A 72089-nucleotide genomic window follows, 5' to 3' on the forward strand; every position below is an offset into this window, starting at 1 on the left:
GCATAAGTAATTGAGATGTCAGTATGTGTTCTCATATTCCCGCAACAAAACTGTAGGAAAACATGCACTGTTGAAGGTCATTTGAATAATTCCTTAATGGAAGGCAGGCTTTGTTTTTCTGAATGCATGAAAAAGCAAATGTCAATGATCAAAATCAAGCTGTGTCATATCTCATAGAGGCAGCACTGATTCCTGGAGCACTTCACCCTCCATCTCCTTCTCTTTTGCTCTGAAAAGATAGATAAGGGAGAAGTGTCTTTGTGCATATCAAGCACAAACACAAGCCGCTATTTCTCTAGGGCCTTTTTGAAACACAAATTGGTTTGGAGACATTTTCCATGTTGACCTCTTTGATTTGAAATAGGAAATGACAGGGAAATGGTAGCTCTCATCCTCAAATATAATCCTGAGAGGTCACTGACGGAATAGCACATACGGTATATGTGCTGAATAATACAAAAGCTTGTAAATGTTAAAATAAAAAAAAAAAAAAGGATGATTGTCATGATAGACGTCTCATCGTTATGGATTTATTTTGCGCCAAATGTCGTGAACACGGCACACTCGACTTAACACCGTGTTTGTCCACACTGGGATGGCAAGACGCAGATAAATTCTCACCCTCAACCTGATCAGAAGTAACGCCTCTTAAATGATCGCCGACATCCATGGGCCTCATTCCGTTAAACACATTAGTCTCCTTGGACAAGTCTGTCAAAACAACCCTCCTACTCAAATAACACACCATCATGAAAAACTGCAGCCTGTCCATCAAAGACAAGAAAATTTATTTTTCATCACACAGGCTGCTGTTATTGTTACAACAGCCTAAGCATCTCATGATTAGGTGATGGTTATTATTATTCAAATAAACTGTCCAACATGAATCCAATTGCTTAGCTCTTGCGGTTATATTAATTGCTTTACATCGTATGTAAGCCAATTCACTGGACATTTTGTTCAGGAACAAAATGTGATGCATTATTATTCTTATTGGAATGGCTGAATGTCAGCAGAACATTAGTGACCTAAAGAAAGACAGAAGAGCATAGGTGTAGAGTAAACCAATATGGGATCCGGGTAGCATTACCGTAAAAGTAAAATATACTCCTACAAAGAATTATTTCAGAAGAGTAAGCACGTTTTCAGACGGGAAAAAACAAAAACACCAAACAATAAACTAGACGTCATAGAGAGTGTAATCTTTAAAATATGCCATTATCAAAGAGACCAACATTTAAGCATAGACATCTAGACCTACTCAACTTTGAGTATTTTTCTGGTAGTGATCGTGTCGGCCATATTTGTCAACTTCACTTAACTTCAAAAAATGACAAAGTGCACAGAGTGTATGCCTTTCATTCACCATTTCAAAATTTGGTTGAACAGGCCCCAAAATATATGCATGTAGTTTGGAGTTATGTCGAGGTTAAATCTGATGACAATACATGTTTGTGCCAACATTCAGCATATATTAATATTCATCATCACAATCACAGTGTGAGATGCATACATTTGTTCATCAACAAAAAAGAATATGCATTCTTCGAAATAATTTAAAGGTATTCATTGAATGTTGTTAATTGTCTTTGATAAAGTGTTGTTGAGTTTTGTATTTATTAAAACGTTACTTTATTTTATTCTATTTTATTTTTACAAAAAGCACTAAGGAGTGCCACCCAAATTTCGGTGTATTCCATACAATGACAATAAAGGTGATTTTTATTCTGATAAATGTTTATTTTATTTTTTGACATCATGTACTTTGTTGCGTTGTGTCTATGGATTTTTTTAAATTATTATTATTCCAATACATGACTGAGCAAGATTATTTGACTTGATTTATGATTTACTCGAACCAAGTAATGACGTGACTTGACTGGTTGTGACTCGAGTTGCTTGAATTTTTATTTATTTTTTCACAGTAATTTGAGTAATTCCTAGCGACTTGATGGTTATGACTTGAGAATGCCTGGCAACCAGTTCAGGGTGTACCCCGCCTACTGCCCGAAGACAGCTGGAATAAACTCCAGCACGGCCCGCGACTCTGGAGAAATTAAGCGGATCTGAAAATGGATGGATGAATGGACTTGAGACTTACTTGTCACTTGCACATATGTGATTTACTCTCACCTTTGCTTTTAACCCAGACGTTTTAAGAGTGTACAATGATGGCATAATTAGATACAATTCAAAAGAATGAAACCATTTTTGTCACACTTTCCCATTCACTGTATATAGTGCTGCTCATTTTTGTGTGTGCATCTTGGCCACCTGGGGGCAGTATAAAATATACAGAGGGATATACTGTACTGCAGACTCAGCTCCTCTCTTAAGTTCTCAATACTGCATGAACATTTGCTGTTCTTTGCAAACTAAAAACAATATACATCTGTGAGTATTAGTTACAATATTTGTCAACATGTGTTGCTACATTGTTTGTGTTCATGTTGCTTAAAGCAGTGGTCCCCAACCCCCGGCCCACCACCTGGGATGTGTCCGTGGGCCACTTGGTACCAGGCCCCAAAGCTGGTGATGGAAGTGCTTTTTTTTTAAATTAGTGTCAACATTATTGTAAAGACAGATACATTTGACAGGGTTTTCATCATCGTAAGGTCCATTATCAGCTTTGCGATAATATCCATATTTTTTAGTTTTTCCATCACTATTAATTTCTATGGTGACAAAGGGAGTTCATCTTTCAGGGGCTCATTGACCTTGTGTCCATGAAGATTTGCTGTAGTCTTGCATGTCATGACACATAACTTCCTTTTGAGAAGAATTCAAACACTGTTAAAAAAAAGTGCGGTAGATCCAAAGACAATTTTGGGGTTTTTTTGGTCTCAAAACCTAGAAACGATCCTCTCGTGTGCGCAGATTCTGCACATTCTACAGAGTGAGGCTTGGCAGCATAATTGAATCAAGTCCACAAGCGGAATCAACATAAAAATAGACAGAGGCAGGTAGAACATGTGAATACTGATAACTTCTCCCTGAATGCAATTTCCACAGTGAAGCATATCACGAGCCAAACAGATTTCCCAGACTTTAGTTTTCGATCCAGAACAAAGTCTCTTAGCCGTTGTTGCTGTCTTTGTTGATTCTCTGTCAGACATTGTTTGCTTGGTTTGAAGCATTTTGGAAGGGTATTAAAAACCGCGCCAGGCTCTGTACAAAGTTGGAGCTTTTATAGACTGCACATACGCAGCGAGATGCTCAGCGGAAGCTTTGTCTTTGTTTCCTCGTGACAATGATCATCGTGCCGCTATCATATACAAGCCAGAAGCAAGAGAATATGAAACCAAAGGACTGAAAAACAGAAGGGTGCATGCCCGTTTCTCGGAGCAAACGCAAATTGACGATAATGCACACCCCAAAGCTTCGGAGCTTCTGAGAAAAGACCCAACACGGATTAACCGCAGTGACACTTCTTGTATATTTATCTTGACCAGATCACGTGGCTCTTTGGCTCCAAGAATACACTGAATAGTAGCATTGTATCTTGCTGAGTATACCTGGGTTCTTTCTAGGTTGAGTCAGACCTGAGTGAAGGGACAACGACTCCCACCAGACTGAGTAGTTTGCTTATTGTGTTGGTGCCCTCTGTACCCGCCCTGTGCCGTCTGCTGTTCATAATGGTTGCAGCCCTGCGAGGAGAAAGGCGTTTACTTAAACAAAACCTTGAGGAAAGCCCTTGCAATCCTCAGGGCTCACTTTCAGCAGCGCCCGAAACACAAAGGCTATGCAAATCTTCTCTGGCTACGTTATCTACTCTCCGTTTCCGCTAGCACCGCGGCAACCTCCATTGTGCCATGCACGGCGATTATCGCATGTAATTTACATAGAATACGCACAGGAAACACTGCACTGATCTCTAACACAGCGGAGGAGAGTATCGGCTCAGCAGCTATCTGACGATAGCGCAAAATTATAGCTTTAGCTACGGTGCAATAAACCTATAGCGGTTTTGCGGTGAACACCATCTCCTACAAAGGTTGCTTGTTTATCTGTCTTATTTGTTTTAGAACCCAACTCAAGCGGCACTTTTTTTAGGAAGAGGAATCGTTTATCCAGGCTAATCTGCCCTCTGCCTGTTTTCTTTGTCGCTGAATCCCTGTACTGTATCGACAAAGTGAGGTGAAGCTTGATCGCGGATGTGTGTAATTGCACAAAAACGGCCGCAGTAGTTTGAGTGCATGTGTGTGACTGAGCCAACGTGAGACAACTTCTGAATCTGAAAAATAGAAGTCATAACACTGCAGGTCGCTTTCAGTCAGTGGCGGATGCTGGTCTGTCAAGGAGGGGAAGCTCAATTTCGGCCTCCATCACAGAATATGTCAGTTTATTTGTACGTGAATTCTACTCTCCGTTCCCTTTCAAGAAAATGATCTGTGACCATGTCATACCAACAAGACATTTCTTCCAGGGACAACTACAATAAAACCCACCAGAAATAAAAGATTAATTTGTCGCTTGTCGTTTTCAACAAAGAGCGCGTCGCTCAGATGATTAGAAGAAGTCTCCGATTCAATTCAGAACAGAATGAGAATTGAAAAATGCTCCCGTGATGCCAACACACGATCAGTGATTCACTCATTTCGCTGTAAACCAAAAAGGTATTCAGCCTCAGACAGATCATCCAATCATCATGCAGAAAAGCTCAGCATTCGAGCCAGCCCATAAACGCCCACTGTCCGTAGACTCCCAGAGATGCTGAGCGTCTGAAGGGCGGGACAAAACCAGCATTTAACCAATGACTCGTCTCGTTTCAATGTATTGGGACAACCTACTCAGAACTCTCTCGACGGCCAGCGTCCGCGGTGAGACGCTCAGTGTCCACACAGTTTAAAGCGCAGTGACGCTACGGGAATGAATGAGAAGAGTCGCGTCGTAACCAGTAATAAGAACCTGATTCGGAACAAAAGTTGAGCGCGTTGTTGCGCATATTTAATCAATGACATGTACACACAATTGTACGTACACACATATATTTGATCACTTATTTTTGGACATTTTAGGGAAGCTGATCTTCCCTTGCAGTCTTAGAGCAATCGCCTCTGCTTTCAGTCATACAAAGTCCGCCATGTACTCTAGTAGAAACTTGAGACAGGGGTGTGATGAGGGATCAAATTTCTGATCCTGATGCTTTACCTATGAGCATGCAGCGAGAAAAAAACCCTCCAAACTGGGAGGGGGGGGGGGGGGGGAATCATAGGGAGGCCAGTGTTCTTAATTCCCTTTTCTCTCTCTCTCTCTCTAAACCTCAACGATAAAGTCACTGCTATATTGAATTGAGTGTTTAAAAAAATACTTTTAACAATCAAAAAAATAACCACCTACTGGTGTTTTATTCCTCAGTGCAAATGGCTCACATGTATTTTAAAAAGTCCATTCAAGAATGAAGAAATGTTAACATGATTCAGGAATTATGTTTGTCCTGCGTGATGTTCAAAATATGCAAACGATTATAAGGCTTACTTGAAAACTCAGAGTGTGGGCGGGCGGCCAGTCGCCCATTTCTGCTGTAAAAAACACCAATACTTTAGATGTCTGATTAATGATAAAGGTGAATGATTTGAGGGACGCACAGGGGAAATCTCTCCTGACGTGAGAAACTTGGACAGATGTGCAAATTTTAGACTTTGTCTTCAAACTCATTGATTTAAACTGACTCATTCAGCCTTCACTTGTTTATTCTGCACCGTTTCTGTATGTTTACTCACTTTCTCCAAGACGTCAGATGGACTGGAAAAAAAAAATCTGTTGAATTAACTCAATTGCATTTTGTCAAGTAGCTGCAGCCAACACAATCATCTGGATTTAGACACATTTTTCAGTAGATTTAAAAAAAAGAAAATATCTATATTTCTGAATCCAGATTATTTTATTTTTTGCAAACACTTGATGAAAGGAAATTGAGTAATTTCAACACACCGTTTTTTTTCAGAGTGTTGAGTTTTAGAGTACTTCAGGATTGTTTGAATCTGACAGAACCTTGTCCTCATTAGGCTGCTGACGATAGAACTGTTCTGCCGTCAATCACTGGGCACATTCATATACAATTCACAACTATGGACTATTTAGACGAGAGTCTTTCACATGAAGGTTTTTGTACTGTGGGAGGAAGCCAGAGTACCCGGAGAAAACCCACGCAAGCACTGAAGACTGTAGACCTCAGAGTCACTGCCTAAACCTCAGAACCGTGGGGCAGACGTGCTAATTGATATGCCACAGTGCTTTACACAGTTAAGAAAAGCAATCAGACATATTATGTATTACTTGTCCTATTTTACTGTGACTGTTAGCTGCGATGGAATAGTAGCGCTCAAACAAAGATGGAGCCAGTTTCAAAGAGAGCACTCAGAGAGCAGAGGCTTAAATATGACACCTGAAAAGTAAACAACTTTGACTGTGACAATGTTTTGTTCAGGAGGGTTGGGAATTTATCGTCTGTAAGATCTTCTTGCATAAACACAACAAAAGCCAACCTGACCAGAAATGCATGGGAAGAGACAGCCATCCATCTTGGCAGATTTATGATACAACACTGTATGTATATGCTCCATAAAAGTTACCCTGCAAACCAATGATGGTGCAACAATTGATTTCCGCGTGTGAATGTGTATGACTTTTAGTGAAATAAAAGTACTCAGTTTGAATGCTGACACTTTGAGGGAGTTATTCATCTAATATTTAGCCATCCATTTTCCAATCCGCTTGATCCTCACAAGGGTCGCGGGGGTGTTGGAGCCTATCCCAACCGTTTTCAGGCAGTAGGCGGGGGACACCCTGAACCGGTTGCCAGCCAATCGCGGCGCACACATAGACAAACAACCATCCACGCTCACACCTAGGGACAATTTCGAGTGCACAATCAGCCTGTCATGCACATTTTTGGAATGTGAGAGGAAACGGAGTACCCGGAGAAAACCCACGCAGGCACAGGCAGACCATGCAAACTCCACACAAGAAGGTAGAAACTGGAATCGAACCCTGCAACTCTGCAATGTGAGGCTCACCAGTCGACCACCGTGCCGCCCGGATCATATTAATTAAAAACATATTACATAGAATTTTAATTGACATTAATTGTAAGTTTGCTGCCAAATACACAATTTTACTTCATTTGATCACATTACTGTATACTGTATTAAAAAAGAATACCAACGATACAGACTTCAGGTTGATATCCCCAAAAATATATGCATTGCACCAAAACAATCGAATGAACAGAGCCACAGTAAATCTATCAGTATTTACCAATGACTTTTGGGTTCTGTTTTGAATATCACTAGTCACTCAAACCACAGAGTGGGCAAAGCAAATGTGGAGAGAGAAAAAAAAAATCTGTTTTCTGAGTATCCTAAAAGACAAACAAAAAATAACTTCTGTCATTGGTTTCGTGTTATTAGTTAAGATGTTGACAAAGATGATGTTGACAAAGACCAGATCTGATCAGATCACAGGCTACAGTACACTGCTGTCATTAATAAATATAACAATGGCTCTTCACAGCAGGCCCTCCGAAGGCCAGTCACAAGTCGAGCATGAGTTTCTGAAGCACAATCACCACTCTCATTGGCTTATCATTCCTGTGATCTTCATCATTACTATAACATTGGTGGTATCCTGCAGCTCGGTAACCAGCTATTTTTCTCTTAAATGTTGCAAGGCGCAAAGTCGGTTTGTTGCACAAGAAAGCAAGAGCATTTAAGAATACTGGTAATTGAAAATGTAGTGGGTGAAAAAAAATGTACTACACTGGGCGAGAACTAGAATTTGCTGTGATGCTTTAATGTGCAGCAAAGGGGATGCTACAGAGCATTTGAACATACATTTGGAGCTTGATGCACCGTTATGACAAATGAACACACAACCACAAATGTATGACTGTTAACAACTGCTTTGGGGTTTATTTTACAACTGAGAAAGAAAAGAAACAACCTAAGAGGTGCTAAAAACGTTTCTTTGTTGTTGTTGTTGTTTTTTTACAATATTGTTGATAAAACATTGAAATGTATAGTCATTGTGCATCGCTTATTTATTTTCCACACCATATCATGCATCAAATCGGATGCAAGTACAATTAAAATCATTTCTGTAAACCAAGCCAAAGAAGCTGAAATTTGTATTTTCATTAAAAAAAACGGTGTAACTCTACAGCATATATCTATGTACACAATATTTTGTTGTTGTTTGTTTTTAATAATTTTAGTACATAAAATGACAATATAAAAGTTAGAGAATGCACACGCCTTAAGATACAAAGACTGCAGTCATTTCAAATGTTGAAATATGTCTTATGGGAGTACTGACATTTCACTGGTAATCATTTACAAATGTTCTTTTTACAGCTGAAAGCAACACCGGTAAAAAGAGGAAAATTGAAATGAAAACAATTAATAAACAACAAAGATACTTCACTTTTTTTCTTTTTTTTTTAAGGAAACTTGCATAAAATGGCCACTTTTGACTCACTGGAAGCAGCATTTCAGTTGTTCCAAATGTTCATATCACCTTTTTTTTTAATACATTAAAGCAGTCCATTCTTTTTCAAAACATTTCAATAACAGGAACCAATAATTATTATTCTTTTAGAAACGCAAAATTCAAAAGTCTAAGGTGCTACTTCAGTCTTTCGGGGTATTTTTAATTGTTTTTGGTGTGTACATTTAATTTTCTTCTTCATATCAAGTATAGTACAGATTTCCATTCTTCCAATGCATTTTTAATTTTATCATTGACACAGTTGTATTTTTGTCATGACAATATTGAAATCATTCCCATTTTTGTTTAACCTTGATTCACTAAAATACATGCACAGATCAGACAAACAGCATATAAATATCTTAGGAAATAAGTGTAAAAAAATGGCAAAATGAAAACAAATCAACATGGTCCAGTCAGGCAATCATTACAACAGAAAATAAGACTTTGTATATTTTTTTTTCTGTTGGCTCAGTTCGGCCCAGTGCAGTAACTGTGAACAATGTTGTTTTAGTGCAATGAAATTCTAGTCAGTTCCATACCGTAGCTGTTAACGTCTCTTCTCCTCGACACCCTCCTTAAACCGACTCCATTTTGTCTAGTTTCTCGAGTTTCTCCAAAGCTGTAACAAAGACCAGGTGGTCCTCGGGAGACTTGCCATGGGTTTTACTGAGGTGTAACTTGACTGCGTGTTTGCTGACGAATGTCCGATTGCAAAGTCTGCACTGGTACACCGAGCCAATGTCGTCCTCTGGCGTAGTCAAGGCTGACAGGGAACTGCCGAATGTCATTTTGTCCGTGATCACCTTTGAGGCAGCCTGCTGCTCGCGTAGGTGTTCAGCTGACAGTTTGGACAGGTCCTTCAAGCTGAATCCCAAGTGAGACTCCAGGTGGCTGATATACGAGGAGGGAGTCCTGAACTGGGAGGCACAGTCACTACAGAGGAACACAGGCTGGCACGAGTCCATGTTTTTGAGAAACTTGGTGCCACCAGTCCGTCTCAGCTGGTACTTGACATTAGCCAGCCAGTGGGATATGGTGGTCATGGAGAGGCCAGTGAACTTACAGATGTGGACCCTTTCCTGAGGGCCCAGGTCAGTCATGGCGTAGCGGCCTTCTGGGGTCTCCCGCAAGCTGGAGGCAAACTGTGCCTGCAGAATAAGGAGGTGCTGGGGATTCCAGTTGGATTGCCTCCCCTTTCTCTTCTGCACTGGGGAGAGATCCTCGAGAGCTTCCTCAAATGCACTGCCATCAGCGTCTGATTTCTCAGAGATGGAGGAGGGCGTTGAGGATTTGGGAGTCAGTCGCCCGGTGAGGTTTTTGACCATATCGGAGATGTCCATGAGAGCATTCTCTCTCAAAGGAGAGGATACCCTATCCGGCATGCTCACGATAGGCTTGTTACCATTTACAATATTTTTGACCACACTACTACTGTTGTTGTTGTTGTTGTTGTTAGCATTACTGTTACTGTGAGTGCTCGACTTGTTTTTACTCAGGTCTATGGGTTGGTCATTGTTTTCATACAAAGCAAAGTGGTTGATGCCCTCAGCGGTTTTGCCCTGAGGTGTTGGGTTGAAGGCTGGCTTTTTATCCATCATGCTGTTACTGATTTTGTAAAGCATGGAGAGCGGGTCTGCAGCTGGGCTTACCGTTTTGGAGGCCTTTCCCAGGTGTGTGTTCATGATTGACTGGAGTGCACTGAGAGGATTGATAAAAGGACTTTCTGGGAAGTGATCAGTAATGACACCGAGACTGTTGCCGTTAGTCACCGGAGATTGGCAGGCCTCTGGGTGGTTCTTTGAATTGTTGTGACTTTCTTTCGGCTCCTTCTTGCAGATAAGTTCGGCTTCGACACTGCCCGGGCTGGTACTTCTCATACCAGATGCCTTACCAGCAATTAGGTCATTTGGAGAGGCCAGTTGCTCTCTCTGCTCCCTCAGTACAGGAGAGGGGGATTTGACCAGCGAAGGGGGCCGGGCCCGCTCCACGCTCACCATTTTCTCCTCCTTTTCTTTCTTTACAGCGGCGGCTTTGCCCGTCACTTTCTCCACCAGCTCCTCCATGGCAGTGACATTGCTCCTGAGCGGAGTAGGCGAAGAAGGGCTCCGAGGCGAGTGGATGACCGAACTGGGATCACTCACAAGCCCCCGAAGCCCACTGTTAAACATCGGCTGCATCTGGACACTCTGGATGCTGGGGGGCAGAACAGTCGTCGAGCTCTTTATTGCACCTTGCAGCTGATAAGCTGCATGAATGCTTGGGTATCCACCCCAAGTGGGAGTGCCTGTCTGAGCCTTGCTAATGGCGCTTGACACCGTGTTTTCCAGAGATTTGAGAATATCAAGACCTTCTTTCGGAGTCTCCTCCAGATCTTCTTCTCTGAGATATTTATATGATGTGGCGTCAGTCTCCACTTTCTCACCCGAGTCATCTCTCTCCTCTTTAATTTTTTTCTCCACTGGCTCCCCACTTTCAACTTTCTCATCCTCACTCACTTCCCTCTTTTCCTCTGAGCCTGAGGAGAGGGCAGGGGACACTGGCTGAGACTTAATACTTCCAGGTACAGGGAGTCTGGCGGTTGTAGGCGGCAGTGGGATAGATTGAATCTTCTCTTCCACCACAGGATCAAACACCAGTTGCTTCCCTTTCTTGGATGCCGAATTTGTGACCTTCAAAAAGTGACCTGTGACCATCATGTGAGCGGTAAGCTGTTGCAGCGTATCGTGAGAGCTACCACACTCCATGCATTTCAGGATCTGAGCTTTTCGTGCTTCAAACTGCCATGTATAGCTGGCACCGTTCTGGTAGCCATAGCGGTTGTTTGCCGTGACATAGGGATTAGCTGCTGATTTGGCATCTTTGCCAATATCGGCAAGTGATAAATTGCCTCCCGCACCACCGGTATGGACAGACTCCGGAGAGCAAGGGGATATTATCGGATCTTGCGTTATTCGTTTTTTAGTGGATGCGGGCACCAGTTTAGTGGCCAAGGCCGGCACTGGTTCTTTGAGAGGCACTTTCTGGTAATGCTTGGTCTTGATCATATGAACGCTGAGATCCTGCAGAGATTCAAACGAGTGGCCACAGTACATGCACTTTAGCACCTTCTGAGCATCCTCTTTGCCTTCCATCTCCATCAGGGAGCGTTTGCGGGGCTTGGACCAGCGCTTTCCCTGATCCTCATCTTTGTCCTTGTTGTCATCTCGATAGTGGCCAGTCTCATTCATGTGGACTGTCAAACCAACCAGGGTGTCATAGGCAGCGCTACAATCTTTACAGCGGAATTTGCTTGCACCGGTGAAGACGGAGCCATACAGCTTGTTGTTTTGACGGTAGAGCTGCACTGTGCTGAAAAGGCTAGGCTCTGGTAAAAGATGGTAGGGGGTCTGCTGAAGAGTCTTTGCAAGTGCTGCTTGGTGCCAGTCATAGGCCACACCACTACCGTTGTTAGTCCCGCCACTGCTGCTCCCGCCGCTGCCGGTTGCGTTCTGGATGCTAACAGCACCAGCTGCAGTGCCATTCGTGTTAACGGTTGTGGTGCCAGTGTGGCTGGCAGTGGTGCTGGAGCCCCTGCCATTGTGATGACTGCTGACTATGTTGACCCCGTTGCTCTTGTTTGTGGTCGTCGTCGTCGTTGCTGTCGAAACTGGGGCAGAAGAGGCGGCTTCTGAGGTGATGAGGGTACTGTTTACACTGCCAGCTGCAGCAGACTTGGATTTCATGATATCCATTGTAATGCTGGACCAAGAGGCATCTGAAATGAGGTTTGCATAGACGGCTTTCATCTGAGCCAAGCTATCTTGGAAAGATAGGCCGTTGTTGGGTGAGAAGGGCAAGGTTGCACCTTCCTTCTCGTGACCATCCCGAGAGGAAGTACTTTTGAAGTCCGGAAGTCTGTCACTGGCGTCGCTAAGCGGGGACCCGTAGCCAGCATCGGGATTGGTGCCGTTGCTGAGGGGAGAGTCTCTGTAACTAGGCGGTTGGCCTCCTTCCACATCATCCTCTTCCTCGTTGCACAGAAATTCAGTGTCCTGGCCATCTAATGAGAGGCCATCATCCTGGAGGTGCTCTTCCTCCTCTTGAGTGGGCGCCTTAAGTTCATCTTCGGGCATGTACGCTGTAGGACAGACAGGAGACAAAAATTGGAGAGAAGAAATTCTATTAGCAAAGTGAAATTGAAGATTCACAGTACATTAACACTGAAGGTAACAAAAATGACACAGACCTACGACTCAGTGGAAAATGTTGCCCTTTTATTCTGAACCACTGCAACTGTGCGTCTGTCTCCATGTATGCATGCATGCATGACTTTATATTTTACACACATGTGGTTCTGAACGCGTGCGGTGAAAAAAGCCTCCAAGGGAAATATAAATCACTGCGCTTCTGACAGTTGTCCTTTTCCTACCCAACTCCCTATTCCTTCACACATGCCTCATGTTTCCTGGGAAATGACTGGCTGTTTGGCCTTCTTCGTCAGTTGCATGCTTGCATGTCCAACTCCCTTTTTTACACTTTGTTTTTCTATTCTCTAAGCTTCATTGCCTCTCAATCCTCCAGTCCGCGAAGTTCAACTCCTCAAATGTTAAGAGTTGATGTGGTGATGGGGGAGGGGGGGCACTAATTGGAAGGTACTGCAGCTTTTCCTAACCCAGTCAACCAAGCTAAAGGTCATTCCCATTTGAGATAATAAGCACAGAAAATGACAAAACAATGTCATTCGGACCAGGCTGCTCATGATTGTTAAGACGACTATGGAGGAGATAACCAATGCATTGTAAAAACGAACAAATATTGAAGAACATGAGCTCGGGGCAGCGGCAAGATGTGTGTGTGTGTGTGTGTGTGTGTGTCTGCACATACACTGGGTAGGGAACCCACCGCAAGCAACCATAAGCAAGAACAACATTAAGGAGGTTTGGGGGAAAACATGGATGAAAAGTAGACACGTGGAAAGAAGAACAAGTGTGCATGAGGTGTTGGTTTTTCTAGGCAGGAAGGGGGGACTAAGTCGAAATGGGAGAAAGAAAAAAGAGAGAGGCAGGGAGACAGGAAAGACAGCCCCCTAGCTTCTTCCTTTATCTCCTTCCTGCATGGTGAGATGTGTGTCCTAGATGCCAGTATCAATCTTTCCTGATGAAACAGATGTGCTGTCAGCTTCAAACGGCACGCTAACCTGTCATATCATAATCTAAGTGGACATAATACCTGATATATATACCCTGGCACCATTTACTGCTGCCTGAGAGGAGATGGGTGGATGAGGTGGGGGATGTGAGCAGCTGCACCATGCACTGTGACGATGTGATGATGTGCGTTTGAGCGCGTCGGTTTGGGAATGCACGTTAGCCTGCACGCTCACCTTCACAATGCAGCGCATACTTAGCTCCTCTTATAGGGCAAAGGAGACTCCGACCACAATATTGTCTATGAATCGAGAGTGTGCTGCTGATACGCCGTTCTCCAAATGAGCAACTTACCTCCCCCTCTCCGAACCCCAGTGCTTGACAGGATTTCAGTGAAATGAGAGCACTACAGGAGAACCTGGCTGCGCTTCAATCCCACTGACAGACTGAGACCGAGACAGTTTCTAAAACTCCTGAAAATCCCTAACATAGCAGATTAGCATTATGATGTATTCTCTACAACACATCTGCAGAGTGTCTCCTGTTAGGGTGCCTTCCCGCACCAACCTGCTTCCAGAGCATGAGGATGTCAATCCATATCAGACATTTAATATACAATGCAACCTGCAGACTGGCTGGCCATTCATCACGAGTCCCATTGTACTGGTGGGACAACCTAGCTGAGTCACTCACGTCAGGTGCAAAAATAGCCAAAACCCCAATAGTTGGAAATATAAAAATCACATTGTCGGAAAGAGAAAGCGAAAAATATGTGGATGAGTGACAAAATACAGACTGCAATAAGGAGGGGCTTTGAGCGATGAGCAGGTCGCCAGGGAACCCTTTGACGATGGCTGTCAATCAATTTCTGTCCTACCATGTTGTCATGGAAACGACAAAGAGGGAGCTATCAAAAGCACAGAGACAAAAGACAGGCAGAGAGACATCTGTAAAAATCATAGGCAGTATTCAGATTGTTTTGCAAACCATAAATGTACATTAGTGATGAAACACAGTTAAAGTTAGCCTGAAATAAATGATCTCTGCCTCGCCTTTGAAATGCTCGTCTGACAGGATGATGAAATCTGAATTGGCAATGAGGAGGTAAAAATATTAAGAGCTACCCATCAAACGTGGACGCCTCAATCACTGCGGCTTGAAGATGTTTGACTTTCACTCGCTGTCATCTGAACCCCCTTCCTTCCCTTGCCCCCAACACCACCCCTCGTGGATTTGTGCGCTGGACGCACGTATGCAACGTCACCGCAGTCGGAAGGGGCAGGCTACGGGTGGGCTGGCGTCCCTGGCGGTTTGGCTTGCAGAGAGGGTGATGGCTGTGAGCAGGGCCATCTGCACGGGCACCAACGCGCTTGTCACTTTTGCTTGGGAACGTGCCGCCATCACGGAGACAGGCGGCAGCGTGGCCAAGAGAGTGCCACGACTCACTGTCACAAACTGCAGCGATCAAGCCCCGCCACCAGCCACTCTCACAACAACGGCAAGCAAGATATTAGCATCTCAGTGCATCGCTCAGCTACGGTGTTCTATGCATATGGGTGATACGCTTTGAATAAAGGGAGGCATCAAATATGTGAAGGACTAAAAAGGTTTAGTAGCCCCTGTGGATGTCGTAAAGGAGCCCTTGAAAAACACAACACATTATAAAAACGATAAAGGAGGTTCTCCTTTCTCACGCTACAAAACACTGGACCAAAGGCTAAATGGCTATACGAGGCTAAAAGTGTGACTTTTTTCAACTAAAAAGGAAGAAAATACTTCCCTTATGAATACTACAGTGTGAAGTATCGTCACAAATTTGTCCTTACAGTCTGCTCTGCGGCTTTGTAAAAACCTTCTTTAAAGAGCAGACCGGGGAGAAAGCAGGCAGTCTGGCTGTTCAGACTGGACGGAGACAAAGACTTCTATTATATTTGGCAGAGAATGCCCTTCATCCTGTGTCAATACAGTATAAAATTGCGCTTCAGAGTGTGACAACATGGTCGTAGAGAGCATCTTCCAAACATTCTCCCCCACACATAGTGACTTTTTTTGAGAACTTGATTTCTGTAAACCCTACAAGATTGAATCCAACCAGAGTACGCGTCTGCAATTTGGCAAGGAGGCAAGCGGCAACACATTACTCCTTTTCAAAACTTTGCTATCTCTTTCCCACCCATCCGTGTTTTTTTCCTGCTTTCTCCCTTCTTTGCAGAGAGTCTGCTTGGTTGTTAAATCAATAACACTCTCTGTCAGGCTCGCAGAGCTTCACCATTTGGCCGCTGTCAAAGCCAAACAAACCAGATAAGAAAGGCAGAAAGGAGATGAAACAAGAGTGAAAAGAAAGAGATGAAACCAGTCAGCCTCTCTTCACCAGCCCCTTTTCTCCAACGCCTGTTCACCTATTTATTTGCACACATTTCTTTATTTATTTGATGTGCGTTTGCGAGGAGGGGGCAATCACAGCAGTCATTTGCAGCACTAATGTCCAATCACAGGTCCCTTCACTCATGTGATTTAGGCAGTGCAAGAGTGGGTTTGCGGAGCAGAAGGCTGGTGGAGGTTTTTGCCATGCGGCGGGATGGGGAGGGTTGCAGGCCGGGGCCGTTTAGGCTGGCCCCTAATAGGAAACTGGCAGTCTTATTCCTTTCCCCAGATTCTGTTTGTCACCCTGCTCGCCATTACATGCCTCTCAACACTGATGGCTTTGGACAGGAGCTGATCAAAAAGCCATCGCTTGACCTGCACGCTGTGGCAGAATGAGCCGCACGCCGCACGGAGAGAATAGTGGGGGAGAGGGAGATGAGATTAAAAAAAATAAAAACTTTAAAAAAAAGAGAGAGGAGGAGCATTGTATGGCAGATAGAAGAGAGAGTGCGGCGGCGAGAAGGGCTGGAGGGGAGGGGTGACTGCTCTCGGACCGGGAGAAGAGGGCTGTAAATAAAATGACATTATTATTTCCTCTGTCCCGTCATGTAGAAAAGCCAATTATGGTAATGCTGCTGCCGGCGTGTCAGGGGGAATGTTGGGATGTGCTTCCTGTGAAGCGGCTAACATGAGAGCCATGGCCTGCTGAGGAACCCGGGCCTAATTTTGACAGGAGGTTGCATAGAAAAGAAAGAGGACACGAGAGACAAGGGGACAAGGATACGGAAAACATCACAAAGCTGTACCTGAGCCTTGTTATGTTCTGTACGATAAGAGAAGATCAGGTGTGCCATGGGAAATTATCCAATTTCACCACATCAGTCCGAAAACGTTTTCTTCATACAAGTAATGTTTGTGGAAATATTGAGACTTTTTAAAAAAAATGATTTTCAGTATTATTTTGGTTTGTCGTGTGCATGAGATTCTTTGAATGCAAACTATACAACTTGACTCAAATGGTGGGGAAACACTGCCCTAAAGTGACCAATATTTGCAAAGCAAATACCCGACAGGAGAACTTACACTATTCTTTTTCTGTTTGAGACACATGGCAATAAATGTGTCGAAGGAAAAGATTCAGCTGTGAAAAAGACTCCAACAGGATGCACTTTGATGATATTGATATGATTGAGCTATGCCAACTTCAGAGAAGCTTTCAAGGTAAAATTTCAGCAGTTCTGGATTTATATGCTGGTACTCTGTCACACCTGAACATTTGATGAGTTGAATTATGCAAAGATGAGAGTTACAAAGCCGGATATTGAGCGTGAAGGCGATGATTTACTTCTTGGTTCTCATCCGATCGTAGTCTTCTCCTTGTTGTGCCATTCCAATCCATGTACCAATTTATCTCTCCCCCCTCTCTCCGGCCCATTTGAAAACACCTCTAGCCTGAGTTGAGCTCAGCAGATAGCAGCAGATGGGACATGTTATTCTGCAGATCCATCGGGCTGCATAATGGACCTAAGCAGAAAGTGGTGAGCGAATGTGAATCAGCACTGTGCAAATAGGATTATTGTTGAAATTCTGCATTACTTGCAGATATTTAGTCAAGCACCGGTAACAACCGTTTGCTACTAGAAGTGCATAAAAGACCGTTTCAGGAAGCAAGGAAGGGAAATAAAAAATCTCCCCGGATGGCTCAGGGTTAATGTCTTCACCAGCTGCCATAATCGTACTATGGGAAAGTCCACCATCAGCTACTTGCTCACCTTGAATAAGAGCATCATGCTTAAATGTATCCATTGGGGCTTAATGTTGGGAATACATGACTGTAGGTCAAGCAGAAAGGGTCAGAGGTCAGACAGGTAGTCAGTGCTAAGCTTGTAGAGGTCACGCTCTCATGTAAATACATCAATGTGTTCCACAGACACCCTTCCGCCTGACCTCTAAAAAGTGAGCTATGGATTAACGGAAGCTCTGTCTTTGTTCCTATGATTGTGTGTATGTACAGGTGTGGAGTCCGTGTCAGCCGTGTGTGCGTGTGTGTGTGTGTTTGTTTGCGTGCGCGCGTGCGAGGGAGGGACAGGGCGAGTTAAGAGAAAGGTACTGCTGTTTTATTTATAGCGTTAGCACTATTTATACTCGACTCAAAGATCAGTTCAGAGAAGCATCTTGTGGGCCATTGCCAAGATCGCTCTCAATTACAGAGGGTGCACACCACACCAGCACACAAGCATGCACACGAGGAGTTGAATGACTAAATATTTTTTGTAGTCAACAATAATGTGATAAAAGTATCTTTTCAAATGTCATTGATATCCGAACCACAATGTTTTTTTTTTTTTTTGCTTTGTTTTAGCCACGGAACAGTTTCACGTAAAGACACATTTTGACGGACTGACATAGAAATAATTAAAAATACAACCAATGAGCCAGCCGGTCTAATCGTGTGTTCCAGAGCATAGCGCGTGAGACACATATTTGTAACACCCCCAACCCCAAAAGGAAGCATGTCTCTAATTCACTCTTTGTATTTCATTCAAGTTTTGATTGGACTGAAGGTCAAACTTGCATATTTTGCAAGATTTCGTGGTACAGGTTTTGTTTTACATCAAATATTTCCACACGTTTGTACCATATGGCCCATATTGTGTAGTGCATGTTGTGAATCTGACCTGAATAAAGTTGTCGTAAACATACATATGTTGTTGGCATATTATTTAACGTGACTCACGGTGATTGGAACGGCCAAAGCAAGCATGGCTAACTGCTACTATTTTCTCATTGACAAGCATCTTATTTTTGTACTCTTGAACTTTGTAGACAATCGCAGACTGTTGCCGTTTTGACGGGACATTTTTTTTGCTCTAGAAAGCGTTATAGTTCACTGATAACAGCAGCCGGGAAACTCAAAAGTCCACTGTAAATGATTATTAGAAGTCGCACCAGCCAAAAAATCCATAATAAAGAAGAAAAAAAAAACCTAAGTCGCACTGGAGTATAAATCATCTGTGGGTGTGTGTCTGTGTGTGGGGGGGGGGGTCATGCCTGGTACGTTGATGTAACATGTCAAGAGTTAATCAGCTAACTATAGCATAGAGAACATGCTAGCAAGTTTACTAAACCATCAGTGTCGCTCCAAATCACTAAATCCAATGAAATCTTCATCCTCTGTGTCACTTTTAAAGAACTCCGCCAACTCCGGAGGTAGAAGATGCGGCGCTTCCTCTTCTACGTCGCTTACGTCAGAGTCATCATCAGCCGTTTTTAATCAGTTACCGCCGATGTGGAAAGTATTAACACAGGCCTAGAGCAGCCTCTCGTGGTTTAATGTGAAAACAAAGTGAAATGATGTAATGTGTTAATCAGTTCACACATAAATTGCTCCAGAGTATAAGTCGCACCCCCAGCCAAACTATGAAAAAAAAGACTTATAGTCTGGAAAATATGGTGTGTGTGATATATATATATATATATATATATATATATATATATATATATATATATATATATATATATATATATATATATATACATACACACACACACACACACACACACACACACACACACACACACACACACACACACACACAGTGAGAGAAAGAGAACACAGTGAGAGAAAGAGAGAGATATCAATATCCGTGTGTGTGTGTGTGTGTGTGTGTGTGTGTGTGAGAAGATGAAATGATTCAAACGAAATGAAAATTATGGTTGTCTGTCCGCGAACAGCATGTACTTGTCTCAACTGGTCCATGACACAAAAAAGGTTGGGAAGCACTAGACTTGTAACACAAGATACAAAAACCACATGATTGCGGATCAGTCAACTTCAAGTATTAAACATAATAATGCGGATTAGTAATGTCAAGTCGTTGACTCAATCGGTTAAACCATTTACACGTGTAAACGTACACTCACACACTCACAGGTGATGCTACAAGCAAAGGGTTTTATTTTTTCACAAGCCTACAGTTTTTTGTTGTTGTTGTTTTTAGCCCACACTGACTGAGTGCTCTTCACGGAGTACAGGAGGGTTTAACATGCTGGGGATCAAGACTGTGAACCAGCAGCAATCGATAGGAATTCATCTGGCTTTTTTTTTTCTTAAATACATGTTCATTCTCACTCACTCTCAGCATGTACAAAACCACAGCAGTGCAATACATACATAATCAGGCAGACATACCCATAACCACATAAATGCAGTTACACACACCTGAATATCTGTAACGTCTCAATGCGAACGCAGGTTCAATCAAGCCGGGAGGATTTTTATTTTACTTTTTTTATTGAGCATATCAGCCCATCCTGGTCTTCTCTGCATAACAAGGCTTGTATAATTACACGATAAATTTAAGGCCGCTCCTTTAATTACCACAGACAATGTCAGGAGGCAGCAGAGTAAGCAAACGGCTATGAAGTGAACTAAGAAAAACACAATATGACAGACCAATGGAGCTATTCAATTTGTTGGGCTTGCTGTTGCACTAAGAATATAAAAAAAAGTAAACTCCAAGTGTAAAGTGAGTATAATACGTATGTCGTCCATCCTTTTCCAATAAAGGTTTCGAGTAATGCAGGCTTTCTGCAAAACAGGAGGAGGAATAACTAGTGTAAGATTATCACTGGGAGCATGACTGTGCACAAATCTATACATCTGCATGGAAGGGGTGGGAGGATGTTTAAATTTGTGTTTAAGAAATGCTCTCTCTCTTCTGGGTTAGACAGTAAGCATACTATATTTGGGTGTGGGTGTGTGAATGGCTGAATCTGCGTGTGTGCGTGCACACTGGTACGTTTCAGGTCAATGTCAACATGCAGGCCTGCTTCCCAGAAGCTCAGCTAATTACACAAGAGCCCCGAAGGCCACTTTGAACAGGTTACCTAATTAACAAACAGACTGATTGCAGATTAATTGAGAGGTGTTTCTAATCTCCCCCCTAAACACAATGACAAATGCTAACTGGTGCTAATTAGGTCGCTATGAAAGAGCGGATGTTGTATGTACAGTTGTAGTGGCTCATATGCCTTTCACATCCACCCATCCATTCTATGTACTCCTTATTCTCACGAGGTTCACGGGTGTGCTGCAGCCTATAGCAGCATATAAACAGGATGCATCCAAAATTGGTCGGCAGCAAATCGCAAATCAACAACCATTCATACTGACATTCAGACCTACGGACCATTTGGAGTCATCACTTAACCTACCGGGCATGTTTGTGGAATCTTTGAGGAAATCGGAGTACCTGGAAAAAATCCACACAGACACAGGGAAGAACATCCAAACCCTCATACCTTCAGGTCATAGCCCGGATTGTGTGAGGCGGATGCGCTAACAGTCAGCAGCCATCTAATAAATTATGACAATTAGAATAAAACATATATATAATTTAATAGAGTAAAATAACTTCAATTATGGGATAGCACAACCCCAAAACTTCCTGGCTCATGAGGATGTTGCAGTATGTGTGCCTGTGACCTTTTGGTTCATGTCTGCTTCCTTGTACTAGTATAGGTCATGAAACCTGAAACAGCTTCAACACAATGGGCTATGACGGATTACCATGGCAAACGCAGGCAAGAGGTCCCTCAGGGGTCTGATCCAGCACCCATCTGTGGGAAATCCACAATGACCCCCTCAGCCCCCTCTCTCGCTCTCCCATTTATGACAAAAATAGCTCGCTGTTCCTGAGATACTATATTGACTGCATTGATTTGGGGTTGGAGAAATGTAGACCTCATGTCATTAAATTAAGTAAACGAAAGATTACATATTATGCACACCATAGCAGACGATCCATCTATCTATGGGAGGAAACACAATCACCGGGTGGACAGGGAAACAAGGCAAACTCCACACAGAAAGGTTCAAGCCGAGATTCCAAGTCAGAAGCGACTGACTGTGAGGCAGGCCGGCTAACTGCATACCCCACATTAATGGGTCTGAATAGCGTAATTGACAGCTCATAGTCGAGGTTCAAGAGATTGCACAGCTTTTCCTAACAAAATGGCCAATGATTGCAAAACTCATTTCTTTGCTGGTAGCTTCAACGAACAGTCTCAGATTTTTCTTGATGCCAGTTGCTCCTGCCCTCACATGTAGCACATTTCTTGGCACACTGACCTTGTAAATCTTCCTCATGGCGTTGTCATATGCTGGACTGCTGTTGTTGTGCTGCTGCTCTCCGTTTTGGTCGGATGGCAATCCAACAACATTTTTTGGTTCAACAAAGATTTTGATTGATTGATATCACTCTCCTGTACGCCATGCACGCACACAAACACACAAACACAACAATCACACACTTCCGCATTTTAAACTGCTCTTTGCTAAATACAAACACTCATATTTCACCTTTCAACCTCTGACCTCCATCATCACCTCCTTTTAACAAGCTTCCCCGCTTTGTCAATGCATTCCTTTCTTCACTACCACCTGCACCTTTTTAAATCCCGCATCACCTGATTACACACACCAACAACAAATACACCCTAGCACACCCAAATCTCAGGGCACTAACACATTCATTAAGTACACACTCACAAACACACACACACACACACACACACACACACACACATACACACCATCCATGACAAGACAACAGCCAGCAGCAGCTGCTTCCATCTCCTAGCAACGGCCAGCCTGATACATGACCCAACGATGGATAATTACCGTAAATCACCACAGCTCACACACTAAAAGGGAGCCAGAGGTAGTAGAACTGAGGAAAGAATGGAAAACAAGGACATAGGGAGGTAGGGAGGAGAGCAAAGGGGCGCAGAGAGATCAGAAATAGTGGGCCTGGGCTGGTCATGTGTGCACTCATGCACCTTGAACAGCTAAAATTCAATTGCCTTTTGAAACACTCATTTCTGTCACTGGTGTGAAAAAGGGCTTTGTCACATTCAGTGTTAACACACAAAATAAATCCATGCATGACCGCTATTGAAAATCCATCACTGTGTTTGAATGGTGTGCTGCCACACGCAGGAATAAGAGGAAAGAAAAAAAAAAAGGTCCACCTGCAGCTGCACTGGGGGTATTATCACTGTAATCTGAAACTGAAGGCTAGCCTCCAACTGTAGCTGTGTCCGACCATTCGGCTCTTTCATAAGCAGGTGCCAATCAAAGGGCAGACGGTGCTGACAGGTGAGAGAAAAAGCTGCACTGCTAAAAAATAACCATGAACATCGGTATGGTTTCATTTATCAGTGTAATTGATCTACATTTTACAAGGTGTTGATTTGATACGCTTGATATTTCCTATGGTCCAACTGTATTTATTTGATCTCAACTGGATCCTGCCTTTTTCTTTTCCAAAGAATGGGGTTCTAAATTGAAAACTTGAATTGAGAAAAATGTAACATGTCGTTGACTCGTTTTTCCTCCGTCTTTCCTTCAGTCCTTCGTCGCCGTCTCTCCCTTTTCTTTTCCTTCGCCGTGCGAATGCTGGCTTCGGCAGACATTTGATCTGGCTGCCTCGTGATAGATTGACAGGTAATGAGGAGGTTGAAGGGGCGACAGAGACAGGAGCAGGTGTTCAGCACAGTCTTTTTGGCCAGCGCTAAGCTGCCATGTCCTTCACTGCCGCACCTCACCGCGCCACTCTTCTTCCTGGCTCACTTACTGAATTCTTCCTCTCCTTGCTTACCTTCTCATCCCTTTCACCATCCCCCTTTCTCTTCCTGAGTGAAGAGGACGATGCAATCCATCACACAATGACACGCTCGGACATGGACTGTCTTTATACGAAGAGAAAAAAAGAACAGCGCTGCAGAAATAAATAGATAAATGAACACCGGGTCCCATGGCAGTGGGAAACTAGGACTTCAACTTGTTCATTCAGACTTTCAAGGAGGGGTGGCTGCATAGCATCCAGTGAAGATGAAACTTTTTGAATCCGGTTAAACACATAACTACATATGCCAGATCATGTAGAACAAGAAGCTTCACTCAATATCTAAATCCCAAAACATACAAATGTACAACAAAATCAGCAACCTTACATCTGTTTTCACCCTTTCATATCATGTAGTTAGTATAAATAGTAGTGGTACTCCAATTATCATCACTGATTGTGATGGGCCAATTTCTATGGAAATGTAGGTTATCGGCATATTGCACGTAGGTCTATCAGTGCCATTCATTGCCGATCACACGCAACTCGTACTTTGCAGCTTGCAGCGAACTTGAGACCGGCATGTGTGCAGTATCGCATCACCTGCTGCCCACTCCCTTTAATGCTGCACATGGTCCAGACCAAACCAGTCACTGAATCATATATTTAGGGCATCTTCTGTACTGTCAATTGAAATGTCCTGTTTTTGTAAAATAAAGGGATGGAAATCAATTAATCCCAAAAATAAATGGCAGATTAATCAATAATCAGTGTGGTGCGTTGAGCTCACTCAAGGATAATCGGAATTGCCAGCATAAAACCATGATAGGAACCCCTAATAACATATAGAGAACCATAATTTGACAATAAAGCTGTACTTAATACTTGATAATCTCAAAATACAGTTTTACCTCGGTTTTCCACCATAATCCGTTCTAGACGGCTGTTGGAAAAGCGATTTACCGACAGTTCTACACGGCAGTCATCGAATCAATCCTGTGTTCTTCCATCACGGTTTGGTTTGGGGCCGCCACAAAAAATGACAAAATCCGACTTCAACGGACAGTTAGGACGGCAGAAAAAAATCGTTGGCACCGCCCTACCCACTCTTGAGGACTTGCACACTGCAAGAATCAAGACAAGGGCACGGAAAATCCTCCTGGATCCCCCACACCCTGCCCACCACCTTTTTTGCCACTCCCCTCAGGCAGACGCTACAGATCCATGCGCACCAAATCCAGTAGACACTTAAACAGCTTCTTCCCTCTAGCCATTAACTCCTTAAACAGTCACTGACATAGTCACTCTTCTTGCAAAACAAAATGGTATTACAAAACTACTGGTTACTCTAAAATGGTTCAATGATTTTGTTGTTTACGATGATACTAGTGCAGCGTGTTATACCGGAGACAAATTCCTTGTGTGTTCTACATACTTGGCCAATAAAGATGATTCTGATTCTGATTCTGATTCTATTTTATTAGCCCATAATTAGGGGCTAATACACTATGCAGAAAAAAACAAACAAAAAAACAAAAAGTCTGATTTGCGTAAATCACAACAAACATGTCTGCTAACAATCAACGTTACACAAGGAAGCGTCACTTCCTCGTTTCAGGAAGCCGAGAGAAGTCACGTGGCGTACAGTTTGGTTGAAAAACGGTTTCGGTCATAATCCGCTAATAATTTGCGTTAATAACTTTCTATTTATCTTGACGATTTGGAATACAGAACCGATTGTGTGTTGTCTCAGTTGGAACTCTGACCTGTTTCAGTCCTGATGACTCTGCACTGCTGAGTGTCATAGCGCACCAACTAAGCACACAGGTGGAGTGCAGAAGACGATTTAGTGAGAGCAGATTTCCGACAAGAACGAAAAGGAAGGGCAGATGGCATCTAAAAGATCAAGCGAGGGAAAAAAGTGTTTTCCATGAGTGATGTCATTCAAGTTTGCAGCTCTCAATTTAAGGTTGCTTTATTTACAAGAGGAATGCAGAGGTAGCCAACCACTGTAGCATGAATATATCTTGAAAGCAGGAAAGGAGGAGCTTGATCTGTTGTCAAAAATGCAGAGACAGAAGTGCCAAACACCCACCGCCCCCGAAAAAGCAAGATTTAGGCTTATAACTCCATCTCTCTGGTTTATAACCAACACTCGAGGGCAAGTCAGCCTCCTAAATCAGCAGGCCAGAGGAGACACACGGGCTCAAATGAGAAACATTTGCATGTTTCTTCAAGCATTCCTGAGAGGTGAACAACGTAAGCAGTTATATCAACATAATAGTTCAAACACTTCAGATTGATGAAGAATGTTGATTACACTCCACATGAAGGATGCCATGGACTCACTCACTGCCGTAAAGGACTTTTATGATGCAAAGTGGAAATGTGTATACAAATACAAATTTCATCGTTTGACATTTAATCTGCACACCAACAAATGGATTTTATATTGAAATCCAGCACCTGGGCAGCTTTTCTTTCTTATTCATAGTTGTACAAATGTTGCATCACCTAGCTCGTCTAACAGGCACTTTAATTATTACAAAGAAAGCCAGATAAGAGTGTGTCGAATTAAAAAGGAAGCCAGCCAGCCTAAAATGAGCCTTCCCGATTGTCAGTGTTCTCAAAGAGAACCTGCCACGTGGAAAAAAAAAGCAAAAAATGTCACTGATGCACAATCATATTCAGACACACGTTGCCATCATTTAGGAACTCTAATAGTCACACTTATGCACACAAACTTGCATACGAGCGCACACACACACACACACACACACACACACACATAAACAGACACCTACCTATACGCACTTTTTAAGCCCTCGCTTGGCATCAGCTATCACGCAACCTGTCTCGGAAAACTAAGCAGAGACAGACGCTGTCAACTTAGAGTGCCTCAAATGCCCACAGTGAGAAAGGCAGAGGAGAAATCAGGCCTGTCTCCCAGTATAATTTGCACTAATCCTTCATGGGAGATAGTAAAGTCTATGGCATATCTGCCTAATAGCATCAGTCACCGGCAGGTTCTAATCTCATATTTAGACCCGTTTCCATCACCGACTGACGACAAAAGCACCATCGCACAGTGTGATTACCTTCCTCTTTTTCTTCTTCTTTTACATTTCTGCATGACTTGACTTCTGATGGTGGTGGAGTTTTGGAAAAAAATGTAAGAAGCAAAACTTCATCTCTTAGTGCGGGTGGAAAGAAAGTCATTGCAGGCAAGTATAAAACAGGTGGATTGAGGGACAAGGAATAAAGTAGCTGGCTATGCACGCAAAGTGGAACTCTGCTGAGGCCTTCACACACAATCATGCATGTGCACATTCACTTTCACAAAAACACATTGGATTTGCGTGCAACCGCCAACACACACACATGCCTTTTCAGAGCATTTACAACCTGTGGTGTTTGTCCTGCTCTGCTGGCTGCCTTACCACGTGCATTTGAATGTGGACTGGAGTGTATCCCTCTCTTTCAGACAGCACCATAAAAGAAGACACACACAATGAGGGCTCTTTTCAGTCGAGTGGGCCTGCTTGGGGGTAGGGAAGCACCTCCAAAACTGCCACAGTGCTTTAACTTGCGTCACAATGAGGTGCTAAGCCTTTCTGAATAATAAGAGATTACTCATAAAGATGACAAACAGAATTGAAACAAACTACACAACTGCCCCTTAGGAGCAGGTTTTTCCTACAACTGCGTGTGGGTGTGTGTTTGTGTCTGACGAAAGAAGGGAGACAAAAAGTGGGGGCAGTCGTGCAAGGATCCTAATGAATCCGTAAATCAGAGTCCGATGAGAACAGACTCCGAAGGGAGATCACATCACTGGAGATCAATGCAGACAGCGCGCGCGAGCACGAGCACACACACACACGCACACACACACCAGGATAAAGATGCCAGACGCAAACACATGCCAGAATTCCCAAGCGAGGTCGACTTACGGATGTACAAGCGAGTACATGCGCATACTAGGGATGTGAATCTCAGCACTGAGGACGATTCTATACACATCTCGATGCACTACCAGCGATGCGATACTTAAACGATACATGGAATTTTCTGGCGACACAATGCTATACGTTTGACCGTCTTCATGATGTGATACGACACGATACACATTTAGTTCAAATCAATGCAATACAAAGCAATTTGTTGTGATATTGTGCAATTAAACATGATGCAAATACGCAAAGAAAAAGAGTTTAAAAAAAGATGGAATTCAGTATGGTATTGCAAAAAGTATACCACTTTATTCCTTATAAACAGTAGAACGTGTAAAACAACTTATTTAAGCCCTTTCACAATTGGGTTTTGTGCAAAGAAAATGTAAACAATTTGGCACCTGAGACTCACAGCTGTTGCTGTAGTGTAAACACAAACAGACTACTCTCACTGAGTGTCTTGTATGAAATATCCATCTCCATAGGACAGGAAAAAAAATACAATTGAAACAATGTGGCACTCACAGCCTCAAAGCTGCTGTGTGTATTGTAGCGTACACAGACCACTCTCACTGACTGTCAAAATGAAATGTCCAAAAGAGTCATCCATATATAGTTTTTCCTTGCGCGGTCACAGTGAGATGCAAGGGGACCCCCAAAATAAGAGGCAATTTTTTTCTGATCCTGACCTGGTTTGCCAAGAGTTTCTCCGGTGTCCAACGAGGAACCGGATGGGGAGGCGAGGGAGCGGGTGGGAAACTTGTCGGTGATGTGGTGCCATCGTTTTGACTGGTCTGCATATTTGTGGTGTTGCCGTTGTATGGCTTCGTAGTGCGACATTCTTTGCAAATTACAGAGGTTTTATCAAGATTTTGGTCTTTTTTTTCGAAGCGGTAGCATTTCCAAACATAAGATCTGAATGTTGCGGGTGCATTAAATATAGTAGTTTCCTCGCTGCTGCTTGCGCAAACTTCCATAGTGTTTCGCTAGTAGTGTACTGCACTGTATGTGACTCACAGCTTCCGTCCGTATTCAACACAAAACGCAAAATAATGATGGTGCATTCATTGCGCCTACGAAAGGGCAGATAGGTGACGTTTAACATGAATAAAACGGTGCTTGAATCGGATTTTACCGATACCCACCAATGCATCGTGATGAATCTAGATTTCACCCGTCAATTGCATCATACCCAGTGAATGAGCCGACGCACTTGCATGGCGCACGTGTGCATCGATGCATCGATTAATATCGATTCTTTTCCACACCCTTAGCGCATACACGCAAGGAGACCACCCGCTGTCATCTCCAAACTATTAAACTGTGTCCATGCTGTCCCACTCGAACCCACCCATAGGTTCAGGAGTCCAACCTTTTTTGTTCCATTCAGCTCGTCTGAATCATATCGGCGGTTATGGTGCCATAACTCTGATAGCCACAATCAATCTCTGCTTTGAAGACACATCCATACTGTTTGTGTATGTTAAATCGCTCCATGTACAGCACTTTGAATGCAGCGATGGCTGTTTGAAAGTGCTCTATAAATACTGTTGACTTGACTTGACTGGACCTTCAAGAATGGGTAAGTCTCATTGAAGATAAATGGTGTCTTCCAAAACCCAAAGAGTTACACTGACACACGCAAATGAATGTATAATTGTTCGGCCCAAACACAATCACAATATCTTGTAAAACGCTTCAGAGGAGTCGTTAAAATTGCAAATGCTGTCAGCTCCTTTGAAAAAGCTATAGTTCAGTATAGTACAGAGAGTTTGGCATCCCGCTGTCACCGGGCGGAATCATTGTGCCTGCCAAATCATCCCGTGTCATGAGACCCCAAAACAGCATATCTGCTTAAACAGTACCACTGTATCCTCAAAGAGAATAAGCCATTCTCCACACGTTCGATTTGTCATTCATTTGTACAATCTCATGTGTGGACTGACCAAGAGTATAGATTATGTATTTACCAAAGTGTGACATACAGCGTGAAAATAATTTCAGTCTAAAGTTTCATGATCGAACGCAACACTTTACTCCGCTCTGTACAGAAAGCTTTTCTTGGCCATTGTACGAGTGAAACACTCACTTTTGGAACTCCCACTCGACACACTACCTTGGGCTGTGTGTACAGAGGAGGGGGCGGTAAGGATTTAGTAGACTGAGACGGAGAGAGTTTAAAGGAATGAACTATTCATGACCTCTAGGAAGGGTCAGGACTCGGTGATACTGCCAGTGAATATTCGCCTCTGTGACATATAACGGCTTTTAACCCCTCTAGACAAAAAAGGGAAACATTTAGACAGTCGGGAAGGCTCTCTCTTCAATTAGGGCTTTGCCCCCCTTTCCTGTCTGCACCTCATGCTGCCCAAAGTTGGATTTTTAATTCCCGAACAAAGGCTCTCACAGAGTTTCCGCAGAAGCTTTTTGGGATTTCTGTCCTGTCAGCCAGGTGTCAACTGTGAGAAGAGTAACTATTGCATTCGACTAATATAGTATGTTTCGAAGTTGGTTTTAAATTTATATGAAATGTTTTTTTTTAAACATCACAGATTGAGGGGGTGTAACATACATGAGTCGAAACAGAACTTTTTTTTTTCCTCAAAAACAAAATGTGTGATTTTTCCACAATTTCTGTAATCCTTCAGGAATGCCAACGGTTTATCTTTTGTGATTAAAAAAATAAGTAAATTTGCAAACATTTGCTTTTACTTTGGAAAACAATGACTGAAAGAATAACTGAATCAGTTTAATAAACATTGGTTTTGAAATCAATACGAATCAATATACAATATCAAACCACAAGTAATTGGTTAATAAGTGGTAATCTCAGAAAAAAAAGGGTTTTGCAATACATTTTAATGCTAATTAAAATGTTAGTTGATTATTCAATTAATTGAGAGAATAATCAATTGAATAATCACTTCTAGGCGGTCCCCAAACTTTTTTGCCACACAAACCGGTTTATGTCAGACAATATTTTCAGGGAAGGGCATTTAAGGTGTGGCGGAAATAATACAACAAAATAATATGCTTTGAGCTGCATGGTGGTGTTTTCAAAATATAATAACAATAAACAAGGAGCGTATAATCTGTCCGCAACACTGATCGCGATGGTAATGTTTAATGCATTCAAAATACGATACAATGCAGGTTCGAAGTGCATGAAAATGACGACTGATGTATCAATCCAAACACATAACATAATGTTCTGGTTTGATATTGTTCAATAGATATTGAATCACAGTAATACTGATGATTGTTGCTGCAATTTAACTCATTCAGTACCAGCCCATTCTGGACCAGGTCTGAAAAGACGTTTAAAAACGTCTTTGGGAGTGAATGAGTGAAAGTGGTCGAGAAATGTATTGCATTACAGTATATATACAATGTCATGTATTGTGATAAGATTGGTTAGTGTCATTCATTCCTTTATCACTGGAGGTGTTTGCTCAAGTTAAAACGGCCCTGTCCAATCAAAAATCACACCAGTTTTGGCATTTGCTATTCTTCATAAGAATTAACCGATGTGAGCCATACCTCGCACAAGAAAGGTCTCAGAAGACCTACTGTTAACAAGTGTTCTTTTGCCTGAAGCACGGAAACGCTTACTAATGTACAGCATCTCTAAGAGCCTTGATGTTCATCAGTCCATGTTTATCAGCCCTGTTGCCTGTCGTGTGAAGATGACAGCGGGAGTACGTATAGAATTTTCAACAGGGTGAAAAGGAATTCCTCTGCATAAGACTAACAGAAATCTCACTCACACACAAACAAACAAATGCAAAAATCTCTGTTGACCACACGACGAGGGGTAAAACATTAAACAAGATTAGATGTCATGGCAGGAAACTAAGGAAGAAGCTGTTGCTATCCAAAAAAATGCTCGAGGTTTGAAGTGTGCAAAACAGCAATGTGATACTGGCAAACTACTCTGTGAAGGGATGACAATAAAGTTGATTGGAAGGTGTCACGTTCCGTGCCTGCCTGCAGGGGGCGGGCTTTCTTTTCCCCAACTTCACACCTGTTGTTAATTTCGGGCTGATCACCTGCCTTTATCAAGCGACTCCGGCAGTCATCTCACTGCCGGAGAATTACACACCGTGCCATATTGCACCCGCGCTCGATTTTGCTATTGTCAATTGACCCGTGCCTTTTTGCCTTACGGCCGTTATTTCGCGTTTAGCTCCTAGTCGTTGTTTTGCTCTTATCTCCGCCAAATTCAGGTCCTCCTCGCGTCGTGTTGTTTTTCCGCGAGCGTTTTCTGTTAGTGAACCCTTATAGTTATTTCCTGGTCCTTATTTGACCAGCGTTTTGTGTTACCGTTTTTCCCTGTCGGGCTCTTTCTGTTCTTTTGTCATTAAAGACATTTTTTTCGTTGACAAGATTTTTTCGTTGTCTGTTTCTCCGGGGATCCAACCTTTATTTCATTTGTTCTGCACGAAGCGATCGCTATCGCTTCGGACAGAACGTGACAGAATTCTCCGGCCACCATGGATCCCGCAGACGTCGAAAAAATATTGTCCGCTCTTGCACGACAAGAGCAACAGATGAGTCAGCATGGCCAAGCCATTTCGGAACTCCGAGGCGCAGTCTCCATGCTGGCTCATCGGCTCGACGATTACGAGCCTCGTCTAACACGGGTGGAGGAACGGAGACCCCATTCCTCCGGGGGCCATCCAGCCACCTCGGAAGCGTTCCCCTCTCATCCCATTATGTCGAGGGAACCATCGCTTCCACACCCCCCTCGCTATGGGGGTGAGCATGGGCAGTGTGGTCACTTCCTTCACCAGTGCTCACTCGTATTCGACCAACAGCCGTCTGCCTACGCTAATGATGCTGCCAAGGTGGCCTATATCATGAGTTTGTTAACAGGTCCGGCGGCGTCATGGGCGATTGCGACCAGCGAATCCAAGCCGAGTCTCCGATCATCGTTCCCTGAATTCGTGACAGCCTTTCGCCGGGTGTTCCACCATCCCGTGCGGGGCCGAGAGGCAGAGGGTCGGCTACTTGCCCTCCACCAGGGAAGACGATCGGTCGCCGACTACTCGATCGAGTTCCGGATTCTGGCAGCACAGAGCGGATACGGTGATCGAGCATTGTGTGGACTGTTTCGACGCGGCCTGAACTCTCAGCTCAAAGACGAACTGGCGACCCGTGACCACAGCACCGACCTGGAGGAGCTGATTGACCTCGCTCTCCTCATGGACAATCGTTTGAGGGAGCGGGGCCGGGAGCGTGGGGGAAACCGTTTCCCGTATCGACACTCTCCCCATCGTGAGGAACATCGGGGAGTATTCCGGGAGACGGCACCCGCGGCGGAACCTATGCAGCTGGGTGGCAAGGACGTTGGCGGAGAGCAAGGAAGTCGCCGTGCCAGCCGTCGTACGACCAGAGACAACACCCAAACCTCTCCTCACGCCACAACCAGCCCTCCGGGATCATCTTTTCACGTCTATCCCGAGTACTGTGAGTCACGATCCCGCGCGTTAACCCCCGAGCCTAGACAGGCCGACGCGCGATCGGGACACCCCAACAGACTGGAACTTGAGGGGGAGATATTTGGTGACTCCCGGTCGAGGCGGGTTCGGGCCCTGGTAGACTCAGGAGCAGACGATTGTCTGATGGACACCGAGCTCGCCTCCGAGTTGGGTTGTTTCTTGGAGGAGCTTATTGATAGAAAGCGGGTTCGCGATCTCGATGGGCGTCTCCTGGCGGTCGTTACGCACAGAACAGAGCCATTGAAACTGCGACTTTCGGGTAACCATGTCGAGCATCGGCGTTTTCTGGTAATGAGGTCCCGCAATGCCCCTATTATCCTTGGGTTACCCTGGCTTAGGGTACACAACCCCGTAATTTCCTGGGCGCGCCCAGCAATAGATAGTTGGAGTCCGTACTGTTATCAGCACTGTTTACAGTCAGCCGTCGGGGGGTATAAACGCGTCACACCCTCCGAGGATATCTGCCTTGACGGAGTGCCGGATTGCTATCGGGACCTCAAGGGGGCTTTTAGCGAGGACCGCGCGCGCTCCTTACCTCCACACCGCCCCTATGATTGCGCAATAGACCTGCAGGCGGGCGCTCCGTTGCCGACCTCGAGGCTGTATCAGGTGTCTCGGCCTGAACGCGAGGCGCTAACGGAGTACATAAACAGCTCGCTCGCCGCAGGCCTCATTAGACCTTCGCGTTCACCGTTAGGGGCGGGGTTTTTTTTCGTGGGAAAGAAGGACAAGTCCCTGCGACCCTGCGTCGACTATCGTGGGTTAAACGAGATAACCATAAAGAATAAATACCCACTACCTTTGTTAGATTCCGCCTTCGCCCCATTGCAATCCGCCACCATTTTCTCCAAGTTAGATTTGCGCAGCGCTTATCACTTGGTCCGTATCAGGGAGGGAGATGAATGGAAGACCGCTTTCAAGACCCCTCTAGGCCATTTTGAGTACTTAGTGATGCCTTTCGGTCTCACTAACGCTCCTGCCGTCTTCCAAAACCTCATAAATGACGTGCTAAGAGACATGATCAACATCTTCTGTTTTGTCTACTTGGACGATATATTGATTTTCTCCCGGTCGTTACAGGAGCACAAGCAACATGTTAGGCGGGTGCTACAGCGCCTATTAGAAAACCGGCTCTTCGTCAAGGCAGAGAAGTGTGAATTCCATGTTCCCGTAATCTCCTTTCTGGGGTTTATCATTGAGCGGGGTAGGTTACGAGCAGACCCCATCAAGACACAGGCAGTCACGAACTGGCCGGTTCCCACTAACCGTAAAGAACTGCAGCGTTTCCTGGGGTTCGCCAATTTCTATAGACGGTTTATCCGGGCCTATAGCCAGAAGGCGCTCCCCTTGACCCGCCTGACGTCTATTAAGACCCCGTTCAAGTGGGATTCCACCGCGGACGCTGCGTTCACGGACTTAAAGGCGGCGTTTACCAGTCCCCCTGTACTTCAACATCCTGACCCTGATCTTCCCTTTATTGTAGAGGTGGACGCCTCGGATTCAGGGGTGGGGGCGGTGCTGTCTCAACGCTCGCCCATCGACCAGAAGCTGCACCCCTGCGCCTTCTTCTCACGTCGACTCACAGCGGCCGAATCCAACTACGACGTGGGCAACCGCGAACTGTTAGCTGTTGTCTCCGCCTTGCAGGAGTGGCGGCACTGGCTCGAGGGGGCAAAGGAGCCTTTTACCGTTTACACCGACCACAAGAACCTTGCTTACCTCCGTACCGCCAAAAGACTAAACCCCCGTCAGGCCCGGTGGGCCTTGTTTCTCACCAGGTTCGACTTCATTCTCACCTACTCCCCCGGGTCGAAGAACACCAAGCCCGACGCCCTCTCCCGTCTCTACGACCCCACGGGAGGGGACCGGCCCCCGGAGACCATCCTCCCAGCTCAGTGCATCGTGGGGGCCGTCCAGTGGGAGGTTGAGCAGCGGATCCAGACTGCCCTGGAGGGGGTTCAGGTGCCGGCGGGGTGTCCGGCGGGGAGACTGTTCGTGCCTCCGTCCCTGCGCTCGGAGGTCCTGCAGTGGGGGCATGGATCCAAGGTGGCATGCCATCCGGGGGTGAGCCGGACGGTGCAACTCGTCTCCCAGCGGTTCTGGTGGCCGGAGCTCCGGAGCGACGTGACGGAGTTCGTCAGGGCCTGCACCTCCTGCGCATGCGGCAAGTCTTCCCGTCAACCTCCGGCGGGATTGCTCCAACCGTTGCCCGTTCCGCCACGCCCCTGGTCACACATCGCTCTGGACTTCGTCACGGGCCTTCCCCCCTCCCGGGGCCGTACGGTCGTGCTCACGATCGTGGACCGCTTCTCCAAGGCGGCTCATTTTGTGCCCTTGTCCAGGTTACCGTCGGCGCTGGAGACCGCCGACCTCCTGGTCGAACACGTTTTCCGCCTCCACGGCATTCCGACGGACATTGTGTCTGATCGGGGGCCCCAGTTCGTGTCTCGCGTCTGGAAGCGGTTCTGCCGGTCCCTCGGAGCCACTGCCAGCCTGACCTCCGGCTACCACCCCCAGTCTAACGGACAGGCGGAGCGCGCCAACCAGGATCTGGGGGCGGCCCTCCGCTGTGTGTGTCTCCACCGTCCCGCGTCATGGGTCGACCACTTGCCATGGGTGGAGTATGCGCACAACACCCTCGTCTCCTCCGCAACCGGCCGGTCACCGTTCATGTCTGCCTACGGCTACCAGCCGCCGCTGTTCCCGTCACAGGAGGGGCAGGTGGAGGTCCCTTCCGTCCAGCATCATCTCAAGCGGGCCCATCGTGTGTGGAGGGAGGCCCGGGCGGCATTGTCCCGCACGGCGTCCCGGAATCGTCGAATCGCGGATCGTCGTCGGCGCCCGGCCCCCTCCTATCTGGTGGGGCAGAAGGTATGGCTGGCTACTCGGGACCTTCGCCTGGCCGGCTCCTCGGCGAAACTGGGTCCTCGATTCACTGGTCCCTTCGAGGTCGAGGCCGTCGTCAACCCGGCTGCTGTCAGGCTCCGTCTACCTCCTACCATGAAGGTCCACCCCGTCTTCCACGTCTCCCTTCTCAAACCCGTCTCTTCCAGTGACTTGGCTCCTCCTCCCACGCCGCCGCCCCCTCCGCGGGTCGTCGACGGTGACCCGGTGTACACGGTTCGTGCCATCCTGGACTCTCGGCGCAGGGGCAAGGGCTTCCAATACCTGGTCGATTGGGAGGGCTACGGGCCTGAGGAGCGGCAGTGGGTGCCTCGCTCCTGGATCCTTGACCCGTCCCTTCTGCGCGACTTCCACACCGCCCACCCTTCCAAACCGGGTGGTCCGCCGGGAGGCGTCCGTTGAGGGGGGGGTACTGTCACGTTCCGTGCCTGCCTGCAGGGGGCGGGCTTTCTTTTCCCCAACTTCACACCTGTTGTTAATTTCGGGCTGATCACCTGCCTTTATCAAGCGACTCCGGCAGTCATCTCACTGCCGGAGAATTACACACCGTGCCATATTGCACCCGCGCTCGATTTTGCTATTGTCAATTGACCCGTGCCTTTTTGCCTTACGGCCGTTATTTCGCGTTTAGCTCCTAGTCGTTGTTTTGCTCTTATCTCCGCCAAATTCAGGTCCTCCTCGCGTCGTGTTGTTTTTCCGCGAGCGTTTTCTGTTAGTGAACCCTTATAGTTATTTCCTGGTCCTTATTTGACCAGCGTTTTGTGTTACCGTTTTTCCCTGTCGGGCTCTTTCTGTTCTTTTGTCATTAAAGACATTTTTTTCGTTGACAAGATTTTTTCGTTGTCTGTTTCTCCGGGGATCCAACCTTTATTTCATTTGTTCTGCACGAAGCGATCGCTATCGCTTCGGACAGAACGTGACAGAAGGACAGGTAGTCTGTGGAGAAATAAAAGGTCTAGTACATCATTAACATTGCTGTGCCTGATAGGTCACTTAAATATTGGTCAAAAGTATAGAAACATCCATCCATCCATTTTTTAATCCATTAATCCTCACAAGGGTCGTGGACATGCTGAAGCCTATCCCAGCTGTCTTCAGTCAGTAAGCGTGGTACACCCTCAACTGGTTGCCAGCCAATCAGGGAGGATAGAAACAGCCCACGTAATTAAGACTGTGCCTTTTAATATGAAGCGCCTACATTATGGAAAATACAGTAATTTATAAAGTGTTCAGATTCTGTATGTATGCAAGCGGGAAACAAACGGCATCAGAGCCAGCATTTGCAGAAGAGTAAACAAAGAAAGTACATCTACCCAAGATGCTTAAATTACTCTGAAACTGGTTCGGATGAAATTAACCCTGGCAAGAATTGACAATGTGGATGGATGAAAGGCGCAGATGAAAGGTGAGCATGTAATGGATGAGAGGAAGCAGGACGAAGTACAAATGCACGGTGCTAAGACATTAAGGCCAAATGTTGCACAAAGAATTCCATGGCTGGACTGACATAACTTGCTTTTGGTAACAGTTGTTTACAAGGGGTGTTTCTGTAGGCAACGTTGTGCAATCTAATGTGTCCTTTAACGGGCCATTGAGTCCTCGCTTTCATGCCCCTTCAGACCTCCAACGGAGGCTCAACCAACCAGGAAAGCAGTAATCTCCTTATCAAACAACACTTTTGTGGCAGGTATGCAGAATATCAATGTAAACTAAGAATGTTATGGAGGGCGGGTGACCAGACAACAGCCAATAAAAATGTCTTCCAGCAAATGTTTGACTCCAACAATAAAGCGGTGTGTGTCATTAGGACAAAATTATCGAATGGTTTTTGAAAAATATAAACTGGTTTTCCAAAGTTAAAGTATTCTCAATATTCTTGGGATTGGACTGACATGCAATTTCTTCTATAATTGTGGGCTCACGCTGTAGTCACTCACTAAGCATACACAGGTACAAACAGTTGCAGGGAATACAGAGCAGGGCCTTTTTTGGGGGGGCACCAGGCAAAGTGAACAGGGAGGGTCGAGGTAGTCGGTGGGAGGGGGCAGGGGTTGTAGCGAGAGAAAATAAGGAGCGTGAACGGCGGGGGCGGTGTGAGGGTGTAGAGATGAGGGAGGAAGGGAACAAGGCAGAGAGGGAGAGTTCAGTGTTGGAATGAACTCTCTCAGGCTTTGTGGTGCGCGTTTCCCAAGGCCCCCGCCTGGCCCCTTTGATAAATGACACATGTCATTCTGTCAGCTTGTGACACTGCAGCTGGGAGGCCCTGTGATGTATGGCTCTGCTGAAAAAGGAAATCAACTTTTTTTCCCCCTCTCTCTCCTTATCCCGATGTGTGTCTGCCTCTCTCGTCCCTTCTCCCTCTGCTCTCTCTCCCTCCTCCCCTCAGGCCGGGCTGAGTGCATGGCCTTTTTATATGAGGATTTAGGTTTCCCCTGGTCAAGTGAGCTTCCACCTCTCTCTTCGTACAGCGATAGCCAGGAACGCACAAAGCCAGGTTGAGGCTAGTTCATTCTCACAGGCAGCCATGCACACACATTGCTATTATCATCCTGTACAAGGCTGAAACGTCCGTCAGGAAAGGAGTCAACACTGCATTGGAGATGAACTCAGGATTTATGACTGAAACAGGGGATGTAAACAAAGTACACAGTTTCTTGTTCAGCCAAGAGGTGAATAGGAAAGAGGACGCTCGCCTGGGGAGGGGGGTGGTCAAAATTCCAGTTAAGCAGGATGACTGGTGTCTCCCACTGGGTCATCTGTCATCCATGTGTTTGACTGGAGGATGAACACATGCAGCTTAACTGTACTTGCACACACACATGCACACGCACACACAGTCCCCCAGGAACTGAGAATGAACTTTGAAAAGTAAGCCATGCACACACTCGTACAAGTATAAACATCAGCGCTCGAAAAGCAAGAAATAGCAAGAAGCCTGCACCGTCATTCTTCAAATGGAGAAAACACCGAGATGTTAGTGCAAAATGATCCAGCCAATGAACCGTTCCCAAGAGGCCAACCCTCGGCCGCCCTACTGGCAGACAGCCTATCACAGCAACCAGCTGCCCCCTCCTCTGCAAGCACCGCCCACGCAATGGGTGGGCTTAAGTATAGTAAGAGCAATCTCTGTCTTTCCTCTTCTGGTGTAAATACTTTCTGATTCATTCTCTGATCAGACCCTCCCTTGCCCGAGACACTCACACACACACATACACGAGCGCATACGCGGGCACACACACACACAGAAAATCACAATTTCTCTCAATGGCTGACCTGTGGTTGGTGCAGTGGAGATTTAGTTGGAAATAGAAGGAAATAGAAAATTTACATAACAGGGGTATGTTTTGCAGTCGATTTACACAAGACAACCATTTGGCAATGAACATGACATTCTCTTCGGCCCATCATCAATACAGCGGTTCCTCTACTTACAAAATTAATTGGTTCTGAAAGACATTTCTTTACTAGAAAATGTTTTAAGGAGAGACGGGTTTTCCATGTAAATGCCCTAGGAAGATGGCGCCCGAAGAGGGAGCCATCAGCAAGTGCTCTCATGAGCCTTGCTTTTTTTTGTTGTTTTTGTGTTTGTATTGTCACTTTGTGTTTGTTGTTACGTCGTGTGGACCTGATGTGGACATTTTTCAGCATTTTTTGGCCACGACATTCATCAAGGAGGAGACTCTGTGCTTGGTGGTTGCGCCTTCTCCGCAGCATGGGTATACCAGCACTGTTTTTGACTGGGAGGAATGTCGCCGCCATTTGACTGTCGTTGCTGGACAATCCCGGGGCGCTTGTGTCTTGCACCTGTAATGGGCAGCATTTTTCACAGCCCCGCTTTGTTCAGCGGAGAGATCGGTGCTGTTGAACGGTCTGCGGCTGGATGGATGTAAGTCTTGAGGAGCCAACGATGAGAAGAAAGGAGCATTAGCGCAGAGCGCCGATGCGGATTTGGAACTGGGAGTCGCGGCTTGGAGTTTGAAGTGGATTATGTGGGAAAGGAGAAGTGAACTAATCTATTTTCATCAATGGACACTACAGCTTCGTGTTTGCTTTCAAAACTAAGCTTGTAGCAGACGTGCACATTTTCAGCATGACGTCTCTGACCCACTGGTGAAAGGACACTTTGATCCTCTCCTCTTCCACCTATAACTGCTTCAGACAACAAACTGTATGCAGAAAAGTGGTGAAGATTGCACGACTGTCTCTGTCCTATGTGTTGTCTTGTGTTATTTTTGTTATTTTGACTTCAAAATGGCGCCGCGAGAGTGGCTGCCTTTCCAGCAGCTCCTATATTTTGTTGTTCTACTCCTTCCTTTCATAACTTTGCTGCTGTGAATTGGGAATTTCTCCATTGCGAGACTAATAAAGTTTTTTTTTATCTTAATCCGTTCCAAGCCCCCCCCCACCTGAGCCCCCCACAAAAATTCTGACATAAATGTTTTCTAAAGCATATAATTGCATCAAAATATGTAATAAGTGCATGTTACAATTAGATTATTGCACAATAAATGAGAGTTGAGCATAATGTAAAAAATATAAAGAATAAAAATTATGGTTATTGCTTTTAACACCTGTTAATCTCTTTTACCAATTTATGCTTTGTTTTTCTTCTTCTAAATGTGGTTGTTAAATTGTGTATGCTTGGCTTTGAAGTGTACATTTCATCCCGTGTTTTAAACTCTTGTAAAGTGTCTTTGAGTACGATGAAAAGTGCTTTCAAAATTAAATGTATGATAATAATAATAATAATCATTATTTAACTTTTAGCTGCGTTCTTGTCATTTGTTGCCCTCTTAAGTTCATGTTCTATTTCAGAAGTGTTTTTTGCCAGGCGTTTTGTAAAGAAGTGATCCAAGGGCTTTCAAGAATCCTTGAAAATGTCCACGGCAAACATCAGCATAGTAAGCGATCACCGGAGTGGTGAAGACTTTTCTGGGTGATTCACATTTCCGTAAGTCTATCGGAACGCCTCATGGTACGAGGGGCGAATGAAGAGGACGCTGCATTGATACATATCTATGTATCTACATACACAGACACAAACGGTAGAGGTCCCTCTTAGCCAATGGGATGCCAGGAAGATCCTAGATAATATCCAATGGCAGAGCAGCTATAATCATGTTGCGTTCACGAAATTCGGAGCTGTGAGTTGCAGGCCATACTGTATTTTTACCTTTCGTATCTCTTAACAAGAGGCAATATTTTCCTCTTGAGACGTTTTGTAACTTGAACATTTCGTACGAAGAGACATTCCTAAGTAGAGGTATCACTGTACTTTACAAAATCCTGTTAAAATACGAGAGATTAAAAAAAAAAAGTCTGTAAAAAGCCTCACTATTCAGAGGTCTAACCTATTCTACTAACCTGTAAATGTCCCCAGTGTGAGACAAATAAAGGATATCTTACTTAATCTACAGCATTGTCCTCCTAACTATACTGAACAAAAGTCTATTATATATTTTGTTTTCACCCACATTAATTTACTAAACTATTAACCTAGTCTCCATGTGACCATTCAAAAAGGTAAGCACTGCACAAATGGGTGGATGGACTTTTTGTGACAAATTATACAGCATTATTGTTGGGAATAGCCGAGATTTAAGACGACAAAATAAAACCACAACAAAAAAGGTAAATCACCTCACAGTTATGTGTCACTATTAAAACAAACGTATCAAGTGAGCTGAGGAGGGAGACGAAATGAAGCCAAAATGAGAAAGAGCAAACAAAACACAACATGGAATTCACAGACTGTCCGGACTGCGGCCACCTGGAGGTCATGACCTGCTCACGACACCATCAGATGTCTTCCCTGGCCTGGATAGGGATGTGTGCAGGTGGGGGAGGGCAGATAGGGGGTGGGAAAACAAGCCATCGTTAGGACTGAGTGATGAGTGGTGCCGATGTCATATGACTGTAGGCTAGAGCAGTACCAACGGTGTCTTTATACATGCCAGAAGGCCCTCACAATGCTGTCGACAGCCGTGTGTTTGTATGTGTGTGTGCTGAGCAGAGAGGGTGTTTCATGACCATTGGTATGAACCCCCTGTTAACAAACTGCCTCTGTGATCCACGGGATAGTACCCTATGCATGACGACAATAAACAGACAACTAGAATTGTAATCCGCCTGTATCCATCTACAAACAGTACATAGTGAAACAACTGTGTTGCTGTGTTTTTTTATTTATTTTGTGGAGTGGTTTGTTTTTACCCTGTAATCACCGCTGGAGAAAGAAAAAAGTGATATGTAAATGAGGGAAGCGACTTGGACAAGGAGGGGCAATGTGTGGTTGTTTGCGAGGCCAAAGGCAGCCGTGTAGGACCTCAAGGTCAGCTGATAAACAACAGTCACAAGCAAAGTGCGGAGAAGGCAGAGAACTTGCTACATTGAGGCTCCCCCATTCCTACGCGGCCAGTTGCGCGCATGCACCTCAATTAATCACCGCAATCGTTACACCATGGTAACACCAAAAACAATCTTGATGATCACAGGCACAAACAAAAATTCAAATTGCTATCATCCATCTCACCTGCCCCTACAGGATGAGGAGCGGGGTTCGAGGTGGATGAGTGATCCGCTCATTGCTCTCCCTTTCTGTTTTCTAAAGGCCTTGCTAGCACCATGATCGTGAAAAATTAACAGCAGGCAGCCAAATGTGTAAAGGTGCCGAGGAGATGGAATCAATGCTCGGCATCTGCAGCAAGAGCAGCTATGTAAAACACTCGCCTTAAGTCAGCCGCATCCGGTTAATATTTAATCCCTCCATCCATCTCCACAAAGAGCATTTCCCTTTTAGCTTTAGCTGCCGTTTACTTTGATTACACACAAGCGTTTAGGGTGAGCGGGCGCAAAGCAAGAATGATAAGAGAGTATGCATGCTAAGTGATTTGCATAGGGATGGGAATATGTTCAGGTCTGATAATCACTCCAAACAGACCATTGCCAGTTTCAGACAGAAGAGATGATATAGGCCGCAAGGGGTCGGGGTGGTTTGTGTTGAAATGGAAAAAAAGTAACACATAATAATGTCACTAAAAAAGGCCTGGCTTTCGCTCAGAGGGTTTCTCTTATTATTAAACACTGTATGCAATTAGAGTGGGAGTAGCAAAATAAAGCAATATTATCTTCTGTGTGGAAAATTGTTTCTAGGCAGTAAATCCAAACTCACAACATGTACATGCAAATCCATGTGTGCATTTCCAGAGAACCTTCTGTACTGGCGTCGTTTTAGTGCTGCCGTTTGTTTTTTTTTTTTTTTAATTATGTACTGGAACTGGAAAGTGCATTAATTACAGAACCCAACAGTGTGAGCAGTGTGCCAAAAGGTCAATAAATGCGTAAAATACTCCAAACACATGTCATATGCTCTATAATTAGAAACTTGGAGTTTGACGGAAAGAGTTACTTCAACTATTCTGTTACACACTTATACACGCGCACACACACATATATATACACACGCGCGCGCGCCCATACAGAAACCACTATGGCCAACCGTCTGCCGGCCTTACTCACTGCACGTTGATGTAGCAAAACATCATAAACCCCTGTGCCACAGTCGAAACCAGTTAGAGAATGTAGAATGGTATATGGAGAATGATGGTGGCCATGTGTTAAACCAAACATGGTGGGCAACTGGATGGAGGCGACAAACATCCCAGTTATTCTCTGAAGCTGCATTTCTGAACTATTTAACACGTGACAATAGGACTACCGCTGCTGGAAATTAAGCTCTCGGTATGTTGCAGCACTGTTCTATAGCTACTGAAACCTACAACCAGATGAGAATAAATACATAAATTCCTCTCTCAGACATTAGGTGAGGGGAGGCAGATTTTTGAAATGTATTGCTCTTGTGTTGGATCTCATTAGATAGTCAGAGCTGCAAACCCATAAAAACGTACATACGTGTAAACGTGTATACCTCGCACTATAGGGGTGCACCAAAAAGTCTTCAATTTTCTTAAAAGCTCACTGAGCGCCTTAAAATCCAGTGCGGCTTGTGTATGGTCATTACGGTAATATGTCGACTCCAAGATGGCTCCTTCCTGGACACATGCTTCCAATGTTATAACTTGCTGTTGGTTCAGTGAACTGCGTTGTTGCTTTATTAAATAAGTTTGTGTTGCAGCTCCGAAAAAAAGGAGAGCTGTGGTGTTCATTTTGTAAAACAGTCTCAACATATACATGTACGTCTTTGTCTGTCTCCGTGCCTTCTTCCGTTCGACTCGAGAGGCGTTCAAGACCGCCTCCGAAAAACTAAACTAACGATTACTTCAATGAAACTACAAAAATTGAAAATAATACATCAAAACTGAACGCATGAACGCGTCTCGAGTTGACCGGAAGAAAAGACACACCTGTATTTGTTGAAAAAAGGAGAACGGTGGTTGTATTCTTTTTTTAAACAAACTTTATTAATGGTTTTCACAGTCTCAACAAATATAGGTACTGTACGTCTTTCCCGTCTCCGTGCCTTCTCTTCCGTTGCACTCGAGAGGCGTTCATGGCCGCCTCTGAAAAACGTAAATTAATTATTAGTTCAATGAAACCTCGAAGAAAATCAAGCAAGGAAATCACAAAATAAATTCTGTAGGGGGGACATATCATTTATTTTTTGAATTCCTCCCTTGATTTTCTGTTTTGATGCATTATTTTCAATTTTCGTAGTTTCATTTAAGTACGGGAATAGTTCATTTACAGTTTTCAGATGCAGTCATGATCGCGTCTCAAGTTGAACGGACGCCTCTTGAGTTGAATGGAAGGAGAGTAGCACCATCTACTGGAGGCATTGTAGATTGCACCGTATAGTGCGAAGCGTTCAAGGTATGAAAGAAATTTACAAAACAGCCATTCATTGAAGGTGCGCCTCATAAGCCAGTGCATCTTTTAGTGCAGAAAATACAGTACAAAAATCAAGGGATGGTAATTGCACAAACGACTATTGATGTTTCAAAAAATTAAATAGTTTTAAGTGGAAGTAATTTGTCTGTCTTAGTCTATTGTCTTGCAACTGAGTACCGCAACTGCTTGTATTGTCTGTTTTATGATGTCTTGCCTATTTGGCTCTTATTTCTGTAATTGTGGTTTTAAAGTTTTATGTGTCTCAATGTGCTGTATTAAAAACCTGCCTTGGAACTGAAAACTAGCATTTATGTTAGGTCCGGCGCATTTACACTGTGTTGATTAATGTGCACCGTTCCAATGAAATAAATGTATTCCATAAAAATAAATAAAATATTCAAAGAATAGTTTCAAGGACTGACATAGAAACAAATAATAACAAACGATTAAAAACATCACTCACTTAGCGACGCTTCAATGAGCCATGGCCGTATTATGACAGTAACGCAGTGTGGCGTTTGTTAATCTACGATGGATAAAGTTGTCATTAGCACACAGTTGTTGTCTGTGCATTTATGGGCATAATCTGGCGATGCTTTTTTTACCACAAATATTGAGAACAATCAGTAATAGAGGCGTAACAGGCTAACGTTCAAGGAACAAAGTATGGTCAATCTATAAGAGTTGGCAGCTCTGGATAGAGCATGGGATACAGGTCATAATTTTGCGGTGTCCGTCTTATGTCACTCCATGCTAGTTTTGGTTTTCTTGCACCTAGGACGACAGCTGGATGTGTATGTTTGTGTGTGTGTATGTGTGTCATCGAAGGAGCTAGGATGAATGGAAGTGTGTGTGTGTGCGTGGGTGTGTGGGGGTGAAGAAAATAGTGTGAGTGGGGGCATTTGGCCTTCAATAATTCTTAATTGACACCTGTCAGGATAATGGCGGCAGTCGCAGCTGTTGGGGGAGAATTTGTCCACAGTCTCATTCATCTGTCAGCTCTAATACCCATCCTAAAAGCTGCACCTCCGCCCTTTTCCCTGCCTGCCAACCCGAGGGCCTGATTTGATGCTTCTGGTGCCCACCTAAAATCACACCAATTTTAAAGACTAAAAACAACCAAGCAAAATTAACCATACTGCATGTTGAGAGCAAAGTAAAATACCACACACACACACACACTTCTTTTCTTTTTCGTTCCCCTACCAGAGCACAAAAACAAACCTCAGTAGAGTACCTCCACATATTCATCACCTACGACTGTCAAATCGGTTCACTCTGCACAATCGGGGGAGCTGAAAAACGCATTGATCCACGGGATGCCACTTGATTTACTTGCTGCAGTTGTACTGTTCGTGTTCGAGGCATTCACTCATTGACTGTGTGTGAGTGTGTGTGCGAATTCGGGCTCAACTCGAGGTTACCCTAGTCGGAGCAGCATTCCTGTAAGCAGGTGGCATTCATTGGCCTCAAATTTTTCCTCTTGGGCCATTCACAAATAAGTCATTTAATTTGCATGTGAGGCGCAGGCCATTCAAAGGTGAAACAATGAGTTAGTTACTTTCACATCATGAGGACTGTTGGTCCATTGAGGTGCGCTTCATCGTGCCTGCGACTGTGCACCGTTAGAAATCATTGCTCTCAAAAACTGTTGCAAAACTGGGAATGAGTTCCAATAACTAATCACAGCTATTGGTGAATTTCAAATATTATGTTCTCTTTTAGATAAGGAAATAAAATGCATGATATGCAGAGCACCTCCCACCCCCTTGTTTCAGGCCGTCCTTAACCAGACATGCCCCCAGGGCACTCTGCCACAAGCACGGGTGGTTGTGTTGTCCTTGCTGCACGTCACGCACACAGAAAAGGATGCACACACACACACACATTTACACGTACACCCTCACACACACCTCTACCTAATGGTGGAGACGACATGGCTTCGTGGGAGGTCATAAAGGAGGTGGCTTAGTGTTATGCGAAATCATATCATTAAAGAAGCCAGATGTGCTTTGTTGCCTGCCTTGCGGCGGACCAAGACGGCAACAAGTCAAGTGATCCCAAAAAAGAAAGGGGTTCGGGGGCGGGCTGAGAGAATCAAGTTTAATAAAATAGATAGAAAGCCGTCTTCTGCTGACAAGCAGCCTTTTTCCTGATTTCCATGGAAAAGCAATTTCCGCCTGAATCATTTTTTTGTGGTTAATGTTTACTATTGTACCAGCAGAACTGACATCTTTTTTTTTTTTTGCTTTAGGGAAGTTAAGATTGGATTGAAACTTATGATAAATGACGGACGCTTTCTGTAATCAGCGCTTCGTTAAGAGATTCCTTACAATTGGTTTTAATCGATGAAATGTGAAATTTACAAGCAAATTGATCAAAACATTTTCTTTTGACACATTACTTAAAATGAGGAATGAAGAAGGCAAGCGGGGAATCGTTAGAGAAGTAGTCATGCGAGATTTAAGGAGCAAAATTTGACGTCTCCAATTTTCTTAACTAAAGTATTACATTTTCGTAGCCAGGGTACATTTGCTCTCTTGATCAGTGCCTTGGCCCCTCAAGAGGCTACGCGTAAGACTGCGAGAGCCAAATTTAACATGTTGCTTCTATCAATAAAAGATGAGCAATTACAGAATATTTTGTCTAATAAGTATTCGAATTCCTCAGTGTAAGCAAAAACAAAAACAAAAAAAACATGTAACTTACTCACTCATTACATCAGTAAGCAGGGGGAGTGAGCGGCAGAGCTTTGATGCCAACAAACAAACAAGACAAACAAGATGGGCCCACTACACAAGAGTCCTATCCAGGGACACCCAAAGCCTGCATGCTCCTCCGCCTCTGCATCATCTAAGGCCCCTCTCTTTCTACCGCTCTCTATCTCTATCGCTCTCGCCCCAGCTTCTTTCATGCAACGCTCATCTCTCCTTTTTCTCTTGCACTACCCACTTCCTTTTTTTTTTATTTCCAACGCTTTTACACTCAGCTGCGTTTTTTTTCCTCTCACACCTATCACCATGCTGGATAAATGCTTGCTTTCTGACCCTCAAAAGCGTTGAGAGAGAATGCGTGTGTGTGTGTGTGTGTGTGTGTGTGTGGTGGGCGTGGGGTCTCTGAAAACAGGTCCTCCTGCAGAGGATGACCAACACGGTTTGGTTACCATTACACCCGTTCAAGTTATTCATTCCAGGAAAACTAACACCAGTCTGTACAAAGATACACACTCTCTAACACTGTTACACTCTTGGAATGGATTAGTTTACACTCTCTATTTCACAAACCAAAGATTTTAACCTTTGATTTTATCTTTTGAGTTGTGGAGTCATCATTTCAGCCTTTATGTCACATATGAATTTAGCTAAAACCAAGTTTTCAATATAACTGAAGCGAAAAATCACACACACCTCGGGACGGTGGTATAGACAGAAAGGAGGGAGTGGGAGCATACTGTTGATTTCAGGGAGAATATCACACAACAACATCATCAAGTAAGGGCACAAAGGTCGTTGTGTAATCTTAGCTACCCCGAGCATGCATAATCATTCATCCCTGGGCACAGCGAGCCTCCTGCTGGGAATAAACTGGAGGCCTTCAGCAAGGCAGCGATAGAACGGAGGAGCAGCATCGGTTGTTTTTCTTTTGGGGGGGGGGGGGTGTTTGGTTTTAACTTTCACACAGCCAAAATGCTGTGATGTGGCTGTGATTTAATTCAAGGACCGCGACATGCACAAAAGTATCAACACGTCTACGGAACGGCTTATTTTAAAAAGGGTTCACAGGAGGCTTTTACATCAAAGCACAAGAAGTGGTCATTATTACTAAAACAAAAACTTCTACGACTGTTGGAAATGCAACACTCGCTCACTTTTTTTTCATTCCACTTTTACTCACAAAAAATGTCTTTGAAATAAAATCATGGAAAAGAAAACAAGTCAAAAGAGCATGTGGTGCACCAAAGCCGCTTCGACTTGCTTATTTCAAGGTTATAAGAGGGGTGGCGGTGAGGGTGGCGAGGGCTTACTAAAGGTCATTAACTGGCATTGTCTCCTGACGTGATTAGTCAGGGAGCAAAGTCCATTTGTCACCTGAGCACGCAAATTGAGTTGGTGCTGCACTAGGGGCTACGGGGACTGTATAATATCAGCTTGATTACATCAAGGCAGCTGCAGACTTGACACCTTACCGAATTTGTCAGCATTAATCGTTAGGGCCTGTCACAAATCCATCAGTTGCACGGATAATTAGGGATCTCTCTAATGAAGCTGACGGGTATAGCAACCTTACCCCCTTTCCCCGCCTCCTCTGGATGTACACACACACACACACACACACACACGCACACACACACACACACACTCACACATAAACTTATAATTACCATCCTGAGCCACAGAAATAAAAAATAGAATGTTTCTCCTACTCATCTTCACCCTTTTAAAGTGAATATTAACCGTACAATGATAAAAGTCCATAAATTTGAAAATGGCAAACAAAGAAGGAAATGAATAGATGCCTTTTTTTTAATTGCCTCCAGACTTATTGATAGAATTTTTGATTTCACAAGGCTTGTGTATTAATTATTTTGAAGCAAAAACAATAATGAGAAAACACCATCACCTAGTTATGTCCATTTTAGTGGCTATACAATGTCCGGCCATTTGGGAGGAGAAAAAAAAACGTCCGCTATTTCAAATCTTAATGAAATTGTTTTCTAAACATATTAAAGGAGGATAATAAAAAAATAATTCACTGTAAAATTAGGTGAACATTTGGGGAGTCCAGAATATACCCGTTTTTACAAGAGTGACATGATGTGCACAATTTGACAACCTTGCAAATGATTGTACACCATAATAAAAACAACTTAATACCGGCAATAAACACATTCAAAACTTTGGACTTCTGAACTTGGAAAAAAAAAACACCTACTCTTAAGAGTTCATACGTTGCCGAGTATACACTGACATTTCTTAACGTTTCGTTCGGATTTATGTCTCCATAAAAATGCTTTCCTTGCTATGGGTAGCCACAGGTCACTACAGTATTTGCTCCTTAACTCTGCTGTTTGTGCGCGTGCGTGCGTGTGTGTATGTGTACACGCGCATATGTGTGCGTTTATGAATTATTTGGTGCGATTTGGATCATGGCAGAGTGAACGGGTGGTACTTTGTACAACCGTAGAGCTGTTGGGAGAATAGAAAGGATCCTGTATGCCAAGTTGTGAAGGACCATTACAACAGATGATGGCTCTCAGTGGACAATGTGATGGATCAATGGGGTGTGTGATATGAGAGGGAGGGAGCGTTGGGGATGGAGGGGTCAAAGAGATGTCATGTTTTCATGCAGAGGGCTAATGAGAGTCACTCTGATTCCAACAAGGGTGACCTTTTCCAGAGGGGGTATTTTATTGAAATAACCAAACCCCCACAACACGCACGCATACACTCGAGAGGAAAAGTCTACCTGAAAATCTAGATCTCAGCCTTTTCCCTCATAGCCTGCGTCTGGATTCACGTGAACACGGCTTTGCTCGAAAGGCAGACAGAAATAAGTCGACTGTGAGCACCGGTTGCACGTTTTCTACTCCTCCACATCATCTCATCCTCCTCCTCCTCAACATCACCAGCAGCAGCTCTACGCTTAAAAAGATAAAACCTGCCGAGTTCAAAGTCTTCGGCGGCTGGCCCTCCTCTTCGACCCGCTTTGCACCTCATATTTCAGAATCTCTTTAAAATTCTGTAACTGTCTTTTGTTCACTCCAGTTGTTAATGCCTAACTTCAAAGGGACCGCCTCATTAGCACAGAGGTAGAAACCCCTGTCACTCATTTACATTTGTTTAAAGGCTGCAGGGAGACGAGAGAGGGAAAATGGGGGGAGTCCAGATCCAAACCACTAGAAGTCAACGGTGTCAGCCCTCTGCCAACACTTAGGTTGATCAGCTGGCCACAGAGTAAATATTAGACTCCCCTTCAGCACTGGATATCGATTCCGATACTACACTGAGTCTTGAGAAGGATGTAAGGTGAATTTTGGATGGGAGTATCAAAAGAAAGCCCCAACATTTCTTACTAAAGAAAATTACTATATCTGATGTGACGTATTTTTTTAGGTGCATTTTTTATTTTTTTACAATTAGACCACACAGCATGCACGCCATTCTTTCTTTTCATTTTTACTTTGCTCCCTCAAAATCAATTTTCTAGTCGTAACTTTTTCTGATACTTGACAACAGAAATGTTGAGTGTTCAACCTGACAAAGCATGCCTGACATTACAGAGATTTATTGAAGTTCATCAGGAATGAACAGATCAGAGAGAGCCATGTGACAGGCGATCAATCACTATTCAAATCAAGGATGGCACCTCTCTAATAAAATAACAAAAAAAGGGAGAAAAAAAACGTCTCTCACCAGTTTACCCCCTTTCATTCTCGCTCATCATGACTCACTTTTGGGCCTCAAAAGCTTCCTCTTATCCCCCCCAAAACGGAAACACGCTGTTAAATTTTTCATCCCTATAACAGCCAATGGATTATGAACAAAATGGATCAAAGTACACAAACTGTATTTCTGCAATTGTAAACATATAACACAAGTTGGGGTGACATAAAATGAATGTTTAAGAGTTAAATTGTGTGATTTTAGCATGCAGCAATACCAAAAAATGATGCAATGTTAAATAAAAATACTGCATGAGTGAATTTAAAAGAATTAGTGTTTGGTGTGAGAGGTTTGCAATGGTGGTGAAGAAGAGGCGGGCGGATTATATACCTGCTGATCGGCGCGGCTCTTGCTGCTTTCTCCTCGGCATAGTGACCGTCAGCCTCCACGGCGTTTCTCATGCAGAAATGACAAAGAACTCAAGATCGTCACTGGTGAAGAATCATCCCTTTTGGGTGGGACAGCGTTTTGATCTCTGAGCTGAAAATGTCAGTCTTCTTTTTCAGACTGGCAGATATTTTTAGGCGTAATAGTTGGATCGGCTCCAGCGGCGTGGAGCTCAAAAATTACGAACGGAGTGGAGCAAGCTCGGGAGACCTTCATGTCCATCAAATATCATCGTCCTTCAGGTCCCTCGTGGCCGGGTTGTAACGTGGAGCAAAAAGCTCGAAACCCAAAGTTTCACTTGATTTAAAAAAAAATCCCCAATCTTCAATGTCTGAATGGAGTGATAGTTTGCTGCACTTTTCGCACACTACTAAACTAAAACAATAAATAAACAACACAAATAAGTCCGAAGTGAACGCCACGGAAACTTCTTGATTAGACGCGAGCCCATTCGGTTTCTTCCGAAACCAGTACCCTAAAAGAGAAGGAGATAAAAGACATGCAGGCATTAGATGGGTTAATGTCAGTTCCGTCACCACTACGCCACCTCAGCCCGCCCGGATCCAGCCTCACTCGTCCGGCGGAGACTTTTCCCCTCCCTCCCGTTCAACACTTTTCTTTCGGTGTGAACAAAACAGATAAACACGCCGTTCGTCTTGCTCTCTTACCTACGCTCTAGGAGTGGCGCAAAGGATCATCTCGTTGCATCTCGAAGACAGAGTCGCATTTTGGGGGGTTGGCTGTTTGATGCGATGAGAAGGAAGGAATCACTTGAGGGGCGAGCAAAGACGCATCAAAAGCTTTCGCCAACAACACATCAGATCGACATGGACTACTAACACGTTTTGTCTCTTAAAAGAATGAGGGGACAAACGAGGGAGGGGGCAACTCCGGCGACAGATCCGAGCTCTTTTCCCCTCCTAAAAAAGTCCAAATTGATACACGACGGATCCAGAAGCTGTTTCAGACAGTCTCAACTGATAGACAGACGCATCGAGTGGCTTTTCCTGCTGCATTTTTACTCCTCCCCTTCTCCACGAGCGTCACCCCTGACAGAGGAGGCTACCTGTCAATCTTTTTAATTGTCTTGTCCCCTTACCCAACCAACTCTCTCTCGCTCGCTCTCCTTTTCTCTCTCGCTCTCCCTCCCTCTCCCCCGCTTTGCTGTAAAAAAGAAACCCGACAATAGCAGCCAAGCAGATTCTCATGTAGCCATTACAAGCACACAAACAAGAACATTGAGGCACATTGAAATATTACCGCTACGTCCACGTCATATTAAAAAAAAACTAAAGTACGGCAGCGACCAAGCTTGAGTTGGCGGGTCAGTCCGTGAAATGTGTTACACGACTGGCATTAAAACGGGGTTGAATTACAGACCCTCTTAAAATGCTAACATCTGCCTATCCAATTAGATATGTAAACTGGGGATACAGGTGTACACCCGTGAATGCAACACAGCTCTTTTTTTAAAACGTCGATTGACGTATAAACGCGGTGCGTTCTCTTTCGTGGGTTTGATATTATTCGGGTGCTGAATGGGAACACGTGAGTCACGCTGTTGTATTTATTTGTGAGGAAACGGAGGTGTGGACGTGTAGGGAACCGAGGATTGATTTGTTTCACCTTACAAGGAAGTGAGTGTCGTGTCCGGGAAGAAGAGGAAAGGGGAGGGACTCCAGCGACGCCGACTAGCGTGTGTGGGTCGCTGCTGTGCTTCTCTTCTCCGAGGCTTCGCCACAGCCAAACGTTTAGTCTTTAACATTCCGCGTATGGACAGATCCGCTTTGCGTATGCAAACGATAGTCGAGCTACGCGGTGCCGTCTTGTTTGTGCTCGTTTCGAAGACATAATGGCCTCGTTTGAGCGGGGCTGGGCCTCTGTTGTACGCGCCGGGGACGAGCCTCTTGCTGGCTAACGTCACCTCAAGTTGCCCGTGAACTTTGTGCCATTTCGGGGGCAATGTCCGGTCCGATGTGGGCGAAAAGTGCTCCGAAGGCGTTTTTGTTTTCACTCGTCAGTTCGAGACTGAGAGGCACCGATTCACTTTCTGGACTTCTTCCGGTTCCGAGACGCCCCATCATCGACATGTCCTACTCGGCGCATTTCATTGATTTTAAAGGATCCTCCATAGCCAGCCGCATGAAAAAGGTGGTCGTAAACAAGCTGAGCCCCAAATTTAGAGAAGCCGCCTCGGTGCAAACTGTTCCGGTTCCGACACCCGCAGACGCGGACTTGCTCGTCAGAAATCGGTAAGTTCTTAATTTCTGCACGCATTACATACAGGCCACCATGGTGTTATCTCACTACGTGCGTATTACAGTATTATGATGCGTTTACAAGTTGTAAATAAAAGAAAGGGGGTTAGCCTTACTTGCCTCGTTTCAGCCATGTCCACCAGAAGCAGCAATCATCCACATCACAAGATGGCAAAATACGTGAGGAATAAGAGCTGTACTGTAATTCCAAGTTCCGCCCTCTCTGCATTTGTCTATCAATCCATCTCGGCATGTCCCTCTCCCCCCCCCCCCCCCCCTCCTCTCTCTCTCTGTCTTCATGTCTGTATACGTCACCAACCTGCAAACACAAAGTCATGGAGGGGCACTGGTTCCAACAGATGTGATGATGGAGGAGATGCAGCACTGTCTTTTTACCTATTCAAAGGAGCAGAGTGCTGGTCACTGTGCCTCCAGGCAATGGAAACGCATTTCCTCACAATCCAGTTCCAAAGACACATAAGAGACTTTTAAGATTTAAATCCAACAGAAAACAAAAAAATCCATATGTTTTTTATAAGATCTGCATGCTTGACCTGAGGTATTGTGCTAAATACACCCTTCGCAGTCTGCTTAGGTTTTATGTTGTGGCATTTACGCCTCAATAAAATGTAGTTTTGCACTGGTCTGAGTGAAGATCACATTATAGCCTACAGTAGTGTGATTATTTGCTGGTAAACGAAGACCTTTGACCGTCAGGTACTTTGCGATGGTTGGTCATGGCAGTATCACAGTTGTGGATCTCGGATGTTTTTATTTAAGCAAAAGGAGCGAGGAGGAGTCAAAAGCACATTCAGACTTTTTCAATTGTTTATCCACTGGTTATCATCTTTCATGAGTTAAAATCCAGTATTATCATCATCACAGAAATATTGATACTGTAAGTCCATGACTTGTCTGATAATTAAGCACAATACATTAAAAAAAATTGCAAATAAAACGTGAGACAATCAACGGAAGTGTATCATTTCTCCATTTCAAAAAAATACATTTTCACCTTTGTCAGAATTCTTGCCCACAATTCTGCGTTGGATCTTTCAGTTCACCCCCAAATTGAACTGATAGCGTGATAGTGATGCCAACTTCAGCTTTTTACTTCAAAAGGAGCGGATTAATTTTACTTTTAAATGTAGTGTTTTCAAGTGTAGTCTGTGTTTAAGAAAAGAGTATCAAATTATCGTTGACGACGTAGCCATGAGAGCATGATTAAAGACGTATCATTAAGCTTGTCTTTAAATAGACTGAAATGTCATTGTCACATCTGACTGCGCATTTGACCCCATGTCACCTGTGCATTTTCAGTTTTATCTGCCGCAACAATTTTATTTTTAATTTGCAATCAACTTACTCAAACACTTTGAACCCTCGCGAGCGTACAGAAGCATTACACACGCTGCGATGAGACCCAAATGTTGATAGCTAAGACAGGAAAGACAGTTTATTTATTCACTTCCTCCATCTTACACGTTTCTTTCCATCATGTTGCCGATGATGAAAACAGTCACCCTTGTGCTCAAGCAACGACTGTACGTATGGTTTTCAAACTACAGTCTGTTATGGGTGTCTGAAGGCAATGAATCATGATATCATGCATTGTGTTGTGTGATATAAGCACTTGCTGTCAGTGGAGCTTGCTGCTCTTTTCAAGAGGAAAAGCAGATCATTTCCAGAACAAATCCAAGCGCAGATATATCTTGAGATGGATCATCGTGTTAACCGTTTCATGTCTCATATTTCATTTCAATTGTGTGTGTGTTTCCACTCTCTTTCAGTTTTGTGGGGATCAACGCCTCTGATATTAATTATTCAGCAGGCCGTTACGACCCGACGTTGCAACCTCCCTTCGACGCTGGTTTTGAGGGTATCGGTGAGGTTGTTGGCCTCGGCCTCAGCGCCAGCTCCCGCTTCACCATCGGGGACACTGTGGCTTACTTCAGCAGCGGCGCCTTTGCTGAGTACAGCGTGGTTCCCGCCAAGGAAAGTGTGCCTGTCGCTTCGGCGAAGCCCGAGTTCCTCACCCTGCTGGTCAGCGGTGCAACCGCCTACATTGCCTTGAAGCGTCTGGGCGACCTGGCCAAAGGCGAGACTGTTCTGGTCACCGCGGCTGCGGGAGGAACGGGACAGTTTGCGGTGCAGTTTGCCAAACAGGCGGGCTGTCACGTGATCGGGACCTGTTCATCCAATGAGAAAGCGGGTTTCCTGAAGTCGATTGGCTGCGACAGGCCAATTAACTACAAAGCGGAGGATTTGGCCAAGACCCTGAAGACAGAGTACCCAGAAGGCATTGACGTGGTTTATGAATCAGTCGGGGGCAGCACTTTAGAATTGGCAGTGAACTGTTTAGCTAAAAAAGGCCGACTAATAGTCATTGGCTTCATCTCAGGTTACCAGTCGGCGTCAGGAATCCCACAGTTCAGAGGGGCAACTTTACCCGTCAAGCTTCTGCAGAAGTCAGCGAGCATTCGAGGTTTCTTCCTTCCTCACTTCATCAGCGACTACAAGGAGGCTCTGACTCAGATGATGCAGATGTTTGCCACTGGCAAGCTTATGTGTGAGGTGGATTATGGGGATTTGGCTCAAGAAGGGAGGTTTGTTGGCTTGGAGTCCGTCTTCCGAGCCGTGGACTACATGTATGCAGGAAAGAACCTCGGCAAGGTTGTGGTCGAAGTGGTACCTCCCTCTAATTCCAGCAGTAAACTGTGAATGATTTGCGCCAAAGAAATTCTGCTTTCCCTTGGAAATCACCAACGATGCAAATATGGCATGAATCGAGAACGACTGACAATGGCTATTTTGCTAAATAAACAGATCAGATCTGCAAAATGTTTGTGATGCATCGTCAACTTTGTAACTACAAAAAGCAAGAATAGTTTGATTAGTTTACTTTCACTTTGCACAATCATAATTTCATATCAGGAAAAAGAATTTAGGACGTATTTAGAAATCTTCCCTGCGTATGTAAATTTAACCTCGATTACAGTTGACGCTGCAAAATGAACACAGTGTTTAATGTTCTTCCCCATTTTCACTCATTGCAGACCAGATGCCTCACTCTGCTTGCTTTTAGCGCTCTCCAGCACTTCGTCTACCATAAATGTTTTATAGACTTCATTGTTTGTCTTTTAGGGGCTTACGTGGATGTGTCAAAAGTGAATACTGCTCCAGGTGCGCCTGATATCTTATTGCCTGTGTGTTAGCTGACAGAAACACAATCCAAACAATCAATCTTTGCCTTCATATGCCCCAAAGCTGCACATGATAAAAAATGTGTCCAGTTAACTAGCAGTCAGATGTAAAATTGCTGTTCGTACTGCGAAAAGAAAAACAAACATTTTTTTTCGTGAGTTACTGTGCCCTACTTGCCCCTTGACATTTATTGTCATTCCAGTGCTTTGTAGCAGTAAGCCATTCAAACATTCCTGAGGGGAATTACGTAATTGTGCATAAAAGTTTCATATTTTCAAATGTAATGAGGTTACACCCGGAGAGTTTTAAAAAGCCTCCAAAAAGTTTCCCAGCATTAAAAGAGGGAGAGTTTAAAATAAAAGGAAACAAATACTGGCAGAGATGGCTGTTGCCTTAATATACTGTGGGCATGGTATTTCCTCATCCGGGTGGCCACTCACAGTACAAGCACCCAGTGTGATATACTTTTCAGTTGTGACCCAGCATGCGCGGTGGCAAACTTCACCAGATGGGACAGGAACTCACAGCCACGGCCAGCCACATTTGCTTCAGCTCTGGGGCGCAAATCGGGGAGAAACTGGTCAATTCGAATTCGTCATTGCTGTTGCCGTCTAAGAGCATTTACACAGGTATGTGTGTTATCAATTCACAGTTGTCCTTTACCAACTGGGTTAAAGGCTGTAATTAAGTCGGACATGAAATGGGAGAAGTTGATCAAAAGCGCAAACAGGTGATCATTTAATTATCACAATCACCTCTGTAACACCCCTGTTGCTTCAGCATTATGGAATGGGAAAAAAACGGTGACACAAAAGGTGAGAGGCGAGATGATGCACATGGATGTTTAGATAAATTTAGCATGCTTGACTGCTGTTTGCATCTATGTTGCATGGCAATGAGGAGGCCAAGTTTAGCATCTCTTCAATTAACAGGAGAAGCCTTGTCTCTGCGTCCTCCAGGGCCCACCTGTACCTCGGCTGATTAGTGAGCAGTCACAGCCCCAATTAGAGAACACAGGAACTTGGAGAGACAACATTCTTTATTTAATTGGATTGTGTTGCAGACAAAGGCTTCTTTACCGGCTACATAGGGAAGCAACCTGGAACTGTTGGGAGTAAACAAGACATTAAAGACTGCAAAAGTCCTTTTAGTGAGACTTCTTTGTACAATTGTTCAACTGTGTTTATTAATTCCAGGAGCGAACTGCTTCTCTCGCTTTTAAATGCAGTGCTACTGCTCATAAGAGTTAATTCGCACCGAGCTTAATAACTCACACAAAAATTGACAAAACATTTTAAAGAAAATAAAAACGTTCACTACAGTTCTAGTGAAAACCCTTTGTTGATAAACATGAGTGTGGGTGATTTTAAATATTTATTTCAGTATCAAAGGACTACGGCCCTACAGAAGGAAGAAAGTTGAACAATCCAATGGGAATTATGGTTCACTTTATTTCACAATAATTAGTGACCCTAACTATTTTTTATCATGTACTTGACAGATTCTCTCTCTCTCTCTCTCTCTCTATATATATATATATATATATACACAATACTGTATATATGAAATTGGTGAAAGTGGCTTGCTCTCTTCAGCGATCCAACGTTAATAGTTGAACAAAGATGCCTTCTGACCTCCTAAAAAGTAATGATTTTGGAGGTATGACGATTCTGCCCTAAAACAGCGATATGAATGGTTGACTCGCAGTGTCCCTGTGACTAATTGGTGACCATTGCAGGATGTAGTCCACCTTTGCCCCAACGTGAGCTGGGATCGGCTCCAGCTCCCCATGACTGCGAAGCAGGCTAAGCAGTACAGAAAATGGCGGGATAGATGAATAGTTTCCAGTAATTTACAACTGCACTGCATCGTACCTGCAGGACTGCTTGTATAATTTGGGTATATAATTTGGGTAACAGCTGGAAAAGAACACGGGAACACAATCTGAGACACTTGTGTAATATACACCAACATAAATGTAAGATGAACTCAATCATGGGGTTTATCAAAACAGAAAATGTTTGAAGCATTTATTTTGTATAGAAGAAATTTACTGGGATCTAAAATGTCGTCTTACACCTAGACAAGACAGATTAATAAATTTTTGTAAAATTTACCATTCCAGGTGTTATTGCCTAATCCTAAAACAAGATGGTCTTTCTCATTAGTTTTTTTTTTTTACCTCCGGTTTCTGCTGGCTGAGACATGTGGCACGAAACAAAGACATCATCGCTGTTGTGCGGACCGCCAGATGCCTAAGGGACGCTGCCAGACAGTCCAGTTTCTTTCCCTGCAAGTCAGTCAGACACCCTTAACTCCCCAACTCCCAGAGCCCCCGTCACTCCTGCGCAGCTCTGTCTAATTACCAAACCCGAAACCCCACTCAACTAATTAGCCACAGCAGACCCAGGAACTGTGAGTAAAGGTAAAGAGATGGCTTCATTCAGGGGTGTGCATGCACGTGTGTGACAGAGACAGGAAGGGAGACAAAATGGAATATGTGCGCCTCCTTTCTCCTCTTCAGCCAATTAAAGTCATTTATTAAACTCTGCAAAAGCTGTTGAGTTGTGCATGACAGAGTGATTGGGAATATGTTTATTGGGGCCATGCATGTTCTCCACATGCACACGCTCTCATACCCACTCCTTTTTTTTCCCTTCCATGCACTCCCACATGTCTGTGAGCAAATGGCAATATGTCTGTTCCTCTGTCCATCATCAGCGCCAGAATGCAGTGGGATATAAATTATAATATGTGGCAGCACCACTTGTGTAAGTCTTAATGAAGGGGCGAAATAACGTTATTAATCAAGTCCCTCTGATTAATTCCAATGAAGGTGTCATCCATAAACTTGTCTCGCTGATGGAGTAGTTCAGAACCGGAGACTTTGTCAGTGATTGGGGTGGTTGATAGGAGGAGGCGGAGGCAGACAGGGCTCGCTTGGAGTTGGGGCGCATTTGCTGCCATACAGAGAAGAAACGAAAAGCATAACGTCAACCCCAAAATAAATAAATAACAAAAAGACACACATCGTTCCTGGACAAATGGCAGCCTTCACACAAGTGACATTTATGAGACATAATTATCAATGTAATATGCTTAAGAATTCATCTGTGGCAAGTGAAGATGTTCACAGAGGATGTCGCTGATGAACTAAGATGATGTGAAGACTTCCACGTTTCGAAAGGCCTCTTAATGTGTAAAGTTCATCCTTATCATAAGAATGGTTACATTTGCCAAGCATTGACTGAGTTAAGAGGTTACAATCTTTTTTTTCATTCCCACCTCCCATCGGACTACAGTTACAGTAGTTGGTTAGTTAAGAGGACAACACAAAAACTGGTAAGTGATTACAGAGAGCGTTTGTGGACAAGATGGTACATGGAAATGAAAAGTCCGCAACATTTCGGTTGCAGACCCAGATGAACTACTGAATTTATTGACTGTGCATTACATTATTATCACTGGGCAGCCCGGTTGTCCAGTGGTGAGCGCATCAAGCTCACACTGCAGAGGTGCAGGGTTCAATTCCAGCTCTGGCTTCCCGGTGTGGAGTTTGCATGTTCTCGGCGTGCCTGCGTGGGCTTTCTCCCACATTCCAAAATTAATAGAACACTAGTCTAAATTGTCCCCCGGTGTGTGAATTGTTGTTCGTCTGTGTGTGCCCTGCGATTTGGCTAGTAACCGGTTCAGGGAGTCCCCCGACTACTGCCTGAAGACAGCTGGGAAAGGCTCCAGCACCCCCCATGACCCTTGTGAGGATAAAGTGGATTGGAAAATTGATGGATGGATTATTATTGTGCGGCCCAGTAGTCCAGTGGTTAGCACGTCGGTTCACAGTGCAGAGGTACCGGGTTCGATTCCAACTCCGGCCTCCCTGTGTGGAGTTTGCATGTTCTCCCCGGGCCTGCGTGGGTTTTCTCCGGGTGCTCAGGTTTCCTCCCACATTCCAAAAACATGCGTGGCAGGCTGATTGAACACTCTAAATTGTCCCTAGGTGTGAGTGTCAGCATGAATGGTTGTTCGTCTCTGTGTGCCCTGCGATTGGCTGGCAACCGATTCAGGGTATCCCCCGCCTACTGCCCGAAGACAGCTGGGATAGGCTCCAGCACCCATGCGACCCTAGTGAGGATCAAGCGGTTCGGAAGATTATTATTGTCATGTTGCAAGGTGGTGGAGGACCCCAAAAAGCAGGCAGGAGGGAGATATATATAATATATATACCGGTACATAAAATCATTAGGCTGGATGACATGGTGTACAAGTGGTTAGCACATCTGCCTCACTTCTGGGGTTGGGCTTCAAACCTGGGCTGTGGCTTCCTGTCTGCAGCTTTCTTGTTCTCCCCGTGCTTGCGTAGGTTTTCTTTGGCTTCCTCCCACATTCCAAAAACAAATTTCTTCAGCGAATTGATGACTCTCAATCACCTGCCCCGAATAGGCGGCCCCCAGGCCACATCCGGTCCACCAGCTGGCTCTTTGTGGCCCCCAAATTGTTAAGGCCTTTTACACTACACTTCGTTGTTGACCAACCCTTTAATTGTGTGGCTGTTGCTCCATGGCACGATGGTGGAATGCCAAAGGGCTGAGTCAGGCTGCACACGAAGTAAGCGCAGTAAAAACCAAGGGTAGAGTGGAAGCACCTTTTTTCCTTCGCTATGTGATTTGGATTGGTCAGCACGTGTGGACCAGGACTAGCATCCATGCAACTCTACACAGATAACAGGTTAGTGTGTGACTCCGAGTGTACTGCTGTGTTTGCAGTTCTTAACCTTAACCTTTCGTGTAATTGGCATATTGTTGACACTTTGCCATCTGCATGAGTCGACACTGCATGAAAATGACATACAGTATGTTCCAAGTCAGCTGCTGAAATAAAAGTAGACGGTCAAAATAAGGCAATTCAAAGAAAAATAGACCGAAAAATGTGCATTCATTTTACCTACGGCCAGCACCAGAGGAACGTGTTTTATGTGCTATTCGACTAAAAAAAAAATGCAGTGATGAAGATAAATGCACTGAAATCATCAGACACTGCAAATCAAACGCCGTAGGATGTTAATTTTAACACCAACAGTGTCTACCAGATGTGCATCCACCCTACCTGGTGTTAAAGTAACATTTACTAAAATTTTAAATGTGCAACACCCATTCGTGTGTTGCAGCAAGATGTTGTGTTAACAGTGCAGTAATTGTAACACAATTGAGTGTTAAGGTTAACACAAATGAGTGTTCCAGCCAACATTATAGAGTGTGGGGGGGAAAATACTCAATGCCTCACTACCTGAAATACAACAATACTGTACAAGATTTCAATTAAATTTTTATTGATTAAATTCATTTCAGGCAGCTCATCTGAAACATATGTTCTTTCATCATTTCCGTTTGAAACCTTCCCATTATTATGTCAGTAATAAAATCAGGTCCAACACACCAAAAACAGTGAACAAACCTTCAATTGTAAATGCATTCAGGTAATCATCCAAAACCTATAGAAACGGTATTTGTTTCACCTTATCAACATGAAGATGTTGGCAATTTTTCTGAAAATTTGGATTTTTCTTTTTCGCACCCAAATATCCAAACATTACCTTCTGGCAGTTTAATTTGCATGAACGTTGCCTTCATTTCGACATTTTGAAAACTGGCTAGTTTCATCATAGGCATGCATTGGTCACCTGATGACTATACAAATGTTCAGTGGTCTTGCGGTGTCCTTAGGCCACTTCCAAAATTATGTGACAGCAAAACCATTAACACGTTTTTTCACATGTTTTGGTTGTCACAGGTGTAGGCAGCAAGAGTGACGAGCTGCCCGTGACTTTATTTGTGAGCTGGCGAGAAGCGCAGCTCACTCCATACAGTCTAAAGAAGGGGTGCCCATTAAGTCGATCCTGATCTACCGGTAGATCTAAGACAGTTCTCAAATAGATACGAGGAGTGTCGAGGAGAAAAAAAACAACCATTTTTGTGTCTTTGTACATGTTAGTAATACATTTTTTTGTGTTAATGTACGCTGCACCCTAATCATCCTATCAGTCTCATTTTCACACACAAAAATAAAAAAATAAAATAAAGCAGGTAAATCTTGAATTTACGGTTCTTAGCGCTCAGCGGTCTGCAATTGCAGCTTGTGATCAGAGCTGTTGCGCTCTATCTTTTATCGTCATTATTCTCCTTCAGAGTTTGCTTCGTGTACAATTCACAGAGGGAACGGGCAAAGAATAGAAATCTAGGAGGGCCCAGGGAAGCACTTTAAAACGGTACGTGTGAGCTACGATAGGCTGCAAAGGTGCATCGCATGCCTCAGTTTCAGGCTGTTTCTCATCATGGTGTGTGTGTGTGAGTGTGTGTGTGTGTGTGTGTGTGTGTGTGTGTGTGTGTGTGTGTGTGTGTGTGTGTGTGTGTGTGTGTGTGTGTGTGTGCGCACGCGCGCGTGCCGGTAAGGGTAGATCCCAGGAGGTTAGTTGATCGAAAAGTAGATCTTCGGTCCAAAAAGTTTGGGCACCCCTGGTGTGTCATTTGTCAGCTGCTTGGCAACCAATATGCCTGTTCTCCAAAATGCAACATGTAAATAAGGTGAATTAAAAAGCTAAGTGTCCTGGAAGGTGCAGTATTTGATTGTATCAAAGTGTATGAAAAGCTAATGTCTGCATTATTTATGGCCATGGAATTGTCACACTCTTTCCTCAATCCGGAAGACAAGGGCGCATTTATGTGAGTAGTGAGTTGCACGAACATCTCCGGTTTCCTCATTTGGCTATGTAGGCCTTCGGGAAATGGACATGAGGTTGGGATATTCATTAGCCCGACTGGCTGTGTAGCCAATGTGGCCACGTAACGTCACACAAAATACAGTAACTTGTACCGCTATCTATTTTAAACTAATAGAAACCGAAAACTCATGTGGGAACCAAGTTATGAGGCTTTGTGAGTGTGTTACATACCCTAGGATAGTTTGATTCCATCTTGCAAGTGACAAGGAACATGATGCTGAAGAAAATTGTCTTTACTCTAACCAGTCAACTTCAATCATTACATAAGGACGTGGTCTCAATTTCAAATAGACACCAAGCAGGGTCAAAGCCAGGTGACCACCGCATTTTTACAACAAATCAGTAATTACATCTGAGACCACACATGATAAACTAGTTCAGGGTGTCCCCTGCCTACTGCCCGAAAACAGCTGGGATAGGTTCCAGCACGCCCGCAACCCTCGTGAGGATAAGCGGATTAGAAAATGGATGGATGGACTGACTACACAGGTTATTTTATCACTGAGTGGTGTTCCATCCATCCATCCATCCATCCATCCATCCATCCATCCTCTAATCCGCTTATCCTCTCAAGGGTTGCGGGCGTGCTGGAGCCTATCCCAGCTATCTTCGGGCAGTAGGCGGGGTATACCTTGAACTGGTTGCCAGCCAATCGCAGTACGTGGTGTTACAACACCAGCATTCTGCTTTTAACGCTGTCCCTGAACTTTTAACACTGGCTTATTTGCAGTGTATCAACCCGCAAGCAAGATTCTTGTCACATCTGTGACACAACAACGAAAAGCATTAGCGGCACAGAGTGGCGTAGATTTTGGGTATGCACAGGAAGCTCTTCACAGATTCATGAATAGAGGGATGACTGATTGAAGTAATAAACACTTTTGTTTGAATGCAAACAAAAGCAGGAAATGACAAAATTCAGCTACTCAGTATAATATATAAAAACTGAAATTGCGTCTTATTTTATGGCCCATTTTTCTTATAGTTCTCAATGAAAAGGACTTTTGAATTTGAATTTTACAGTATTATTGCATCATTGAAAAAAAATCTTTATGGTCCTTTAAAAATTGGTATGTGAGTACCCCTCTCCCTAAATCGTCCATAGGTGAGAATGTGAGTGTGAATGCTTGTTTTCTCTATGTGCCCTGTGATTAGATGGCTAAAAGTTCAGGGTGTAGCCATTTACTCACTAAACATTTGCTGTGCTCCAGATCAACCACACCTCTAACGAGGACAAATGGAATAGAAAATAGATTGATGGATAATTGTACTGTGCAGACAACATCTCGCGGTGGCTGTGCAACAGCAGAAAACAATCATCCAATCAATCAAACCAATGTACTTATATATAGCTTTAACGAAGGTGGGTGACATCAATCTCACAGTGCAGATGTTCAGGGTTCGATTTTGGCTCCGGCCTTTCCTTTGGAGTTTGAATGTTCTTCCTAGGCCTGCGTGTGTTTTCTCCGGGTACTCAGGTTTCCTCCCACATTCCAAAAACATGCATGGTACCCTGCGACTGGCTGGTCACCGCCTATTGTCCGAAGTCAGCCGGGATTGGCTCCTACATGTCCGCAACCCTCCTGAGGATAAGTGGATCAGATAATGGACGGATGGATGAATAGCTTTAACAATATGCAAAGTATTTAATAGCGAGCAAGACAAAGGTAATTTAATACTATATAGTCAATTCAATGTGATAAAAGTTTTCAAATAAAACATGCCCATTGTGTGTCTCAACCTATTAATTTCAAAAATAGAAGACCAAGGATGCTTGGGTGGTCGCTGCCAAGTGCGCTTGGTTTAAACACTGGTTTAATAATATACAACTGCATGTTGAATGAATCATAACACCCATGCAGTGTGATTAAAACTTGCTTTTAGTGGCTGTGTAGCCTGCATAAAGATACAGTAAACACAAACAATTCAATTCGACAGATGAAATCGCACACCACATTCATCATTGTCATACCTATGTTAACCCTTTGTTAACCCTTGTAGTAGCCTCTGGAGGGGGTCTCCGTCCCTAAATGCATCTGTGGAGATGTAGATATGTATTAAGGTGAGCTGTAAGGGCACCATACAACACTTTTACGATTAATGATGACATTGTCATTGTTGTCTTGATGACCGGCCCGAGAGCTCCATTGGCCGGGTGAGGAGGAAATGGGAAACGGTTCTGGGAAGAAGAGAGAAATATGAGCATCCTGTTGACAGGATAACGGACAGGTCCTCAGTCGTTCCCCTAGGTGCCTCTGTCCTCATTCTTTACTGGCCAAAAAGACTAGCCAGACAGCGTTCTCTGCGGCGAAGGACACAGGGGTGTCAGCTACGTGTCTGGGTAACATCGTTCTTCAGGCCGCATCGGTAATGGGTATCTCTTTGTGACAGTGGTCATCAAGACACAAAAGCAAAAGGGCTCATAAACATTACATGACAGATGGCTGGGTGGACAGTGTTGGACACAGGAGGTGGGGGGATGGATGGAGAGTGAGAGATAAAAGTGTGATCGTGACACAGAGGCAGAAGGACAGAGGTGCAAGAGAAATCTCAGTCTTATGAAAAGTCTCAACTACTGGATGCTTTATGAATGCTCTCGTCTAGTGTCAGCTGCGACTGGATGAACTCAAAGTCAAAAAGGAAAAGCTTTGTGTCTGTTGTCCGACAAAGGAGCTGAGTGCAGTTACCAGCCATAAATAAGTATTGTCCTGTGGGCTTAGGAAGACCTCAGGGAACCATTGTCAGATCACACAGAGTTCGCTGCTATGTCTTACAAATGTAAAAAGTTAAAACTCTACCATACAAATCCAAAGCCATTACGTAAATCAAAAATAACCAGAAACGCAGCTGTCTTCTCTGGGCCTGAGCTCATCTGAGATGGACTGATGCAAAGTGTGCTGTGGTCTGATGAGTCCACAGTGTGACTGTCTAGAGTGTTCATGGCCATGTCATGGATAACTTGCACTTCTGTGAAGGTACCATGAATACTAAAAGGTACATACGGGTTTTGGAACTGCCTTTCAAGCAAGGGCTTTTTTTTCAGGCATGTCCCTGCTTATTCCACCAAAATGATTCCAAGCCACATTCTGCCTATGTTACAACAGCGTGACTTAGTAACAAGTAGTAGTAGCAGTAGTGCAAGTACTCGACGGTCCAGCCAGCAGTCCTGACCTGTCTCCCATCGAAAATGTGTGGTGCAAAACTGAAGTTGTATCCATCAAGAAGGAATTCGACAAACAAAGCTTCAAACAGTTCGTGTCCTCACTTCCCAAATGTTTGAAAAAAATGAAGAATAATAACGTTCATCAGTTTCAAAATTAAACGTCTTGCCTTTGCTGTATACTTAAGTGAATATAGGTTGAAAAGGATTTGTTAATCATTGTATTCTCTTTTTGTTGACATCTACAGAACGACCCAGCTTCACTGGAATTGGGGTTTGTAAAAGAGGTAAACAAATATTACACCCACCTCTCATTGAACACATCGCAGTTGCACACCACTGAAAAGAACGTGCACAATGATAAATAATTTTCTGACAGATGTGATCATAGCTCAGCATTAAATTAGTGATTCTCGTGTCCACACAAGAGATGAATGTGTCATTAAAACACATTTGGCCATGCAGTGTAGAAATACTGCGTGTACCTTATCCTCAGCGCTGGCAAGAGTTATGATCACCAATATGAAATTGGTATCAAGCAGAGACAGAAAAAAAAGAAGTTCAAACTTGTGGGGAGCGAAACAAGCCAGCCCGCAGCGCTGATATGTCAGAGGATTTCATCAAACACATCACTGGCCCGACGCCGTCTTTGAAGAGTTTGACGGATAAAATGTTAGAGGAGTTGGCCCGAGGAGGATGCTGTTGTAAATAAAGTGTGGTCTATGCAGTTTGAAGCACAGTGAAAGTAAAGAAATAATTATACCGGTGGTGCCAATGACAAAATGTGAGAAACAGGTTGTGTGAAAATGAGGTGAGGGTGTCAAGTCATAGAAGTGACTGTCGAACCTGTCATAGGTCCCCTCGGAACAAAGGCAATTGTTGCGTTAACAACACCTTTGCCTACTGCTGATGTTTACTTCGTAGGTACTCATTTATTTTGAATCAAGTCCCAAATGTGAGGTGTAATTATCAAGGCTCAGCAAAGTAACTTTCCTTGCTTTGCAGTGATGCTGGAGGCCTCTTCCTTTGTTTGGTTGAAATAACCTTGCCAACCAGTAATCGTCATCCATCCTTTGTACCTGTATAGAAAATGGAAATTAGAATATCCATCACTCGTGCCAAATGTCAGCATGACTGATGGTTTAGTCACAGGATCCCCTTTGCCTCGTACCCGTGTCAGTGTTTCGGAGTGAGAAGTGAACATTATCTAGCGCCATGATCTGATTTAGTCTGCACATTTCCATCGAGGAGAGCATTTGGAGTGGATGATGCACAACGTCTGCAAGGAGGCAGCCAGCGGAAGCTTTATGGAAATCTAATATCATTTTTGCTATGTTGGACTTGTTATTCAAAGAGTGGGCAGGCGACATGTTTGATATAAGACAATGTAACGAGGCAGAATCTCATATTTTTGAAGTGTTTCTGTCAAAATGGTCTGAAGGATGATGGGAAAATCTGTGCAAACAGGTTTTGAGTGGGGTGTGCTAAGACTAAAATACCAACTGTTCTCAGCAAAAAAAAAAAAATCCTTTGGTAAATAACAGGAAACGACCCTTGAGAAGGCGGTATGAATGCCAGAGAGCACATACGCAAGACTGTCTATTAAAACATGTATTTAAACACACAAATAAATAAAACGATTCCGTGCAAACAGATGAACTGAATGAAATTGAAGCATCAAGCCAATGTTGGGCTTTTATCACAAACACACTGCCTGGAAAGATATGGCGGTGCAGCTGCACACTCAAGATGTTAATCTGAGTGGGAAATATTCAGTGCGGATAATGTTATAGTTGTCAACCCAAACATAGCAACAACTCCAACCCCACGGTGGTTTAAGAGTGTCCCTCCTTGCTCTTTGTGTGTTTATGTGTGTGTGCGCACACTTTGACGAGGTAGCGACAGGAGCCCTAACGCTGCAGGATGGAGAAAGGTGAACAGGAAACAGAAGGTACCCATGGAGGAGGTATATGACATCTGTCAGGTTCCGGGGCAGGTGAGGGGGATGCAGCGCAACCCCCACCCATCCCCTCTGTCGGCCGTGGGTCACCCATTGCCTCTGTAGTTGCTGAAGTTGTCACAATACCGTGACACCTCTTTGGCAATGGCAGGACAGAACCATCGGGACAGTCACAGACATCCAAGGCACGTGCATATTTTGGAGTCAACGTATCCAAGGGGAGGGGGTGGGAGCCATTTTGTATATGCTGTGGGGGTTTTTTCTTCTCCGTGTAGAAATGTCAGCGTCCCCCTCCTCTCTTTGTGGCCCTGGATGGAGGGAGGTCAGCTGACACTGCAAGGTCGACAAACAAACAAACAGAAGGAATTAAAAGTGAGAAAAAGAGAGAGGAGGAAACATGGCAGTGTGTTGTTATCGGTGTGAGGTTGATGACATGGAGCAGCCTTTACTCTCAGTTGTGTCCTCTGCCCCCCATTGGCTGCGACAACACCGCCTGGCGAGGTTGCCAGTGTCACGTCAACTCGTGCATCCACAAGATTTCACCACCGTGATCACCTAATTGTTTTTTTTTTCCCTGTCAGCCTTGTTGCCTTTGCTCAAGGTGGCCTTAAATCTTGATCAACCATCTTTAGCTCACTCGCCAAAAGTCATTTCGCTTTTTCCTGGTAACCGTGAGGAGACCAAAAGAGCAGATCATTATGGTTATTTTACAACAGAATAGTTTGTTATTGCAGGACAGCCTTTTAAGTTGAAGACCCATGTGGTCTTGTAATTTGTCCGACGCAAGACAGCAGCAGGCTTTACAAAACCTCCGTTCAGCCCGTATTGAAAGACTAACTCTGTCAGAACTCAGGGTGAGGTGTTAACGCAAGAGAAAAAAATATGGGCATCACCTTCTTTGTCTGTAAAATGATGGAACTCAACCATTTGAATTTATGGAGCAAAAGTTTCATTCTCACTAAAATGTTGAAGCTCTTCCAAATTAAACCGAATGCTTTCTGTGCGTGTACACTACCTTCATTGATTGTTTTATGTTACCACTGCAGTGATCATTTTTAGAAGTGTGATGCAAATTTTAAAGGGAAAATGCTTTACTTTTGCACATCATATTAAGCCCTTCTAGCCATCAGAACAGTGTTTGTGGTGACTTGAATTGATTTGAGCTCCTGCAAGCTTCTGTCTCACACATCTGTATGCGGAGTGTGCCATTTAAAGCAGCCCCCCCCAAAAAAAAGCATGTTTCTTTTGTTTATTCTTTGCATTGTCTTTTCCTTTCCAAGTGTAATTTTGACATTGGAGATGACAGGTGTCTGTGGGGTGGTGGAGGAGAAGGAGGAGGAGGAGGAGGAGGAGATGGTACGAAAACAATCTTTGACTGCCTGTGGGTGAAGGCAGACTCCTCCAGGCAAGGCGGCCTTCAGCGTTTAGCTGGGGGCGCAGTATCAAAATCACAGCCACTGCTGTACCCCTAAGGCACTAATCTCAACCAGTTACCGTCAAGTGCTGCTGCTTCTTCATATAATCCTTCATTTCCCCCCTTTCCCTCTGCTCTTTCCATCTCCACCAGCCTTTACTGTTCCAGACGCAATCCACAGAGGTGAGAGGATAAATGACAGCTTGAGCAGCCGCAGAGGAAACCAGACATCTTAAAGCTGCTGGCATTATTTCTTTCCTTTGACCAGAGTACAAAGCAACATCCAGCTACTGGACCAAAGGCGAGATCTCAGATGCTTGAGACCGTCACGAGGCCACCTTTTTAGTTGGCAAGGTATTGTGTTGGAGATCAACACATGATTGCTGATTTCGAAAACGTTCACTCAGTATCTTTCAATAAGTGGAGAAAATTGTCAGAAGACGTGCATGTAAAAAGCTTGAAAATGTGACTGATTCAATGTGAGTGTGTGAGAGATTTTCTCGGACAAAGTTAAAGAAACGACTCGGCACACAGGAAAATTGTCTTCAATATCGGCGGGAGCGGACCTCTGAGAGCGAACGACGGTTGTTGCTCCGCGATCACACTCGGCTCCCTCTCCGCCGGTTCGAACTTTTATTGCAAAATACAAGAAAGACTTTGCCCCAGAGATTAGCATACCGCGCCCCCTGGTCCGGCCCCACGGTAGTGATCTGATCTACCCGAATACACAAGTCACAGACTTGGCTGATGACTAATGTCTACCTGGGCGCGACAGCTGTTCCCAAACTGTCTTTTGGTATTCAACAACTCTTTGTTCCCAATTTGTTTATTCCCACTCTGTGATTGAATCTAGCCTTCGCCCCCCTTGCTTTGACGTGATTATTCAAGAAAAAGGCCCTCCGCCCAAACGGCCGACACCTCTGCGCTGAGCATGTCCAAACATGCCCAAATTAACCGAAACTTTAAACATGATACAATTTACAAAGCACCGCGCTGCAAGCTCATGAAGAGGATGCTTATTCAAATGAAATCTCATTTGAATCATAGATTCTTCTAACAGAGTGCGCATGTAGATTTCATTTGAATAAGCATCCTCTTCACGAGCTTGCAGCGCGGTGCTTTAGTGGTGATCTAGTGGTTTGCACGTCTGCCTAACTGTTCTGAGCTTGGGGTTTTGAATCTCGGTTTGCGGGTTCATTGTGTAGAGTTTGCACGTTCTCCCCATGCATGCATGGCTTATCGCCGGGTACTCTGATCACTCCCCCCACAAACAAAAAACATGCACGTGTTTTTAAACGTGAGTGTCGATATCTATTTGTCAAGATGTGCCCTGCTATGGGAGGGGGGGGGGTCACCAGTTCAGAGTATACTCCGCCTCTCACCCAAAGACAGCTGGGATAGGCTCCAATTTACCCGTGACCCTAACAAGGATAAGAAAATAGTGTGTAAATTTAGACTGCTTCAATAGGCTCTGTTTGAACCATGACGTTTTTCATATTAAGTAAAACAGCATTTGATTTTAAATGAGTAATTAAATGTTCTCTTATAATTAATACATTTTTACAAAACTGAGGTTTTCAATTTACACAATTGTTTTTATGTTGCATGTATTAAAGTCCCTGTCAAGTGAACAAAAACATGTCTTATAAGTGGAGTGTTGTTCACAAGCTTGCCA

At 44.2% G+C, this 72089-nt stretch overlaps 2 protein-coding genes across 4 annotated transcripts; one reads left to right on the forward strand and one right to left on the reverse strand.

Annotated features, from left to right (window-relative positions):
* Positions 1-7887: 7887 nt before the first annotated feature.
* LOC127600241 (teashirt homolog 1-like) lies at positions 7888-54157 on the reverse strand. Of its 3 annotated transcripts, XM_052064628.1 has the most exons (4): positions 54018-54157; positions 52312-52383; positions 51587-52118; positions 7888-12607 (listed from the first exon to the last, which is right to left on the reverse strand). In XM_052064628.1, the coding sequence occupies exons 3-4, from the start codon at positions 51624-51626 to the stop codon at positions 9066-9068; spliced, it is 3582 nt and encodes a 1193-aa protein (XP_051920588.1). In that variant the 5' UTR covers positions 51627-52118; positions 52312-52383; positions 54018-54157; the 3' UTR covers positions 7888-9065. The 3 variants fall into 3 exon arrangements, with proteins under 3 accessions (XP_051920588.1, XP_051920589.1, XP_051920587.1); XM_052064629.1 differs by lacking the exon at positions 52312-52383; XM_052064627.1 differs by lacking the exon at positions 54018-54157 and having other exon boundaries at positions 52312-53187.
* LOC127600304 (prostaglandin reductase 3-like) lies at positions 53265-56742 on the forward strand. Its single transcript, XM_052064788.1, has 2 exons — positions 53265-53895; positions 55692-56742. The coding sequence occupies exons 1-2, from the start codon at positions 53606-53608 to the stop codon at positions 56620-56622; spliced, it is 1221 nt and encodes a 406-aa protein (XP_051920748.1). The 5' UTR covers positions 53265-53605; the 3' UTR covers positions 56623-56742.
* Positions 56743-72089: the final 15347 nt, after the last annotated feature.

This window comes from Hippocampus zosterae, chromosome 5 (assembly GCF_025434085.1).
Source record: "Hippocampus zosterae strain Florida chromosome 5, ASM2543408v3, whole genome shotgun sequence".
Taxonomy (NCBI): domain Eukaryota; kingdom Metazoa; phylum Chordata; class Actinopteri; order Syngnathiformes; family Syngnathidae; genus Hippocampus; species Hippocampus zosterae.

What these genes read in the sequence shown, in the direction of transcription:
- LOC127600241 (XM_052064629.1), bottom strand. Translation starts at nt 51,626, where the DNA reads ATGCCGAGGAGAAAGCAGCAAGAGCCGCGCCGATCAGCAG. An exon ending in AGAGCCGCGCCGATCAGCAG is followed by an intron (nt 12,608 to 51,586) that starts GTATATAATCCG and finishes TCTGTCCTACAG; the next exon opens with CGTACATGCCCGAAGATGAA.
- LOC127600304 (XM_052064788.1), top strand. Translation starts at nt 53,606, where the DNA reads ATGTCCGGTCCGATGTGGGCGAAAAGTGCTCCGAAGGCGTTTTTGTTT. An exon ending in GACTTGCTCGTCAGAAATCG is followed by an intron (nt 53,896 to 55,691) that starts GTAAGTTCTTAA and finishes ACTCTCTTTCAG; the next exon opens with TTTTGTGGGGATCAACGCCT.